Source organism: Rhinolophus ferrumequinum, chromosome 7 (assembly GCF_004115265.2).
Source record: "Rhinolophus ferrumequinum isolate MPI-CBG mRhiFer1 chromosome 7, mRhiFer1_v1.p, whole genome shotgun sequence".
Taxonomy (NCBI): Eukaryota; Metazoa; Chordata; class Mammalia; order Chiroptera; family Rhinolophidae; genus Rhinolophus; species Rhinolophus ferrumequinum.
The window spans coordinates 2,551,262-2,623,350 of record NC_046290.1 but is presented as its reverse complement, the minus strand read 5'-3'; positions in this window follow the sequence as shown (position 1 = coordinate 2,623,350).

The window sequence follows — 72,089 nt, the reverse complement described above, 5'->3', positions numbered from 1 at the left end:
CAATAATCTTATTTTTAGTGGTAATATTGGTATTTCTTGAAAATTTTGAAGCCATGTGATTATGTGTGTGTGTGTTGTGGCGCAAAGTACCTAAGCAATGCTATTAATGCCATAGAAATAATTTTTAGTAAAGAAAAAAGGAACACAATTATAAAATCAAGAACTGAGTGTAGTAATATAAATTTTGAATTGGAAATATTCCCATGAACTCATTATTTTTCACTTTAAGAAATACGTCTCTTTTGGCTCTGTTTACAGAGGAGACCTACAATTCACACTATCCTGGTAGCAACGAGAAGGCACAGCACACAGCTGTGATCTCGCAATGGTACTCCTGGTGCAATCAACAAGGATTCTTAGGAAAATGGCTGATTCCTGGTGTGGGAAAACTAATTTAAAAGATGAGGCTGGGCCATCTTTTGTAAAAAGCAAAAAGGCTTTCAAACACAATTGTGTTCTATCAGAACACAACAGGAGTAATAGGAAAAGTTTCCTTGTGATCAAATATGGGACAATTTAGCACCACAGGGTGAGAACATACTCATTTATTTTGTTTTCTTAAAAATCCTCAGAAAGGTCTAGGCCTCTGAAGATATAAATGGACCAAAAACCTAAAGTGAACCTGCACTGCATCTGATTTCACCACATGGGTGTATTCTTTGCCTGTTTGCTGAACCCAAAAGACCCTTGCTCTGGGCTCAGGTCTACAAGGACATAAAGGCCCAAGGGAATGGAAGGGGTATGTGTCTGTGGGTTCTGTTAGTCTTTTAGTTGAATGTCAAACTCCAACTCAGTCTGGCTGAAGAGGGAAAAGGGGTTAAGAACTTACTAGCTCCTGAAGTGCAGGCGAGGCCCTGCCTGGGTTTCACACAGCCTCCAGTCACCTCCTTTCCTGATTCACTGTTCTGCCTCTGTGACAGAGACCCCACGCCCAGCCCACAGGATGCCCGTCACAGCCCTGGCTCTTCTATTGGCCCCACAGTCTCTCAGAGTCCAAGCACAGGCGGGGTGTGTCTCATGGCATCTGACCTGGACACAGTGGTGAATGACTGGGAAGTACTGACAGGGTATGAGGTCTAGAGTCAATTGTGGGACCCCTACCTCTAGCCGCTCCTCTTCCACAATGCTCACAGTAGGAAGGGATGGTCCCCAGAGATATGGGGTTGGGCTATCAGAAGCGGGGGGACTAGCTGTGCATGCAAACCAGAGTCCACTCGAGTGGTCAGCACTGACCCTATGGGGCAAATCAAAAATTAGAGTCCCCTGAAGATTACTTCTGAGTTTCGTTTCTAGTCCTGTTTTCTCTGCTGGGGAAATCGAACATACATCCGTTTGACACTAAATTGAGGCCTTGTGAAATTGTATTCCTACAAAGTAAAAAACCTCACAATTCCTACAAATGAAAAACAAACTAACAAACAACAACACAAAAAACACCTGCCAAGATTCAGGGTCTTTTGAATAAGCTGTACTGTTGGTGACTCAAAATGACTTAGGGCCATAGGCAGGAAGATAGAATTTATGAAGAGCTTTTATTCAATGAATTATTTATACTCTGTTTGATTTGCTCCTAACAACTATAGTTCCTCATTTAATGACTTTGATAAATAATTGGGTTATTGTCTTTTTCTAAATTCAGTCAAAGTTAAAATGTTAAATTTTAAGTGAAACCCGAAGGAAAAATCTTGAATGGAGTGACAATGAAAATACTAGCTCATAAATCAGGATCGATCTATCTCTCTGGTCTGTCTCTGCCTCTCCTAGATAAAATGTGTCTACTTTCCATTCATCTCCATTAATAATAGTAGAAAAATGAGATAACTCATAACTCTACAGGTCAGTACCAGGGCTGAATTTAGGAAGCCAGTAGTGTGCCATTCCAATCCTTTTACTCTGGATTCAATACGAAGATGAAAGAATAATCTTAAGTGAGGGAAAATGTGTATGTATTCATGTATGTATGTGCATGTATATGTATTATGTATGTATGTATGTATGTATATATGCATGTGTGTATGTACCATGCTTCCCCTAAAATAAGACCTAGCCAGACAATCAGCTCTGATGTGTCTTTTGGAGCAAAAATTAATATAAGACTGGGTATTATATTATACTATACTACACTACATTATATAAGACTGGGTCTTATATTATGGTAAAATAAGACCAGGTTTTATATTAATTTTTGCTACAAAAGACACATTAGAGCTGATGGTCCAGTTAGGTCTTATTTTCAGGGAAGCAGTATATCCTGGAATCAGCTATTTTTCCTTTGAAATTAAAGTATTTACAGAAGTGGCAATATTCTTACATCTGGATCAGCACAGAAATAATTCTCTGATTATTCCAAAGGATTGTACATAACACTTTGAATACACAGAATAAAGTTTAATTCAGAAATAAACTATTCCTGAGGAATAATTAGACCTTACTTATATATCTCCTATGTGAAAGATAAGAATTTATTTAATTTAAACCACAACCCCCTCATCCCCCCACTCTATTTTCCTTCTAATATATACTTCCGATATCATCATACATCAAATTTTTATTAAAACAGCATTTGGTGCTTATCTTAGTATGCATTTTCTTCCCACCTGAGTTGCAGAATATACTATGATTATATTGACTTTCTTACCCAATTTTCCCACTTTTACTTGAATTATCAGATTTTTTTTATGTTTTATTTGTTATGTACCAGTTTGTCAAGATTTGTCAAAATTTTCTCAAAATAGATTTAAAAAAAAAATCATCCAATTTTTTCCACCTTTGTGACTTCCCTCTGGAACCCTCTATATCCTTGCTCTAATCTGGACTGTTTGCTTTCTAGACACACTCCATGCAATGTCCTGGAATCTCAACAGTTGTCTCTGCTTCCCTTTTAACATTGGGTCTGATTTCCTGAAACATATTTTCCACTTTCTTGATTTACATTCTTGTTTTATAGAGCATTACTCCTGTGCAACATTGGTCATGGTGCATATGAGTAAATTTTTGAGATCTCAAATGTCTGAAGTGCCTTTAATTTTTGTTCACATTTGATGCCTAGTAGAGCTGGGTATAAAATTCTAGAGAAGAAAGAATTTCATTCAGAGCCTTGTACCTGCTAATTTTTTATCCACCAGGATCATTCTGGATCACTTCTCCCACCGTGCACTATTTTAGAATATGCTCTTCATTCCAAGAGTTCTGAAATTTTATAAAACTGTGTGTGCCTAAAGGTGTTTGTTTGTCTGTTTGTTTGTTTGTTTGTTTTAAAATCACTCATTGTGCTGGGTGGTCAATGGAATCTTCCTGTGGAATCTGATATAATCCTATAGTTTCTTTAATTTTTAAAAATGTTTTATCCTCCATTTTTCTGTTTTGTCTTTTATTTGTCAGATAGTGAAATTCATGTATTGATCCCCTAATTTTAGCTTCCTTTTTTCTCCCATTTTCCATCTCTTTGTCTTTTGGTTTGCCATATGAAAGATTTCCTAAATATTTTTCCATTCGTTTTTTTAAAAATTTCCACATACATATGTAGAATTTATATATAATATATAAACATAAACATATTTGCAGATTATACATAATTCATATATAAACATATTTATACAGTATATATATATATTAATTTCACAGAACATTTTCTTGTTTCTTAAATGTTTATTTTTATAGCATCTGGCTATAAGTTTTTAGATGAAAAGTCTTTGAGTCATCTCCTCCCCACTGCTTTGTCACTGTTTACTCTGTTCCTTTTATCTTTGTTTACTCTGATCACTGGCTTTCTTTGAATGTCTGATGATTCTTGGCTCTCCATTCATTTTTAAGAGAGGAGACTGGAAAGTCCTTCTAGGCTCTGGATGAAGGATGGAGTCTGCTGACTGGTGGTTTTATTTTGAGGTGATAGAGGCTAAATGGGTCCGTTTCACTAGGAATATCCATCTGTCAGCATTGTGTGTCTTTTCTCCTATTTCGACTTGTTACCAGAGAGAGGAACCATCAGTATCTTCAGGGAAGGAAATCTGAACTCAGGGAGCTAAGGAGGAAGGGGGCATGGTTCACCATACTTTGGGATAGAAGCATCCACTTAATCACCAGGTTGGGTACAGTTAATACTGTTATTGACCTCTGGTTGCCTAGAGAACTATGGCCAGTGCCATTCCACTCAATGATCTCAGAGAGCCCTCTCCTCCACTCTGCCTAAATAGAGAAGTGTGGTCCCAGACTGTACATGAATGGGCAGGAATCTGGGGGTGCAGATGTTCCTTATAAAGACTGGTCCAGTTTTCAGGGCCTTCTGCACACTGGCCTGCAGCAGTATCTGCTACCTCCATCGTCTGCACCCATCAGGATTTTAGGCAAGAACCAGCCGTCATCTTTACAGTATTTCCTCCTCACTCCAAGCAGTTAGTTTCCAGCTCTCTCTGGTGAGCTCCATTAGTTACCATTTATGACAGATGGCATTTTCCAAAGATGACCACAACAATATATATCATTCCAAGTGCTCTTCCCTAACCTGGCAATCCCCCCATTACTAGGTGAACTCTAACTCTCTTCCCATTGAATCTGAACCTGTGCATTACTTCTAGCATGTGGGAAAATGTAGCTGTAGTGATTCTGCAAGAGTTCCAAGTCTATGTCTAAAAACGACAATGCAACTTTAACCTTGTTAGCAAAATAACTCACCTGTGGAGGCCTGAGTGGCCAGATAAGAAGTCTGATTATCCTGAGGCTACCACGCTGGGAGAAAGCTCAGACCACACAGAGAGGCCACATGTAGGAGGCCCAGCTGACAGCCCCAATTGAGGTCCCAGCTGATACCCAGCACCAACTATCACATATGTGATGAGTGAGTGGTCAGCGACCAGCCCCCAGCCTTCAAGTAACCCTGAGCTTTCAGTTCTTCCCAGCTCAGATCCCACGTGTCATGGACTGCACGCAATACATCCGCTTCCAAATGTCTGTCCAAGAGAACCTGTGAACATAATCAAATAGCTGTGGCTGCACACCACTGTTTGGGGAGGTCGTCACACATCCATCATGACTAGAACATCATGACTAGTACATCCATTCCCTTTCCCATTTCCAATTATGTTCACTTTGTCTTTGATTTTCTTGAGTTTATACCTTGTTCTATGAGGGAAAGGGGAGAAAGTAAAAGTAAAAACTGGTGCTAAAGCTGCCAAATTGTTCTATTCATTCAGTTCTACATCCTCAGAGTATATGTTGTATTAATTCAAGTTAGTATATATTGGATATATAAAAATTATTTGTTGAAGGAAGGAAGGAAATTGCCTGTGATGGTCATTAAATTAAGATCTTCAACCCATAGCCCATCCTATATGAAAAAATGAAAATTGCATTTTTTTAAATCAATGAGTAGTTTCTTGAGGTTGAATCTGCCCTGTCCCTTATTAGTAAGGCCTTTTGGAAATCTTGGCAAATTTTCCATGCCTCTGAGCTTTATTATCTGACCCAAATTGAGCAAAATCACGAAGCAACTGTTCCCTTTAGTCCCTCCCCCAAAGGCCCTCCTCACCAGCCAAAGGATACCGCCCAGACACCAGGCATTGACTCCACTGGGCTGCCTTGACCGATGAGGGCCAGTGACTGACTGCAGTGGCCGAGCCATCTGTACTAATTGGGAAGACTGACATCTGGTGCTGAAGGGACTGCATTTGCTGCTCCATGATCTGTTTTACAGAGTGTGCACAGACATGACCTTACACCCAGGTATTAACTTACATGCTCGGAGAACGTGGCCCAAGCTAAGTTATGTCAAGTGTTTGATTCCAGTAATACATTATGAGGGATTTACACCCTCCCCTAAAAGACATGCCAAAGCAGCATCTTGGCTCTATCTCATAAAATTTTATCCCAGTACTACATTTAATGAAATAGAAAGACACACACACACACACACACACACACACACACACACACACTATCCCACTGATACCACACATATATGATAATACTGAGTAGAGATAAATAGATAAGCATTTGAGCCAGAATAGGAACATTTAAAAAGAAATTCCACACTTCAGCGTTTTAATTAAATAGTGCTTGATCTACATGTATAAACTACATATGGAACCATTTTAATAAAGTTCAGAATGCTAGCTTTGTGGTATATTTTTCCTGATAACCTAGACTTTAAGTATAAAAACTTTATATTAAGGTTACTTTTACACCTCTAACTTGCAAAATAAATTTGAACTGGTGGGGAAAGAATGTTCCCATGGAATGTCTTCCCATGTACGATAATAGTGTTTTCCTTGCATCACCATAAATCAGATTAAGTGCCTTTTTTTCTTTTTTGTTTCCTTTTTTTTTGTTTGTTTGTTTGCTAGGAGAGTTCTGAGAATGCTAGTAAATGATCAATATATCTTCTAAAATAAACTCCTTCTCCATGTCCAAACCCCAAAAGCAAAGTCTTTAAAAATTGGAGCTCAAAGAAATCCTGTATCTAAATTAAAAAAGGAATGTAAATTTGGCTTTAAGAATTTGCCAGGAAAATGTTTTTCTCATGTACATTCATTTAACAATGTTTTACTTAATCCTTTGCTTCCCATTAGCCCTCGTATGTTAACCGACTTGAATACACCCTGAGACATAAAATATCGGGCCATTCATGAACTTATCTCTTTCCGGTCAGAGACACTGCTGGTGTGCTTTCATCAAAGAAGCAAGCAGGGCAATCCAAGCAAAGACCTTCTTCCATCCCCCCAGCGATCGGGACAACTTCCTGCCAGTGAAGAACTCTGTGTTCAGAAGTGGGCTCCTCGTCTCTCCCTTCTCTCCAAATCAAGGGAGCTCCAGTTATCCTTGAAGTCTCTTCACGACTGGAGGGCAAAGATGCAAACTTTTCCAGCATTAGGAAGAAAAGTGTCTGCTGACCTAAACGAGAGAACATAATACGACTTGAAATGAGGCTTTCAAGTCTGACAATTTATGTGCACTCCTAAATCTCCCTGACCACTTGTTTGACCCGTGATGCGGTATTTCATGTAAGTCTCTTCGCAGCTGAAAATACAACGAAAAAAAGAAAAAACCAGAACCACAGTCCAAGACTCTCCCATGTTCCTTGGCAGTTTCTTCAGCAGTCTGTGAAGCTGTGAGCTCTCTGTTCCCTGTGTATTCCACTGGAGAAGCCAAGACAGCGAGTGTGGGAAGAGAAGGAAAGGCTGAGGACAAAGTAACTGAATCTCTTCTCCCATGCAGGGACACGTCTGAGCCACACAAACAGTGTGGCATGTCCCCTGGGTCGTATTTGTGTGCACTTGGGAAATTTGGTAGTCCAAGAAATGTTTTAGTGTAATGAAAGAACCAAATGAATGAGCTCCTCTGTTTCTCTCTCTCCCTCTGCTGGAACGGGCCACTGGAGCCATCTGCCCTCCCCAGTGACAGCATGCTGCGTATTCAAACACGGCTGCTGCACACAAAGGTGGCCTCAGTGGGCCCTGCAGCTTGTCTCCCCAGCAGGGGCCCCCACTTTGTTTAAGCTTCTAAACTCTCTATCAGTGGCAGGAGAGGGTTGGTGTTGGGGCACAAAAGGGACAGTGTCGTGTAATGTATGCGCCCTTCCTGTGGAATCCTAATGCCGCTGCACTGAGGAGAACTTACACAAACCTTATAGGAATTAGAAAGAGACGTTTATTTCATTCAGAGAATGCAGTGACTTCCACTCCTTGTGCTGCTCGGAACCTCGGCTTTGAAAGGGCCTTTCACGGTGCAGGAAGAAAGCGCGGGTCTGGGCGAGGGGACACTTCAGGGCCGGCCTGGCATGCCTAGCAACTCCTGCGGGCAGGTTTTCCCAGCCCTCCTGAAGTGATGGGGTTAATATAAATCCCGCACGCTGGTGTTTGTGTGGCCCCCATAATGAGGCTGTTGTGGGCCTCTCTGGGCTCTTGTGTCCCCATTGGCGCTCCGTGCAGTTCAAAGTGTAAGCAAATGAAAGAAGCCACAGTCACTTCATTAATGATTTGTAAACAGAATCTCCAGGACCGCCACCACCTGCGCGGCCCGGCTGGAGGGGCTTTGCTGCCACTCTGCCCAGAATCCCCGTGCAATGGACACCCCCATAGTTGGGAAAGGCCCCTGAGCGCGTCACACTCTTCCCAGGGGTTCCGTAGAGAGGAAACCGTATCTTTTCACTTTTGAAAGCCATTTTAAAAATGAAAATAAAAGTCAACCCTATAACTATTCCATCCAGCAGACATTAAGATTTTCAAAGGCAGATGGCAAAACGCAGCTAAAGGGGTAAAGGGGTGTACACAGAAGTGCTGGATGTTTCCCAATCGTCGCAAACACGTTCTTAAGTTTGCTTGGCCGCCAAGGCCGTGGGCTCCTTCTGCTCTGAGGGAGAATTGTTTATTTGGAAGTACAGTAAAAATACTATGTGTACCAGTGGTTTATTACAGAAATCATCTTATAACGCAGACGACCCTTTCTCCACGCACAAGCTGCATCCATAGATCGGGGCCGACTCTTGTCCTCGTGCCAGGAAAAACGATGAAATGCATTTTCTGCTCAAATTTTACTAGAGTCTGGGTTCTTAACCCCATAATTTTAGAGGGAAAGTCCAGCTGCCACTTTGTCTCCCTCTGCTCGAGGTAAGAGATGGCAGGGATGTGAAGGGACAGATCAGAGTTGGAAGTTCTTGACACCAGGACTCAGAGGCAGGGGAGAGTCAGGTGTGGGGCCGAGACTAAAAGTTTAGCCATTGCTCAGTGGTCACAGGACCAAAGCTCATTTCATTAAGAATCTGACATCTGCTATGACAATATGGCATAGGATCCAAGAAACCGTCTAGTTCTATAGGCATGTTGATGATCTCAAGTTCTCTATTGCTCTAGAGTTCTGGTGCATTTTGGTTTTTCAGTCTCTTATGTTTGGGAGGTGAAGTGCTCTGGTAGAGTGAGCAATGGGTTCAGGCATAAGGAGCTGTCATCTCAGCCTGCCTTCTCCACTAAAGCGCCACGGAGAGTGGATATAGGATGTCTGGCTGACCCCACATGTCTTGCTTGGGGACGCTGCCCTTCCCTGCCTCTGTCAACATCAGGCTCTCCCCTCACCTCCTGTGGAAGGATGGGCGACATAGCCCAGCCTTGGACATAACAGGGCCCCATTACTCTGGCAATGACACTTGACCCAAGGATATTGCAGAGGAGGCAGGAGGGTCCATCTGAGGCCATTGCTAGGATTGACGGAGAGAGGCTCAGAGAAAGAGCTTTCCTCTCCAGGAGGGTGGGTTCCCTTCTGCCTCCACTGAACAAGGCAGTTTGTGCTGGGAAATGATGAGTTCAATGCCATAGGAGAGAAATGGAGAAATAAATGGAAAGAGAGAAGATGAGAGAGAAGAGGAGGGGAAGGACAGGAAGGTAGAGGAAGAGGGAGGGGGCGAGAAGGGGAGGGGAGGGAGAGGAGTTCAGATGGGTACCATTTCAGCTTCTGGGTCCAGTCCGGAGTCAGCTTCCATCCCTGGATATGAACCAATACTGTGTGTGTGTGTGTGTGTGTGTGTGTGTGTGTGTGTGTGTGTAAGGCTGAAAGACCCTGACAGCTTACTCAATGTATCTAAGCATGACGTGCCACTTCTGTCACCCTTTAAGAGAATGAACTAGAAGTATCTCAGTATTTTTTTCAAATTCTATAATTTCATAAAACAAAATTTTAGAGGGTAAAATGGTAAAAAAAAAAAGGAGATGAAAAAATAATCACCTATTTAAATGTAATAATTGACTGAGACCGTGTGAGGTTAAAGCATTATATACACTAGTAAGTACACTATTGTGTTTGTATTTATTAAATGGCTCTTCCCTAAGCAGGAAATTCATAACCACAATACTTTACGTACAAATTACTTTTGTCAATTACCATAGTCTACCTTGTGTTACAGCTATTTATGCATGTATCTAATTTTTCTTCTTGGCAATTTAGTGGAGGGCAGGAACCACATCTTAATCATTGTATCACCTGGCATTTGGCCTTCAACAATCCCAGGTCAGTTCAGCGAGCCTTCCTGAGTCACCCTGGCTCAGAGTGGGGACCTGGAGGTAATACAGGGTCCTACCCTTCCAGAGTCTGTGCTTTCCAATTGCACAATTGATCTTAGTTTGGGTCCTATTGGATGACAAGGCAACTGCTCATCCAGGACTCCAATAATCTAATCATTCTCCTGAATTATTCTCTCTCTCAAGGCACCTCATGAATTGTTTTAATTGAGTGTGCCATTTCCTTCGGGCTTCTATCTTTTGTTACCTTGGATATTACAGATTCATTTTAAAGAGTCAGTGATATTGAAGTCCTGACCATCTACACAAAGCATTTTGCAGCCTCAGACACGAGCCCTTGCATTCCAGTGAGTCCCCATTTAAACGGCATCCCAAGCATTAGCTCCTAAGTTGGCCTTTTCACAATTTGCAAATAGAAGTGGTGCCCTTAGTTTTAAGCCAGACCTTATGTTATACTCAATTATATCTCAACAAGGACTTGTTTGCCAAAGATATTTAGAGTCTCAGGGCTTTCTCTTCTTGAATATGAAGGACTTGAAGTCTATAGTTTCTATTAAGTGGGTAGCGATTATTAATATAGCAATACTTTATTAGTTTAACTGAAACCAGAGATGTAAACGTTTCAAGATTTAGACTTATGACATTACAGCCAAATGAAAATAAGTCCAAGAAAAAGTCTGTGAACTTAATTTGTTGAATTCTACATTTTTAAAAGAGAACTCGTGATCATCGTTACTCCTGGTGGTTAAAAATAAAAGAACAGTGCTTAAATTTGAATTTCTGGAATTATTAGTCTTTCATTAAATCAAAATACCAAAGCCAGCAGAAGTTGTTTTGAGTGCAAAATGGAGCTTTGTGCCAGTATTACATGCCACCACGAGGGCCGACCCCATGCCTGGAGCTCGCCAAGCCTGCAGCTCCCTAGTGGATGACGAGAAACCATAATTACGGGATTTCAAATTACAGTGAAAGGAAATTGCATGCTCACCCTTCCCTATGTGTAGGCAATTAGCAAACCGTATAAATTTTAGTTGGGAGTGAAGGGCTCCAAGTCTTTGAAAAACAAAACAGCTCTTGACCATGCAGTCAGTGGGCCCAGATAAAGTGTGAGCGTGCAAGCTACTTTATCACTTTGTTGACAATTGTTATGGGGAAAAATTCCTCTTTACATCCAATTTACCAGTTTCACATATGGATCCTACACCAAACTTGTTGTCTTAGAAAAGAGCAACAAGAATTCCTAAAAAATTTCTAAATAAGCCCAATACTCTCCATTTTTTAACATCCTTCCAAGAGGTGGATTAAAATTCTCTGTGGATGGATTAGCCCCTTATACGTTATTTAAGGTAAATGGAAAATTACAGATTTTTCCAGCTGAAATGGGCACTGCGGGATTGTTTTCGGTGGTTTTGCAAAATCTCCACCAAGTCCTCCACCCGGTCAGCACTGACTTAAGGGCCTTTTAAAGTCACAGACATGTGAAAGGGCATACCTGGCCAGGTGAGGAGGTCATAGCCTTGTCTTCCTGGTTGTTCCTTAACCTTTGGTGGGGTGTCTCTTTGGTGGGGTGTCTAGGTAGGTTTTATTCCGATAGTTTATACGACGACTTTTCTCATGTTTGTCGCATGTCTCCTCTCGATTTAAACAAAAGTTTTGCCTCCGTGGTGAGTCCAGCATTATCTCTCAGAATATCTTATAAAGTGAGCATTACAATGTGTTAAACATTAGAAGAGCAAAATAAAGCTTTGAGTACCCAGAATAAGCTTTTAATACATAAATATATTTTGATTGTGAAAGTATCTAACTTATAGTTTCGATTTGTCAAAATTGCTATAACTAGCATGACTTACTTTTTACATTGAGAAAAAAAGTAGTGTGTGTGTGTGTGTGTGTGTGTGTGTGTGCAGGAATTACAGTGCGTTGGTCGGGAGGTAGCCTAACTTTGCCTCCCTGCCTGCTCTGAAGAATGAAGGGGTGCTGTTGCTACTAGAATAAAAACCCTAGATCCGTTTAAGTGTCTTGGAAGTAGAGAGAGGGAAGCTATCTGGCCGGGTGGTGTAAGCCCCAGGCTCAGGCCCTGAGAGGAGCTTGTGCAGCCGAGGGGAGGATGAGCCCCCACATAGTTTGGGGATCTCATCAGAGAGGTGCTCACACCTGAACAGTGATGTGATGTATTTCAGGGAAACGGCTGTGGAGCGCCCCAGAAAGGCCCCAGGAGTCGCTGGGTTACAGCCGCTCTCCTAGACAATAGCTTCCAGGCCCCTACCCACAAATGTGAAGCCCACAGCCCTCCCGCTTTCTGACACTCCTCCCTCCTGGGGTATGGAGGACTGGGTGCCGCCTGGGACCGACCCTGTGGGGTTAATAGTGAAGATTTTTTCGCACTGGCCTTAAGTATTTGAGGTCTGCAGGAGTACAGGCTGCCTAGCCCTCCTGTAAAATGGGCTTCCTAGTCCCCACTCCACACAGTGTCTTCAGGCCCCCAGCCTGGACCTGGGACGGTGAGGGCTGGAGGTGGCTCCCTAGTGCCTGGTGGACCGGGCAGGGCCCTCCGACCCTGGGCCTTCCTGCTGGACCTCGTTTCTCATCTCTCTGTGCCTCGAGCTGGTCTCCTTGTTTCCCATAAACCCTTTCTCGCCATTTCTTCCCTGGCATCTCCTGTCAGGGAGATGGCTCCGCGCAGCGCGACTGGAAATCTGCTCCTATTTTGGAACTCAGCTCACTGCTAACAACAGGCTACTTCTGTTTTGAAACCGAAAGTTCCCTCTCATGAAAATTTATGGTAAATTTTCCAGCAGTGTAAACGAGCACCCTTAAAAACCCTTCCAGACAGACTAATAAAATGGAAGCTCATTCAAAAAAAGAGCTCTCTGCTTTCATGAAAATTGATCCACCATTAAAACTTCTGAGATTCTCTGAAAAACATGAAGCAAAGAGGCTAATAAATTCTGGGGGAAGACCTAGGTGTCAGGTCGGAGCTGAATAAAACGGGCAGCTAGAGCACACAGGGACAGAGGCACGTGCACCGGGACGCGCGCCCAGCACGCAGGGACCTGCGGTCACACGCAGCGTGGCACGCCGAGCACTCTCAGTGTAGGAGGAACAACAAGCTCCACTTAATCCATATTAATACAGCCTTAATGAGAACTGTCAGATGGTGTTTCCAGCTGAACAAAATCAACCTACACACTCCTGCCCTAGTCAATTACTAAAGAACGTGTCTTCTATCCGTCAACAGTGAAAAAGGCAGGAGGGATAGAGACTAGTGTTCAAGATCACTGTGGAAGAAATCACAAAGCTCATCGATGTGAAGACCGAATTAAGCATGCAAAATATGTGTAGACAAATCTGTGTAATACACAGTTGTATACACAGTCTTATGCCCAGGTAGTCACTGGACACACAGATCGCATTTTGTTAGATTCAAAACCTTTTATTTGATGTTGTGATAAGCAAATAACAGTGTGAAAAGTAGGAATGCAAAACAAAAGCAAATTGTAATCTTTCCCATTGGGGACGAGATGAAATCGTCACAACACCATAAAGGTCATTGTGCCCAACTTGCTATGTTTGATTTGTCTTCATTTAACCTTAAGGAAACAATTTCCCTTTGAAATCTTGCATAGTCGTGAAGAAATTATTTACAGATTAGAAGTGGACATGAAGGGGGCAATCCTGCAGTGTTGTAACTAATCCTCCAGACAAAGATGCTTCTGTATGTTTGCTTCCGGGGGTGGGGGCATGGTCATTGTAGGGGCTACGAGGAGGTGGCTGCCGGCTAATGGGGACCAGTCAGTAAGTATAGATATGCTTTTGTCTGTCCCATGTTTCTGTCATCTTTTGAATTGATACTAACTGACGTTCGTAACAGTCACTGGTATTCCAACGCGCTGCCTCCCTTTCCTGGGGCTGAAGGTATATCCCCCGTAGAGCATCACCTCGTGTGAACAAATCTCAGGTAAATACTGGAGTGCAGGAGCGTTCCGTGCAGCCAGGGACAAATGTGGTATTTTTACTTAACGCCCAAAACGCTTGATTTTGTCATACCGTGTTTCCCCGAAAATAAGATCTAACTGGAAAATTGGCCCTAGCATAATTTTTCAGGATGACATCCCCTGAACATAAGCCCTAATGCATCTTTTGGAGCAAAAATCAATATAAGACCCTGTCTTATTTTTGGGGAAACACGGTAGTTGTGTCCAACTTAACCTGCTTGGATTACCAAAGTGTTAGAAGATGCAATGCCCTTTCTCTCTAGATACCCCTCCCTGCTCCCTCTCCTGCACCCATACTCCCTGGGTCCCCAGAAAGCTTTCTCCCTGGTGTACAGGACCAGGTCCCTTTGAGTCTGCTCTCTGCCCTGTGCCCAGCTGCCCACAGCTCCGGAGAGATGAGTACAGCCCTGGGCCCCATGGCACGGTCCACAGCTGGCTGCTCACTCCAGCAAGGCTTACCAACATGACTTTTACTCACAACTGTAAAAGGTGAGGAAACGGACACCCGCTGTGGTTGCTGGGGATGGGCCCAGGTGGAGTGACCCAACCCATGTCATGGAGCTGAGACCAGGGACTGGCTTCCACTGACTCAACATAGGTTCCAAAGAGCCATTGGACAAAGGTCTTAGCACGAACATTAGGAAGATGTGGTTCCAACTCCAGGCTCTGCTTGCTTGCTGTGTGGCCTTAGGCAAGTCATCTAAACACACTGAGCTCATCCACAAACTAAAGAAAATGATACCTCCTAGATTAATTATGTATGTATGTGTAGTATCTAGCTGCTGGCTTGGTATTTAATATTTGTCATTTCCCATTTTGAGCTTTTTACAAACCCACTGGCTTGCAAAATGGCTGGACTTAAAGGATTGCCACTAGCAAATACAGATGATGTGGAGCTACCTGATCTCTCCTAGAGCTGGTGAAGGTGTGGGTGACACCAGCCACCTTGGGAAGTGACTGTATAGTCCCTGCCAAATAAAAATGAATCTATGAAAATGCTGGGAACCAATGATTTCACTCTAAGTGATGTATGTGTGGCGGTCTTAAAATATGTTCACAGATGCTCTGAAATGCATTTTTTCAAGACATGGACGTTCATTTCTACCCCCTTGAGGGTGGCTTGCACTCAGCAGCTCACTTCTACTAAGAGGGATGCACTGGAAGTGGTGAGGTGTCACTTCGGAGGGTGAGGACTGTAGCTTCCACCTTGACTGCTTTTGTCCCTCTGTGTCTGGTTCTCCCTCTCCCAGAACTCACTCTGGAGGATGTCCTAAGGGCACTCGGGCAGCCTAGAGAGAGGCCCATTTGGTCGGGAGCTCAAGTCTCTGACCAAGAGGCTGAGGTGACCTGAGGCCAGTGAACAGCCATGTGCCTGAGATTGAAAGGGCGGGGGCAGGGGAAGGGTCCTTCCACAATCGGACCTTCAGATGAGACAACAGCCAACCACTCAAATACTTTACAGCAACCTCCTGACAGACCTGGAGCCAGTCATCCAGCTAAGTCTGCCCCAGATTTCTGACCCATAAAAACTGTGAGAAACACAAGGTTTGTTGTTTTGAGTTGCAAAGTTTGGTGTTCCTCTGTTATGCAGTGATAGCTGACTAATCCAAATGTGTACAGAGATGTCTATGGCAGTGCCATTTGTAATGTCCCAAACTGTAAATGACCCCAAGTTTATAAACAGGAAAATGAACAAGTAGGCTGGTGTATCCATTATTGCAACTCCATACACCAATAAAGCTGAGTCAAGTGCAGCTACATGCGTCATCACAAACAGATCTCACAACATGAAATTAAGAGATGTCAGACACCAATGAATCCACTACCTATTTTATTCATATAAAGCTCCCCAGTGAGAAAAACTCACCTGTATTACCAGAAGGTGGGAAGGAAACTAGCTAACAACTCTGAACCTACATTGTGCAATTTGGGAAATAAGTAGCTTAGATTTGATTTAACTTAAAACCAGAGTCAGCAAGCTTTTCTGTGAAAGGCTAGGTAGATGTCCTCACTTTAAGTTTTGTCAGGCTTGTGGTCTCTGTCACAACTACTCAACTCTGCCATCAACGTAACACAAAAGCAGCCTCAGACAATACAGAGTAGATGGGCCTGATTGTGACCCAGCAAAGCTATTTACAAGGCAGGCTACAGACTGGACTTGGCCCAAGGGCCAGAGTTTGCTAGCACCTACTCGACCTATAACAATTCTGAGCAGTGTGACTGCTTAAAAGTGATAATATTATATGAGGAATTGTAGAGCTATGCCAAAATGAAAATAAAACAATATTTTATCTTTATTTTTCATATTTAATAAAATACAAAACAAATGAACCTATGAATATGAAAAAATAGAGAAAGAGAGAGAGAGAGAGATTAAACTTTGCAAACACTTGTGAAGGCCTTCCAACCCAGGTTCAGTTACAGTAAGTCAGTGTGGTTCCCTGGCTCCCAGGACCCCCTCCTGGTGACACTGACCAGCAATGTCAGCTCATCTGAAAGGCATGCTTAGGCTGCCAGTGACGTTTTCACTTCTGGATCCTAGACCACTTTCAACATTAGCTTCTCATTCCAGAGTCATCATATAATAGAGTCCAATGCAACTACAGATGTCTTCTTTTCATCTTGAAATAAAACTGGCATTTCCAAAATAGAGTTAATAATACCTTCAAACACACATATTGTGGAGCAATTATTATAGATGGTCTATCTATCTATGTATTATCTATCTGTCTATCTATCTATCTATCTATCTATCTATCTATCTATCTATGCTCCATCCATCTATATCTATCATCTACCGATCATCTATCTATCTACCTACCTATCATCTGTCTATCTATCCATCCATCCACCCATCCTTCTATCTATCATCTATCTATCATCTATCTATCTATCTATCTATCTATCTATCTATCTATCTATCTATCTATCTATGTATCTATCATGTTTCCCTGAAAATAAGACCTGACCAATCAGCTCTAATGTGTCTTTTGGAGCAAAAATTAATATAAGACCCAGTCTTATTTTATTATAAGACTGGGTATAATATTTTATAATATAATATAATACCAGGTCTTATATTAATTTTTGGTCCAAAAGACGCATTAGAGCTGATTGTTAGCCTAGGTCTTATTTTCAGGGAAACATGGTAGCTATCTATCTTTCTATCATCTATCTATCTACAATCTATCTGTCATCTATCTTTCCACCTATCATCTATCTACTCATATGTAATCTATCTATCATCTATCTATCTATAAATATATGTACCTCGGTACCTCGGTTTTCAAACATCTCCGTTGATGAACATTTCGGTTTACAAAAGCCATAAATTTTATGGATCTACGGTATCATTAGGTAGTAAAATTCATGCTAAATTTTCAGTTTTAGGGGTTGATTTTAAAGGTCTGGAACGGATTAATCCATTTTGCATTACTTTCTATGGGGAAACCGTGCCTCGTTTTTCGAATGTTTCAGAACTCGAACAGTCTTCCGGAATGGTTTATGTTCAATAACCGAGTTCCACCGTATATCCATATATATAATCTATCACGATTGCAAATACACATATGACTTTTAAATATCCAAGAGAAAATAAAACACACAAAATAAATTTAAAAACCAAGATGCCCTGTCTTTATTTCTTTGTGTTACCAAGTAGAACAAAACACCTGGACAATGTAGTGCCTCAGCACCTCTTCACACCACTGTTTGGGAAGGTGTAGATGTCTGTGCTCACCTGGGAAAGGCCATTTGGGCCTGCAGGGTCTCACCTGGTGGTGGAGGAGCTGATGGTCCTGGAATTTATTGTCCACCGATGGCGACAGCACACACGCACAAGCCTTCAATGTTTTCTGGACGTAAACTTCATTTGGTAAAAATATCCATGTGCTCGAAAGTCACAAAGCTCTCTCTGTGTCTACATGCCCAGAGTTTCTACCAGTACCGACTCCCAAATAATGTCTGCAAAAGGCAATATTGCATTGAAAACAAGATTGGCCTTCGAAAGTCCCCTGACTACAGATGAAAGGAAGAAGGCATTATTGTCACCAATACAGTCAAAGCTGGGTGTGGGGCTGTGAGGGGAGGGGTGTGTGTGTGTGGGGGTGTTACCTGAGGTCAAAAAGCAAGGCTGCAAATAGCTGTTTACACTTTTGGCAGAATGTGTGGAAAGCTGGCTGTCATCGTCACACACCCTGATGGTGGGGGAGGATATGCAGGACCCACTTTCCTCTAGGGGCTATGGGCTATGGATAGTTATCAAAAGAAACCAACAAAGTACAGTTTAACAGACCAGTGTTCACACTGAACAAACTTAACTTTGCAACTATTTCATGTCTGCCTCACAATATGACATTATAAAATGTAAGGTGTGTTTTAGAATCCAGGTCCAAAGAAAATGGCCACATTAAAAAAAAAAAATGAAATAAGGACTTTCCAGGCCTTGAGCTTTAGACAAAGAAATAGCAGTGGCTTTGGTCACTGGTCACTGGCTGGACAAGTGTGAACGTAACTATCCCTCACTGTTTCCTCCAGGGAAGTATTTGTATCAGGTAGGACACCAAGATAGAGGTTAACTTAATTTTGAATCCATTGTCATCAAGCGACCTCAAAAAAGTCACAGTATGATTAAGCATTCTACCAGGTACCTCCTATGTGCACAGAAACTGACAGTCTCACAGTAGGTCAAGGATGTGAAGGGAGAAGAAATTGTCAGTTTCTTTGGTGAAACCGTCGAATGTCCACAGCTATAAAGCCCTGCATCTCATTGCTGTGCTGTGGAAGCCTGCCAGTCAGAAACCAAACATTTCTCTGTCTAAGCTCTCAGCTGACTTTCAAGAGAGACTCCCTCCCTAGGTCAGTAATTCAATTAAGCGGGAACTAGGCAAGTGTAAACAACAGACCCAAATCTGGTATTTTTCAATATGTCTCCAGATCCTACAGTCGGGTGGTCAGGATGGCAAATGTAGTCAGGAAACACAGCTTGATTGTGACATGTGACAAACATGAGTGACTGGCCAAAAGTGAGCCTGAAGGATCATTAGGCTCTGACAGCAAATCACACTTGTATGTTAAGTGGGACTCTGATGTTGGACAATAATCTGTGTTAATATACAGATAGATGTGATGCTCCACTAGCGCCCTACTTCCTGACTAGATCACGTAGGTACTCTCAATGGAGACACCCACTGGCTCCCTGGACGTCAGGATCCTGCTGCCCATCTGTCCCGTGTTTTGCTGGGATGGCAGTCCTCTCACTGAGAGCATTAGGGAGAAAGGTCTGGAACATCACTGCTTCTCCAACAGGTTTATTTACACACAATGGCCTTATCAGGATGTATTTTACATACAATACTGGGTGCTTAAGATCAATCAATGGGTAATGCATTCAACATTTCTGTGATGTGTGTGTGAGAGTGATATACCTTTAGGGTATATTAAAATGTATGTTGGATCATACTAGGAAACTCTCAACTACAGGTGATTGAGACAAAAGTATATTTGAATGTCAAAGGCAACATAATGAATAAATTACTTTACATAGATTTCAATTTTGTGATCTGGAGAAAGGAAGAAATATAAGAGCTAGTTTACTTGTGGGCAATAGGGGGATTCATTCTTTTCTGGTTGAAAAGAAAAATAGTATAATGGCACTCCTTACCATTTAGTCTTTGTGTTGCTTTTTTTTCTTGTGGATTTAATATGAAAGTGGAAGGAACAGAAATGAATCTTGAAAGAATACCCTATTAAATCCTCTGGTGGGGAACACATATTAATATCATTCAGGGTACAGGTATCCAAAGGTACCCCTCGGTTTCTTTGAAAGTTGCTCTGCCCAATACTTCAAACGTGTAATATTATTTAAGTGATACTTGTCCTCCATTTACAAAGCTCATTTCTGAAGAGAGGGATGGTCAAGTGAAAGCTTATCATTTATCTTAAGTTTCTTGGTTTTCAATAACTATCATAGTAATCCCATAGTTGAAGTAATTTCAGCCTTCAAGCCAAACTTTACTAGCAATGATACATCTACTAAATTTTACAAACTAGACAGGTCGGCCCCATGCACACCCTTCCCACAAGGGGGTCCCTTACCTCCTACCTGGCCTGTGTTAGAGGGATCCCTGGATTAGCCTCCTCCTGCCCCCACCCCCCTCCAGTGGCTCCTTCCTGTGACCTTCACTAGACCTTGGGATCCTGGGGTAGAATTGGTGCTTTTGATCTCTAGCCCCTACTTCCTGACTAGATCGTGAGGTTCTCTAAAATGCTTGTTGGGGGAAATATCATGGGATTCCTTAATTATTAGAGGAAATTAAATACATCTAATCTTTAAAACCTCAGGCTACCAAATGACAGCAAGGACCACAGCCACCCTGATCCAGCAGAGATACAAGAGATGATGAAAGGGGATCCAAGTGGGAGGGAAAGAGAGAGAACATATAGAGACAGTACGAATGACTAGTGATGATGTCGCCATGGTGTGTGTGGCAGTGACCACCAGTCGTGTGAGTGCCCACACTTCAACCTGGCTGAGCTTTGACTCATCAAATAAAGTAAAATGAAGACAGTCTTGTATGGTTGAATGCGTGAAAGTCAAGTGGGGAAAATAATACATTTATAAAATAAAATTCATATAGAAAGGCAGGAAGAGAGGGAGGAACAGAGGGGGGAAAACAAACACAGGAAAATGTAAGAGAAGTGTGAGAAAGCAGCCAATGTCCATTCTGACCGCCCTTCTAACAAGGGTCCTGGACCATATTGGGGAATACCTCTGGGGGAGTGGTGGGTGGATGCGGACAGCGGAGCATCTCGTCAGAAGCGGGATCCATTCTCCTCTCTGGGGGAACTCTCTTCAGAGGCAGTGCAGCTTCTTTCCCTGAGTCACTTCCTTTTCTGTTGCATATGGAGATGATTTCTGCTGGGGTGAACTTCTCAGTGTTTCCTGTTCGAAAAGGCAGCATGATCCAGCAAATTAAATGGAGTAGCGATGGGGTGATGTTAGTTACTGCAGCCGCTCGGCAGCCTCTGGTAGTGTTGGTTCCTCAAGAAAGGTCAGCCTGGCCCATAGAAGCAGTCTAGGTGTTTGTGGGGTTCTGAGGTGGATGCTGTATGCGGGACACCTAACCTTGTGGGTCTGAAAAGACCACGTGCATCTGAACGCTTTGCCCAAGGAGTATGTACTTAGTACGCATGCGGGATAAAACACTGACGTAGGAAAACCATCCAGGGCCGATGTTTCACTCTAGCTTCACATTTCACTATTGAATGTGTGAACTGTGTGACGCCGCGCAGTCCAGGAGAGAGGCTGGTCGTGGTCTGTAAGTACGGGGAAAACGTTTAACTTACCAGTCGTGGACATAGACGCAACTTCTGAACATGAGACACAGCTTTGGTTTCTGAATTTGTCTGCAGGGCAGCTCTGGGCTGGCGCCCAGTGGACGGGCAGCCCCTGCTGCAGCCTCTGTTCCTGTCTGACGTTGGAGCAGCCTGTGACCCTTGGCCACCAGCAGTGGCAGGCATTGGGCAGACAGCATTGGATGGACAGCACGTCAGCCTGGATTGAGGTCAGACTGAAGAGAAGCCTCCACGCTGTCTCGTCACCGCACTTACTGACGTAGCAAACGCACCTTCATCCTGGGGGGGTTCGTTAAAGATGGGCGGGGGCGGGGGGATGCAGAAGGGCTGGAAGGTGGTACCAAGCCCTAAGGGTCGCTGCCTGAGCTGTGAGAGGCACCCTTTTAGCAATTGCTTGCATACTGTGTGACATGTCACCTCACTTTCAAGGATATCGGTGCATTCATAAATATTTAAATGCTAGTCATTGCCATCTTGTTAAGACCGATGACCTTTCAAACTCAGCCCGATTTATTGACACGTTCAGTGTTTTCATTCTCAGAATATAACGCACTTCTTAAAAAGCAAAACAAAACACAACACCATTTCTTTCCTTCTCTTCCTTCTTCCAACAGAGGCTCCCTTCCAAAGGTGAAGCCTCAGAAAATTGGATTTGCTGTGTCCTGGAGATAAAGCAGGGAAGTATCTCTTTGTGCACTGGCTTTGTGCTAAGTCTGTGGAACCCTCGGGAGTCACCTGGGAGAAAACGCAACACAAAAGGCCATCCCTTCATTTAGCAAAGACAAAAGGTGTGTGAAGAGGGTCCACATCAAAAGGCATTGGTTTACTAATCAGGCTAATGATCTGATAGGCTAATCCCTAAATGCCAGTCACCATTGTGTCCCAACCCTGGACCACTTACTGAAGTCCTTTTGGCCTTTGGCTATTGAAATCCTGTTCTTCACAAGGTACCCCCCAAAAAGAGGCATTTGTTATTGTACCTTGTTCAAAGGCTGCTCCTGAAAAGCCTTCTGGCTTTAGTTTCTCCTTTTCTACTAAAAAAAAATGGGGATGGATGGGTGTTGGCTGAGTTAAGTGGATTAATCACCTTTCAGTATAAAGGGAGACTGGTGAGAAGAAAGTTTGCACTGGGTCTTTATCGCTCCCAGAGTGGCCAGGCTGCAGCCTTTCAGATGTGCATATCCCTTTAATGACTTAATCGCCTAATTAGCTGCCTTGCAGAGGACATCCGTGAATGCTTGCTGGGCTGGTCTCTACTTCCACTTACCTTCAGGTGATTAAGTGAGGATTCTAGAGAGAAGAGTGCCCCTTGGACTGTAAGATTCCAGAGATAAAACACTGGGAAAGAAAAACCAAAACAAACTCATTCAGCAGGAAATGTGAAGTGACTTTTATTTTAAATCCTCTCTTTGAAACCTTAGGCAGACCCGGGGGCACATGTGTCCACAGACTATCTCCCTAGCCTGGGCTTTCCAGGTTTCCTTTCCGCTGCATTCATTTTTATGGCTTTGATGGTTCACTTTTATTCTAAATATTTTATAATTGCTTTCCTTACCCTCCCCACAAATACACCTCTCTCCACACGTGTTATTAAAAGGAGATCGTCTTGTTAAGGACTTCAAAGTGACAGACTGATCATTCATTTGCTGAGGACTTTTCAAGTTTCTAAATATAAAAACTGAGCAGGATGGAACTCTGGTTCCCCATTTCTCCCTCTTGAGCATCTGCAGAGGGGACATTCATATGAAATTGGGATGAAGGGAACCCAGGGGTGAAGTCTGCCATGCTGGCCTGTGCATCGCCTGTGAAGTTTGGGGGGCAAGGGGGAGGGGCAGGAACGGAGGAGCTCCTCTGTGAAAGGTGATCTCCAGAGAGTGATAGAAAATGAAGGTTTAAAAGCCATGAGTGGGTAGGAAAAAGAGGAATGATGCGAAGCCCTCCAAGAATGTCTGGGGGACAAAGATTTGCTGGGGGAACACACCCCTGGGAGTCCCTTGGTGCCAGCGCCCCCTGCTCCTCTCCAGCAAAGACCTGCACTCACTAGGTGCCTCCAAGCGAAGTGGCGGTTATTCCTAGTTCACTCCATCCTGATCACCATGGAGAGGTGGGGCTTGATCATGGTCCTGGGACACAGGAAGAGAGCCCAGCATTGATCTAAGCTCCTTTATCAGCCCCACTGAATGTTAATGGGGATTCGCTCCACCAAAGAGGAAGAGCCCTTCTCAGACACTTGAGATAATCAGAGCATCTCCCAGCGATGTAAGAATTGCACTGTGACCAGATCCTGCACTGCTGTTCCCACATCTTCAGATCATTCCTGAACAGGAGCATTCATTGCCTACAAGTCACAGCTATTCCAGGGGTCCCAGTGTGCAGTGCAGAGAGCCCCCCGAGGACCAGGCCAACCCCACCACTCGCCCCTCCAACTGTGATGAGAAGTGGATCCCTTGGAGTCCACACTCAGGAGAGTAGGGCCACCAGGACTCTGAGCTCCAAACACCCCAACAATGAATTTGACCGTGACCCTCAACCCTGGAGAGGCTGGTAGTTGTCTACATGGCAGAGAAAGATACTGACAGGAAGACTTGTTAACAGAAGACCTCTACACTTGACAAGGAGACCTAGCTTCCTGTCTGATGGCAGGGCCAGTTAGGCAGACATTTCAATGACTCAAGGAACAAACATGCATCCACTTATTGGTCAGGAGAGGCATTCCACCATGAACCCAGCCATTGCTCGTGTGACCCCACTGGGAAGGGCAAACTAAGAATATTCATGTGACTGCAGAAATGTCACTGATTCTTGTACTCAACTGAGCTTTGAAAAGACAGGCAAAATTATAAAGTCCCAAGCAAAAATTGTTAGATCAAAACAATCTTAAAAACGAAACAAAACAAAATGAAATGACCTTTCTGTTTTCCAAAAGACACATTATCACCAATAATACAAATAGAGCTTACATCAATTTAGAGCCCATATGGACATATTCTGGGTGTACACATAAATATATTATCTGTAAAACACAGGACCTGAGATATTAACTGTATTCTCTTTGATACTGCAAACACAGAGAACAACTCATATTTGTGACAAATGACCCTTTTCCCCCAATTTTATACTAGAACTACTCTAGCTTGTTAAAAAAAAGCTATGGAAGATGTGAAGTTGCTTATTTCATCTTCCAGGGAAAATAATGGGGAGTCATTTCTTTTGTTACAAACACATACAAATATCACAACTGGTTTTCTTATCTGAAATAATTTTGATTCCAGGGGACGTAAGTAAAACCACGATCTTACTTGGCAAAACTTAGAAAACTTAGCCCATCTCTGGTTGATCAAGTTTTGCTGGTTTCACATCCTCTCTAGCCTCCAAACGAGTCCCCATTTCCACAGTCTTCCTTGGTCCTGCTGAGGAGCTGGATTTAGCTAAAAGCAGGCTATGACATCTCTCAGATTTCTTTCTTTTTTTCTTAAATTTCCACCCAAGAAGAACAGAAAAACCTGTGTACACGAATTCCCAATATTCTGGGAAGTTGCTCTGCCCTCAAGACATTGGGACATACCTGCCCCCTTCTTAATTATGGACTCTGCTTAGTGACTTCCTTCCAAAAAGTGCCTTATAGAATAGCGGTGGGGAGAGGAGTGCTTTACAGGGGAGAAACTTGACAGACATGACCTCAGCCAGATGGTCAAGGTCAACACCAGCAGTGACAAGTCATGCTGGTAGGACATCCCCTTGATATGATGTGATGAAACTGGCACTTTACCTCCGTGGTCTCCCTCCCAAGAACCCATAACTACAGCCATGGATGATAATGAGCAAAATGACACAGATCCCAGTTGAGAGACACTTTACAAAATACTTGGCCAGAAGTCCTTAAAACTGCTATGGTCATTAAAACCAAGTCAAGTCTGAGAATCCATCACAGCCAAGAGATGCCTAAGGAGATATGACACCAGCGGTATGCTAGCTAGTATCCTAGGATAGAAATAGGAACAACAGGGAAAACTAAAGAAGTCCAAATAAAAGGTGGTCTTTGGAGAATAGTAATGTATCCACGCTGACTCATTCATGGGAACAAATGCACCACAGTAAGAATAGCGATAGGGAAAATGGCGTGGGACATACAGAAACTCTCTGTAGTATTCTTGCCCATGTTTCTATAAATCTAACACTATTCTAATATTAAATGTTTAAAAAAATCTTTACTAAGAATACAATGAGTCTCTCAGATCAAAGACTAAGCACTCCAGTTGCATTTGGATACCGTCCCTTCACCAGCACCATGAAACCTGCTCTTTTTACGGGACAATTCCAATTTGCCTGTACGCATGCTTCAGTATTGTCACTGAAGGATGCATGTGCATGTGTGTGTGTGTGTGTGTGTGTGTGTTGTCTTTGACCAGCCATTGCTAATTTCTCAGCATCCCTTCAAAACTATCTCATTCATAGTTGTTCCCCTCTCTAATTCTTCAACACACTCCAGTCAGGCTCCATGTGCAGCAACCCTGTCAAGGTCATGCTGTTAGGGCAATTGGAGAACACGGTTAAGTTGGTGTGATCTTAAGTGCGTTGTTTCCAAAATGGAGTCACTGTACGCTTCTGGGTCACACCATCTCCCCGCCAGGAGTCTGTATGGACTCTTGACTGGATCCCCAGCTTCCATGCTTGGTCTCTATCCCAACCACCATCAAAATGGATTCTTCCTTCAGCAGCTGACAATTGTCATATATAAGAGTTTATCTTGTTCCCAGCTGTATTCCCCATGATGGGCAGACTACTTGGAAGATATAAAACATTGTGTGGGTAATTGTTAAGTGACTAAATGAGTGAACAAATCCTTTTCTTCACTCTGATATTCCTGAAGGCGTTTAAATAAACTTTATCGTTTCTGTCACTGTCTAGCATCTTAGAAGAACTGTCAATCCATGTCACCTTCATTGACACCTCTTCCATTTGCTCTTTAGTTTTGAATAAAAGCAAGAGGAGTCCTAGAGTTTTCCTCACAAGGTCAGTGAGGATCTTTTAATTACAAAATCCCACAGCTTCTCTCGGTCCTCTGGCCACGGGATGCCAGGTTCTGCCCTGATTACAGCTTTTTCTTTTGCTCACGCTGATTTCCACTTCTTTGACCAGTTCCTTATGACTAAACAAAAATGATGCAAAGGTCTCTGTCCTTAGCTGTCCATACCTGTCCCTTCTATCTCAATGTGCTCTTCTTGTAAACTTATAAACCTCAAAACCTCTATAGTGTGACTCAAAGTCTCAAATCCCAATCTCAATATTTTAACCACATGCTTGGAAATCTATACCCAATAACAAATCTGTTCCTTCCATAGTCTCAAGATACCCAAAAACAACTTGATGGCTAACCTTCCCATACCAGCTCCTCCTGATTCCGTTCCTTGTGCTGCAAAGCTCAGGGGGCCCTGATCCACGTTAGGTCAAGGTCCAAGCCCTAGAGACACTCCCGCCCTTTGTGTCTGATCTGCACCTTTACCCACTGCCACATTCATTTCCTGGGTTGTCTTCTTTGGACTATTGCAAGGATCCTCTAATTCAACTCATTCCTGCCCATCTATTTAAAACACTACTTCCACATGACCTCCCTGACACTGAGCCATAGGAATAACTCTTTTCTGCTCCATAAACTTCTTGATTCCTTTACATCTTCTATGTTATTAAGTGCACACTTCTTGGCAACCAGAGGGCTAAGCAGCTGGCCCTTAACCATCATGCAGTAGCTCCCACACGCTGCCCACTCAGCTCTCCATCAGGACACACTAGACCACTCACCGTCTTCCACTCTTCCTCTAGAAGGGGGCCTTCCTGGCGGCTCACGGAGGAAGTCTTCGCTTCTTCAAGGCAGAAATGTGATTGGATGTCTTTCATGGAGCTTCTCCTGTCCCCAGGCCTGTGTGACCCCTCAGCCCTTAGGACCCCAATACGGCTCTGTGTGACCCTCTCGTGGCTCTTAGTCTACCTTCTGTAGAGCATTGCCTTGTTCCTATTGTATCTTTTCTACTAGCTTTCAATGATCTTGAAATCAGGAGATACAGCTCCACTATCTTCAGTGTCCCATGAAGGACTTTGGAAAGGAGTTCAACACATCTGTGCTCATATGGGTCAAATTCACTCAGGGCACTTCTCCCACTGCTACTCAATGCCTGGCAACAAAATAGACACACAAACCCTGATTTTTAGGGTGTATGTGTGTGTGTGGGGGGGTGTCTCAATCCATTGTAGTAATGATTGTTTCTGTGGAAAAAAAATATCATTTTAACAGATGAGTAAGTGATAGAAAATTTTATTGTCTTTTAAGGTGCTCATTTTTAGAAATTGAACACAATCTGCATCTTTAAAGCAAGAAGGATTTTAAAAGAGTCCTAATGGGTGATTATGGTTGCTGTTGAAATCGTCTTAACCAGCCAGGGCTATGAGGAGGACCCCTAGGGTTCGCCACATAATTGAAACTGAGAGGTGAGTCTCCATCTATCAACCCAACTATGTCATATGGCACCAGATGGAATTTATCTGCAGATGCGGTCATAGTGCGATCTCTTTTGTCTAAACATGGCGAAATTACTATGTCCTTTGGGTGCCATTAGCAATGAGAAGGACATTTTCCTCCTTGAGTTCTGTAAGATATCATGAATTGGCTTAAAAGCTAGTGTGCAGCTGAGTAAGGTTTAAGGTGAAAAGAGATTAAGGTAACATATGGTGGTTCTGGTGGGGGTGGGGGATCTCAGATTTAAACAAAATCTGTACTGGAGCTGAAAGGCAGGGCCTCTAAAAGCTCTTCCCATCCCCCAAGATCAGGAGATGGCTTAGCCAGACCAGGAAAGCTAAATGAAGTTTTCCCCTCTGTGAGGTGCTAGGGGTGACACCACTGAGACCTGCTCCCCTGTGTTGTCTGTTGAAGACCCTTGCGTGGGCAGGCCTGGGCTCATTTGGAAAGGCTAATATCTGATGTGAAACAAGGGGCACGCCTACTCTGCCTGTCACCAATGGCTCTGTTAGAAACCTTGCATGCTTTTCCAGAGCTATGGTGCGTGATGTAATTCCATTTTCTCCATGACCGCAGGAAAAGGGAATCAGGTAATTAAATGTGAGAAATCAGAGGCCAGACTGGGGAGCCCTTTCTTCTCAGTTGGCTTTGCTGATGCAGCTGCCGAGCTGTGGCCACCCCGGGCAGGCCTTGGGGGACAGTGGAGGTCACACAAAGGTTCCAGGCTGCCGGACGCACCACGGAGCGCTCACAGCTGGTTGTCAGGGTCCAGCAAGCCAGCCATGTCCTGCTCAAGTGTCACTACTTCCCATCAACTTGAAAAGCTCCAGTGGGTGGGGCCCTCTGTCACAGCTACACGCTTTATGCCCTGAGGCTTCATTGTCTGGGGGCAAATGTAGTGGCCCCGGGGGCGTGGTCAGGCCCAAAAATGGACAAGAAAAAGGACAGGGAGGGGGTGGGCAGAGGAACACCACTCCAACAAGTAAGTCCTTTCAAATAAGGAGCTGACATTCCGCTGTGGAGTCACATTTGTCATAGCATTTTGTATGATTGGTGTGGTCTTAGGTATTAGGTCTATATTTCAAGGTGAAATAGTCTGAATACTCTGCTGAAGGAGTCAAAAACACTGACCTGGGAATTAGACCTCCAAAATGTGCTATAGAAGAAATCACATAATCAGAATTATAAACCTGCCCACGAAGAACCCACAGTGAAGTTGACTAAAGGAGAGCAAAACAAGTCTTCTGGTTTCAGCAGATGGCTTATGAAGAGTCCGTCACCTGTTTTGTTTGGTTTTGTTGGGTTCTAATATAAATAACTATGTTTGACATTTCCATTTAGTTTTTACAGCTTTTAATACATTTTTATACTCTACTCTTCTGCAGGTAATTTACTTCCCAGGGTTTCCTTATAATAAGAACTCTGGTGGGAAAAAATGTTCTCATTTATGTGTAAATTTTGTTAACAGTATAATTTGCATAATCATATTTTTCAAATGTTGTTGTTTTTAAGTTGGCATTTTTAAATTTGTAAGTGATCAACTATATTTCTTTAAAAGAGACCATTCAACCAGAACGTGATGTGACTTAATTTTTTATTGTGGAATCAAATGCTTACAGGGATAGTTCAAAATGATGGGGGTGGGGGGTGGGGCGGGAATCCGGCTCTCGAGTAGCACGTAGTGAAGTTTGGACATATTTGCATTTAAAACACTACAGTACAATGTGACGTGGTTTAGTTTTACCAAAATAGAAGCACAGCCGACCCCACTCTCCCGAAGGAACACCCAAATAATGAAAGGCCTGTAAGTAGGTGCTGGGTAAGCTGGCAGGTTTCATGACAACAATGCCATTACCTAAGGAACGACGGTTTTAAAGAGGTGTCCTGGTCTGTTCTTTACCCAAATGTGTTCTCATACCTCTGCTTAACAGGCTCCCCTCAGGCTGGCCTGGCGGGTCGTCGCTGAGCAGCCCCTGCGCTGTCACACTGAGCCAAGGACCCGACTATGCTATTTCGCTTGTTTGGAAGTCCAGCATTCTAAAGGTTAGAGACAGACAGCTCCTGCCCTAGGGTCCAGCTCCCCTCTTCACCATGCTTGCGGACATGGTTCTGCCTTCCCGAGTTGGATGCCACTGTGAAGGGTAGCCTCGTGCCCAACCCTGAAAAGAGCAGGGAGGAATACAAACAGGAGAATTATTTGGGGGCCATCAGTTTCAGAGGTAGCATCTTGAACCTGGACTCTATAATCGTTATTGATTTTCCTTCACAGGTTAACTGGGAAATTATTTCAATAGAGAAATAAAAGATAATTCCTTTAACGCAATGTGCCTACAGCCCGCTGTGCTCTCCTTTGCACCGTTTTTCGGGGTGCAGGGTCCGAGTTGCGCCCCCTGGCAGTGGCGGTGGGGTCGGAGCGTCCAGGTGGGCCGCCGTCCTCACACCCGTACCCATGCACTACCTGAGAGGAGCGTGCCTCTGTGCGTGGCTGGAATTCACAGCTACCACAGAGCGACTATTTTTAAAAGACAAACAGACCTGCTTTCTGATACTGTTAATACAAAATGTCAGCTGGGAGCTTGATTTTAGGGTTGAATACAATTACTCGTTCCTGTCTGAATTGACACATCACAGCTGGGAGCCAAATTTGGTGGAGAAAACCAAATTTTGCGTGGTCCTGCCTGACATGAAGTCAGAACGGTTTGTTTATGAAATGTGCTGGAAATATGCAGTTCCTGTTTTCAGTTCTTGTATGTCGGGAGCTCAGGTTGACACAGCATGGCTCAGAAAACCAAATGACAGAGGGGGTGCAGCAAGGAGCAGGCCCTGTGGCCCCTCTGGAACAATTCTGAATATGTATAATCTCCCCAACTCGTTGGCAAAACTGCCAGAAAATGATGTGGTTCCATGCTCTCCTGTGAAAATGCAGCATGGTGGGCTGTGGATCCATCGGCTTCTATTAGGGCGGCAGACAGAAAATGGTACCGTCAGAGATCTGGCAGTTGTTTGTTCCCTTTTTGAAAAAGTGCTGTGTTTCCTATGTTTCCTAATGTAGGAACATGGGCTTGATGACGAATTTGAGAGAAATGCCCACCATGGGCTATTTCAGATGCTGCTTTTTTTTTTTTTTTTTGAGGTGGGAGTGACTGTAGTTGTCCTCGGTATAAAACAACAATATCATACTGTGCCTCTGGTGAGAAGGGATAGATGATGGACGAGGTTTTTATTCTACAGAGTCACAAGTGGACTATTTCCTTTAGACAGGTTTTCGGTCCAGCTAACTATTCGAAAGGAGATTGAAGCCGAAAACCTTATGAAACCCACTGTTTTCTTAGAGCAGTTGGACCAGCATTGGACAAATACCAGCCTGGGAAAGAGGCACTCACCTGCTGGGAACAGAATGTGACTTCCGGCCATGGCTGGGGACACTGTATGCTCACAGGCAATTGTCCTAAGCATCAGTGAGCACAGAAACGAAAGAACTACTGGTAATGGCTGAACAGTTAGGCCATCTGGGGACAGGAAGTCACAGTAGGAATTCAAACTAAGGAGAGTGTGTGGTGGGCCTTACAGTGAATTCTGTTTAGTGTCTATGCCAATCTGTCTGTATTCTCTTGCTCGGAACATTGCAAAACAAATGAGCAAGAGAACACGAGGCCAGATCTCCTTTTGTCTCCAGAAACACCAGGAGAAACATGGAAATCACCAGTGATGGCAGGTCTCCCTCCGTACGAAGAACACACACACACTTGTTCAGCATGTGGTGGGCGGAGACGCCCATGGCAAGTTCGCTAGCTGCCTGGCACCTGTGCAGCGTTTGTGGCGTGGTGGGCTGTGATGAGCTCAGCCAGACCAGCGCTCTGAAGGTGAGTGAAGAACGGGCGCACAGTAGGACACTCAGAGGCTGGCCCATCCGTGATCAGCAGCTGCAGTGACAGCAAAAGGCTTTGATTTATGACGTCTCAGGCAGTCACCTGTGGTTTTATAAGCTATTAAAGAAAGACAAACACAAGAAGCTTAAATGTTGACTCAACCTATCCATATTATTGAAAGACAGATGCAGACTAGAAATGGGATACCTTAAAAGTAGGAATAATTTGTGGTTTGAAACCCCAAATCAAATGCTTCTTAGGCACTCATCTGCATACTAACAGATATCTTTGTAGTTAATTACAATTTAGACATCCCATACATTCAATTTTTAATTCAAAACCTTTATTGTTTTCTAATGAGGTTAGCTATACTTTGATAAAGCAATGCCATTTGTGTGTATAATGAACGATGGAGGGAAAATAAATAAATGTGGCCTGGCAAGAATTTTTTTTATATTTCCTGAAAAGTCCTTTGAATGATTATCTCCACCCATCGCAAGGCAAAATTCAGGCTTGAAAAATCTATCTTTCAAGGCCCCACTTGACTGGGGAGAACTGGAAGTCCATTCACTAAACTCATTCACTGATGGAACATGGAAGTTATATTGACACCTCTACAGACAGCAAAGTGCTTAACACGCCCCCCACCCACCCCACTGCCAGTGTCCCTTCCCAACACAGCCCTCCCTGCCCATTGCCAGGGCCACACCAGACACCCGTTGAGTTACTGTCCTTTCACAGGTGGCCCGTGGAATCACTGTTGAGGAAGAAACGAAGAAAGCACAAGCTTGAATTGGTATTTCTTGTATGGCTATTTTATTGTGGAGCCAAAGAAAGCTGAGACACTCTAATATCTGTTCCTGATTCAGCCAGTACTGCCATACATTTAAACTTATTTACAGCATTGCTTGTATTTAATCTGCATCTTTATCTTCACGTTGTCTATCATACTACCTATCTATTATCCTTCTTTTCAAAGCCACTATTTTCCTCTTAGAATATATACTTGCCTCTTAAAATTTTCACTTACTGCCCATGCAGTTCAATGGTTAAACTGATTTTTTTTAGAGCACACACTTTCTATAATCGGGTTCAGAAACTATTGATAAGCTGGCGTCCTTTGAATTCTATATTAGTACTGACATAATTCTAATTTAAAATTGTACACAAATGGCATTAGAATTCTGAAAGAATGTGGGTCTATGTGGTGAGAATATTTAGGATGGTTACAACTGATAACCTGTAGTATATTTACTTTCATTTTCATTAGATTCTCTGATGCAAATTTAATTAAGAGGAGAAATGGGACCTGTCTTCTGGCTTGTTTGTATATTTGTTTTTATAAATGGATCATAACAGGAAGTCTAGAAATATTAATTCCAGCCAGACGCTTTCTTTTGGGACATGCATGCACTTGGTGCCTAACACATTAAACTAACTTTAATTGTGATTTTCCACTATCCATATGAATTTATATGTGTATCTATAGGAGAAAAGTTCCTTTTTCTTATCCCTTGCTTCTTATTGCCATGGTTCCTTTTTCATCTTCCACCCTTCTGAACTCATCACCAAAATCCCAGAAAATAAACACCTTAAAATAGTCATTAGAGATAGTTTTCACTGGCCAAGACATATTTGGAAAGGAATAAAAACGTATATAGAAATTCTCATCTGTGAGGTTGAGAACTTGTTTCCCGGAAGGAAAGTCATTCCTCAAAATGGGACCTATGTCACCATTCCTGATTAATCCCAGGGCCGCCTGTGTCTGACTGATGCCTCTGGAGAGACGTTCAGCATAGTAACAAGATGGCGGCATCTAGTCCCTGCGCTTGGGTCCTCTTCCGGAATTCATCGTCAGCAGTTGGCAGGCTACCTTGGAATCACAACTCTGACGTTTTGAGTTGGTTGGGAAGAATCCAATGGATATTCATCAAAGCAATGCCTGTGAGCATATTGTCTTCAGTACCAGGGTTGTCTGATGATGTAATGAACCACCAAAGAGACCTGGAGAGCCAGTGTCCAGAACGGCCAGCACTCAGTGAATCGTTCCATTTGTTTTCACGTCCTGCGTGTGAGCGCTGCCTCCATTGGTTTTCTTCTGGAAAAAGAGTGCAGTGATGTTTCCACAGTGATGTTTCCATTTTACTCTTTTTTTAAATTTCGAAATAAATTATTCTGACTAAATGTCTGTGTCTGGAAACCTAGAATATATCCACCTTGATTTCCACCTCCCTCTCCTTTTACAGCGCCCCCTGCATTTGAGAGTGCCATCAGCAGGGGGAAAGCATGTATGAGCCCGCCCTGTGGGGGCGGGGTGGGGACGAGCAAGTGTGAGTTCATGTGACCACTAGGGGGCAGAACCGCTGCCGACGAGGGCTCAGACCGTCCATTCGCAGAGGGTCATCTGGGGACAGAGAATGGCAAGGCAATTTGGGCGCGGTATTCTATTTTATTCAGAAACACATACTAATAGGAAAAACTCATTATCCATTGTTGGGAAACGTCTCTTTGTATAGTGACTTCTTAAGAAAAATGAGAAACACCATCTACATTCAGAAACACAAACTGTCAGTATAATGTAACATTTTCCCAAGGAACAAATAACCAGCATATGTTTGTAGCTACATTGAGTGTTATTGTTCAAGCCAGATTCATTTATAGATGTCACTAAACTCTGATTTTGATGTGGAGAAGCTGATCACGGGGCGTGCTCTCCTTGTCCTGTAAGCAGAGAATGCTGTCCTCAGCCACCCACTGCCAGAACACAACTGGCTTTATTCTCAGCCCCTAATGTGTCCAGGCAAACATCTGAGCTTTCTGAAGTGCGGGAGTTTGCACAGGGTGTTCTGGGGAAGGGCGCCCACTTAATTGTAGCCTCATTGTCTACACGTAGCATCTGTTGACATTAGTAATGTAATTGCAGTGATAATAAGCTCATTGACTTGGTGTGCAGGGAATAATCCATCAGGCCATCACATTTGTCTTGCCTTACTTGACGGCCCATCTTCCACACTGAATAGACGATGTCGGCACAGGCCATTGTCTCAGAGAAATGAAGCAGCACAAACCTTTGTGCCCTTTCCTTCCCTCCCCCACCCCATCACCCCTCTTCCTTCTGAAGTGCAGGGAGACGAAAGACTCGTTACATCTAACTGTTACTGGACAAGGGTCATTTTCAGCCGGAATGTAGACACTCCATCTCCAGGCCCAGTTTGTCCTGTCTTTGAGCATCTGTGTGTGCCCGCTGACAGGTTAACTCCCCCTTCGATTAAAGAAAGACCAGCAAGGAGTAAAGCTGGAGGAAGATTTCAGTTCTAAGAAGGACAGACTGAAACTGACAGTAGAGGAAGTTTGGTGAGCTGGGTCAGCCGCCAGATGCCCTGTATTTTCCCTCAAGAACTCGGCTGTGGAAAAAGATAATGAAAATTCACTTTACCAGGGTGAAAAATCACGCTTGATGACAGGCATCCTTACTTACAGTTGTGGATCTTCCCGATGGTAAACAAGAGTTGCGGATGAGAAGGTGAAGTTCAAATAATGTAGGAAATATGATGTGATGTCTCGTCTTTTCCTTTCCCTCTCTCCAGCTTCATCTGAGCTGATTTCTCATTCAGTGAGCTGGACTCTCAGCCTCCCAGCAGCTGGGACCTTGGGTCCCGTGGGGGCTGCCAGTCGGGGGCGGTAGGGGAAGGATGCAGGGGACTGCCCGATTCACCTGCCTGCAGGCTTCAGGGCCTGGGCTTCTCTGACGTGTGTTTTCACTTGGTGACTTCAAGAGCTATGAAACTAAATCTACTAAATCTACTTTCCTTAACACTAATCAGTTTGGACATCAAATGTATTTCATCTAAGTCTGATCCTCGCCACATTTATCACTGCTTTTGTTGTTGTTGTTGTTTTGTTTTTCATTCCTTCCTTCTCCCTGTCTCAGACACATACACACACACTGAGAGACAACAACGCAGTTGTGAAATAAGGCCCTTATCTTCGTGGTTATTAATGGTCCAAGCTGCCTGTGTCCTTATGACAGAAGAGACACTGGAAGACATGTTGCTATTTGTCTCCTTGTTTCCAACCAAGCTGCAGAGTGATGGAGGTGCCACCTCACAGCAGATCAGACTTCCACACCCTGCCAGCCCGACAGCTGGCCCGCTCTGCCAATTCAGAAACATGGGAGGTGTTTTTATCAGTCCTACCTTCTACTTGTTCCTATGACAGCAAACAAAGGTAAGTTAGCTTCAAATCCTACAAATAGCTATAGCTGTTGGTATAGATCTAGCTATATAGATGTGTGTGTGTGTGTGTGCATACACTTATGTTAATACATTATATATACGTATATATAAGCAAGGAGACACTGTTTCTAACGTCCACACAGTAGGCTTAAACTCCATATTCCTAACGTATCATGAAGAGTGCCAGATGCTGTTGTACTCTGAAATTTTACCCTGAGTTCCATGAAGTAAAACCCTGAAAGACCTTTTCAGAAGGAAGCCTGTGCCAGGTAGGCCACTTGGGGCCTTAGGGAGGTGATGGAAAAGACTAAAACGAGAGAGGTCCCAGCCCACACCAATCCCCTGCGGTAGAGACCAGGCTTGTGTGACCCTGGGAGACCTCTCCACAGACATTGTCACTGGCTTGGTCCCACCCCTCACAGTAGGAGGCATCCAGCTCCTGGAGTGGGGAAAGCATCTAAGCTACTTTAAGTGCTTTTAAGTACATACAATCGAAGACACGTGAAGCCTGCTTCTTCTATCAGTAGAAGTGATTCTGCACCATAAGGGAAAAAAACAGCAACAGCAGCAAAAGCATACTATATCCTAAACATGCCTCACTTTGCATATTATTACTACCACATAAATTTTTTTAAACATAAATTCAAGCTTGAATAATTTCCTGAAAATTTTGAGAGTCAGAATTGAGAGTCAACTTTGAAAGGCATGAACTTTAGACTGTGATGAGTGTGGGGAGGGATTGGAGAGCACGACTACTTTCAGTTCTTGCAATATCAGTCAACTTTTGGTAGATCAAGTGGCTGGTTCCCTATTCAGGTCATTTCCATCATGGTAAGGAAGAAGAGCTAAATATGGTATTTCATAGCTCTAAACAGGACATTAACCAGCCATACGTCATATCTTCTTCTAACACCTTAAACACAGAGTGATTTACACCAGGCTTTCAGTAAAGGACACGTGTCTTCCAAAATGCAACGACAAATACTGAACTAAAAAAAGGAAAGCACACGTGCTCCTTACTTGCTGATCAAACATTTGCACAGAGGAGAGTGGTACCCTAATGATTGAGACCATGAGAGAGGCTCCATGCAGCCAGTGAATGTCAGTGGTGGGGTGCTCAGAGGGACCTTGTAAGGGGCTTACCTTAAGACCCTGGACAAATCAGAAGTCCTTAAAGTGACAGAGTGTATACTAGACTTAACTAATCCAAACACAGGAGCATAGTAAAGCACACACTGAGAACAATGGCAAAGGGAGCTGTAATCCCCCACTTAAATGCTTGCTGTATGGAACATGTCCTCTAACTGAAGTGTCAAACGCACGTGAAGGCATTCCGAAAGCAGCACCATAGCTGGGATGTCCGCGACAGGTGTCTACTGTGAATGTTGTTTCTAGCTGACTTTTACACACATACAAATATGTTAAAGTTGAGTAGGTTAAATGTCGTTTAACTTAAAAAACTTAGCACACATGAAAAAGAATGGAGAGGCAGTCACAATTTAAATAGAACTATTAGCAGCGTTGGGTTACTACCATTATTATTATAGTAAAACGCATTTTCTGAAATCTTTAGGTCTTTAGAAAAAAATGCTATGGGCTGGCACTTCACCTGGGCACTTACCAGTTTTTTGTAGCTCATACCACTGTGGATTCTGGAAGAGTGAAGGCAGGGGGAGAACGTGCTCTTTGTTCCGTTTTGTCATTAGATGATATTTGTTTGATGGGATCAAGACCAGGGTAGGCTACAAAGAAGCTGCCCTTTCTGAATTTCAGAGCCCTGGAGTTGCGATTGAAACTGAACCTAAGCACAGGCCCTTCAGGGGCCTCTGGGGGGGCATGAGAATGCCCTCAGTGGGGGGGGCTGAATGGCCGGGACCCCAGGACACTGGCTCTGGACCCCATCCACAACTGTCGCGAAGGCAAAAAGGCCACTGCTTCCACCTCTCCCTCCTCCTTTGTTCTTCTATTATAATCTCCTCCCCTCTTTCTCCTCCCCCACCTTCTTGTATACTCTGTTTTGTTATTTGTCTTCTTTTTACTGTATCTCAACAAAGATTACAACAACTAAAACACACACACACACACACACACACACACACACACATCAAAAACCACTGTTCTGCATCAACTTTAGGAAAAGTGAGGACCACATCAGCGCGAAAGATCAATCCCATTTCCTTGTACAGAGGGAGCCAGTTGCAGCCCCAACGGGAAACATTTCAGCTATATGAGAACCTAAAGCTCACACTCTGAATTGCTGATTTCCTCGAGGCCCAAAATGTGGCTTAAAGGGGGCGCTCTGGAGTTCTAAGAGTCCTCCAGGTTCATTGCTGTTGGGAATTTAAATTTTGAGGAAGGAGAACCCTGAGATGGAGCAAAAATAGTCCTGGGATCCCAACATGTAGCCTTCCCTAACGTCTAGTCCCTGGGGACCCAGAGCCACCTGTAAAAGCTGGTTCTATACATGATGCATCAGAGACAACTCAGAATGCCCAAGGAAATGAGCACACTCAGCGTCTAACAAGGACTAAAGGAAAGAGGAACTCTGCTAGTAACTGGGCTGTTGTTATTGGAGATTATTGGACCTGTTGTTATTTGAGATTTTATTTCAACAGGTTTTGAAAACACTGATCGATGCCTGACATGACTGGGATTTAATATAATTGTTATTATCATTTAAAACTCTGCTAATATCAACACAGACATGGGTGTTGTCAATATGAAGGTTCTCCTTGAAGTTGGTAGAAAATTAAAATTAAAGTGGGACAATCTGGGCTGAAATCCCTGTTGGGACCCTGACTAGATACATGGCTTTAGGCAGTCTGCTCAGTTTTCTGTACGTCGCTCTCGTCTGTATAACAAGGAAGACGGAGGAATAACACCTACGCCCCAAGTTTTCCACCCGCGTGCCCATTCATTCAACAGCATTTATTAATTGCTTCTCACTGATTGCTTGCTGTGCTCCAGGCACTTTTCTTGGACTGAATGCTTTAATACTGTGCATAAAAGTACCTTGCAGAGAGCCAGGGCAGGTGGAAACCAGCAGTGGCCTGTTAATTTTGTTATTTTTAACTATTTAACTCTTCTCCAGCTTCATGTGTATCTGATATACTGAGAAACAACATAACTTTGATAAAGCATGGACATGATACAACCTTCTTTTAAGTAGAATTGCATCTTAAAAACCCAAATCAATGGCTGTCCATCTTCATTTTTAATATTCCCTGACCATCTTGGGTAGCTGGCGACATGGTGTATCAGCTTTTATTGGAAAGAAGTTTAGACCGGCATCTAACTTAAATGCAAACTATTTCCCATCTGCTGGGCTTTGCGTAGAACTAGTGAACATCTGGTCAACCACAGGAGGAAAGATGAAAGACTGTGAAGGCAAAGACCATATAAGAAGCAATTCCGTGATTCATGGGAAAGGACATCTTCAATGCCATTACACTGCGTCACGTTGGCCATCGAGCCAGGTTTTTATAAGTCCAAATTTAAAACAGTAACTGCACTCTTGTCGGACTAACTTTGAGACCACTTTTGTGTGGGACTGTGGGTTGCTCAGGCCCTAAGTAGTTAGATGCAGATGAAAATAAAGGACTCTGAAATCAACAAGGGTGTCATCCTTTCACCATCTTCATGAAGAACACCAACATGCAAAACGATTGAATTAATTACTTTTGACTCAGTCAGCAATTCCTGGTGTATTGTCATGGAGACAGGTTTCTTTGCAGGGTCTCCAGTTCAGAAGAATGGGAGAAGCCAGAGTCCATCCACTGCCAATGGATTTGGATAAGGGGAAGTTTGAGTTGAGGCACGCTCATAGCTTGCTGTACAGAATGGAGGTCTTTTCTACAGTTGATCTCAGGGCCATAAGCACGCTTGCCTCTCTGAGCTTGGCCCCAAGGAAAGGTGACTCAGGTGTTTTGTAGGAGGTGTTCAGGCGACGGTAAACAAAGTAGGACAAATGAGACTGGAACCCAGGTCCTCCTAAGTGCTGGCTCTAAGCCTCTGTGCAATTGCTTCAACTCCCATGAGCCTTAGTGTCTTCTCAAGCAAACTGGACTTGCCCACTGCCCTTCAGGTCGTGCTGAGCACCAGACGAAGGGGTGCCAACCCCACTGCAGTGTCCAGCCAGCCCTTTGCTTTCTGTCTTCTCTGGGACTCAGCCAGGCTGTTTTTCCACAGCTCTGCCTTGAACATTCTCTTCAAACAACTTAATGATATTTTCTATCCTTCAATGCCTGGAATTTTATTCCAGAGGAACCTTGAGGATTATTTGGGGTGGTTAGAGAGACTAATAAAATGCTTGGCAGGTGGTTGAATGTTGTGGTGAGCTAATGTCTCAAAAAGTCTTTCAAGGGGGTGAAATAATCCCCAGGAATATTCACAGTGTTTAAAACAGGCATCAGCAATAACGGGTTGGTAGAAGTTGTTTCTGGCCACCTGATTCTACAATCCGATTACAGATTCGGACATCTCAATTATAAAAAGGACTTGACAGTATTAAAAGTGGATTTTTTTCCTAAATATCTAAAATTTACTTTTTTTTTTTCATTTTTGGCAATAAAATTTAGGTAATGAGAATGTGCTTGTAAAAAAGAGCTGGCTGGAACTACTGGATAGTAAAACTTTATTCAGACTCATTACAAACTTTTAAAATAAAAGGCATTCTATTTCAACATTTATTGAGCAGACACTTTTTCTGGATGTACAATGGTCCCTTTAGGCAAACAATACAAACAAACAAACAAAAACAAATTTCTCCTTTATAAATTGTGTTTAAAACAATCAAGACAAAAAGATGTGGGGATCAGAAATCTACTGTGTTTAATACTTGTTGTTAAAGACAGAATCGTAAGGGTCTAGAGAAAGCCTGGGGGGTTGCCCAGTGCAGCCATTGCCCTTTCTCTGTGAAGAGGAGGGGCCCAGAGAGGGAGCAGCTGTCTGCCGTCTCTCAGCCCATTAGTACAGAGCAGAGAGGGTCACCCAGCACTGACTTTACTCTCAGTCCCCAGGTGTCCCTCTCATAGGCACACCCAGTGGAAAGGCCCCGGCTGTAGAGCATATATCACAGAGTCAGCTGTATGTAACCAACGTTCTCTGGAAGGAATGTTGTTCTGTTCAAAGTGCTGTGTGGTGGGTCACAGAAATGGAAGGAAACGCGTGCTGTCGCCTCTGCCAAATGGCTCTGTCCCAGGACCTGTTTGTCTTCGTTCCTGTGAGCCCACAGGGCCCATGGGGACAGTTCCCCAGAGAGGCCTTCTCACCACTGGGTCCCCTCGCCATCCTGTCACCATCAGGGCACACCCTGTACATGTCAGTGTCCCTGGCACATTGTCTTAGCTTCTCTGTGCTTTGCCCGTCTCCCCAACACTGACCCCACCTCAGCCCCAAGGAGAGCAGGGTCTCTCCTGCCTTCTTCTCTGCTCTCTCCTCAGCTCACATGGTGGCCAGTCAATAAACAGTGAATTTGTCAAGTATGTAAGGAAAGCTTGCTCCCTGGATTGTGCTACAATACAAGATTCTTTCACTGGAGAAAATAATGTCTCCAAAGTGTGACAATGGTTGCAATGTAAACTATAATTGGTTTTAGAGTTTTAAATAATGTGATTATTAATATATGTAGGAACACATTCAGAACTCTCTAGCATTAGACACTGGGCTGCCAAGGGAAGCTGGCTTTTGTTGGTTTGTTTTTTAAGCCGGGTATCTTATACTCTCACCAGACATTTTTATTCTCAGGCTCATCCAGTGATTTAAATGCCACCAAACCCAGTTTTTGTGGTTGTTGTTTATCTCAATGAAAAGCACACAATTGAGTCAATTTTATTGTGCAATCACTTTTTAAAATTATGAGGCAACATGATTGTTTTCCTTAGAATTCCACTTCTCAGAAAGTTGCAAGTATTTTGAGCTCAGCATTTAGAATGAGCTTAAAGAAGAGTAAAATCCAACAGCAGTGAGTCTGCGTTTGTTTGTGATTTGTTTTGATGCCACTCTATGGCCAGGGCTGCTTCAGTGAATCCACCCAGTGGGGCCGGTGGCACTGGGTTCCTGTGTCTGAGTGTCCCGGGTTCTCGCCAACTCAATGAAAAATCAGCAGTTTCTTCTACCACAGATACCAAGGGCTTTTTGGTATATGAAAAAATTTAGCATTATTTCTGAGTCATCAGCATTACATTCAATAGCCGTGAAACTCTCCCTAACTTAGGGGCTGGGATTTTCTTTTCTACTTTTGTTTTCTCAGAAAGACCTGCAGACTCTCCATGCCACAGCAGCTCATCCTGCTCCTGTCCTGAGTTTGAGCAATTGCAGTCACATGGTGGGGTGAGTCAGGGAAATGCCCCCACCTCCCCTACAAGGCCGTCGCTCTGCTGTTTTCTGAGCAGAGTCACCCAATAGCACGTTTGAGCTCTCTGCTGATGGGAACACACTTTACATAAATTTCACTCCCTTGCAAAGCTTATTCAATGCCAAAACATTTTCTTGGAAACAGAAGTAAATCAAAAGTTTGAGCTTGACTAGACAATCACAGTTAAAATCAGAAACTTTCTATGTCACTAAATATGTCAGGATAATGTCTTTGAGTTTTTTCTATTTTATTTTTCCCAGATTTCCAATCCCACCAATACATATACCACACACACACACACACACACACACACACACACACACACACACACACGGATACTGTCCTGACTCATGCTGAAGCAAGTAGGCAAATCACAGGGCTCAGAATTGACGGACCCCCTCCCCCCCCCCAAAAAAAAAGAAAGAAAATTTAAAAAGAAAGAATCTCCGGACAAAGGCCCAGGATCTGGGGAGCAGTGTGACAGCACATGAATCCTCGTCCTCCCGGCCCCTGCCTGATAGATGAGGTGTCCCAGGTTGGGTCCAGGAGAGAGCTGACAGTGCTGCCACATTGTCCCCGCACGGTCTGTGAACTGTGTCCTAGAGCTGCGTCTTCACTCACCCAACCCTGGCCTCTGCCACTGGCAACTAGCTCGGTGACCAGTGTCAGACGTCCCCCACTCAGGGCAGCAGGGAGGCTCCCAGGGGTACACTGATGAGCATTTGAGAAAATGGACTGGCCTTGCTAATCACACACCATTATCCTCCCAGCCCCTGTTTGGAAGCCTCCATTGGCTTCTTCTTGCCTGTAGGGTGAGATGGACGCTCACCTGCCAGGCCGCATGGGGAGAATCTTTCGCTTTTGCGCCCATCTGTCTCCTCTGTACCTACAAGCCCCACATCCATTCCCAGCCCCTGCCTTCACCTGTGACCTAGGACTTCTGGTCGCCTCACCCGGGCCTTCAGGAAGTGGCCTGAAACCTGTAGTTTCACTGGCTAGCTGGCACTCCCTCCAGCCTTCCAGCGGGGCTACAACCATCCGTCCTGAGATCACAGCCCTCGCCATCAGATCCTGTCTTTGCAGTTCAGTGAGGTGCGCTCAAACGTGCCTCTGTGGCTGGGGCTTGTTTTCCACATGTTCCTCTTATACTTGAATCCGATGCCCCGAAGATCTACCTGTGTTGATTGTTGGATATTATTATCCCATCCAGTTGCTTTTCTCACCCAACAGAATCGTATTTAGTGTCTTTTTATACCTAATCCCAAACCCTGTTTGTCTCCTAGGCCCAGACCTCTCTTCCCAAATGTCTGCTAGGGATTTCCATGGTGGATCCTTTCATAGCCTAACCGAACTCACAACCCTTTCTCCCTGATGTCATGTTTTTCCCTTGAGCCCCTATTTCTGGCGGAACACACCATCTCTGCAGACATAAATGCTCAAACCTCCTTGAGTACCCTCGACTCCCCTCCTCCCTTCCCCCCAAAACCCTGCCCATCGATCTGGCCCCTGCCCTATCTCAGTGCATCCCTGCGCCCTCGCTCCTGGACCAATGGAATTGCCTCCTGCCAATCTTCCTGACTCAGGTCTCTCCCTGTCATACTCCATCCTGCACACATCCGGGCAATTGATTTTCTTAAATTACTTAAAATGCACATATGTCATATCCAGCTCAGAACCAATGTCGGCCACCTTTTGTTTCCTAATAAATTGAGGTCCTATTGCTCCAGCTGGCATCTACCACCCAGGGACCGTCCTTGCCACCACACCCACCTGTCCTGCGCCAGCTCCTTTCCCTTGGTCCTGAGCAGGATGGAGCTGCTCCCACCTGTCTGCCCAAACCTGCTGCTTCCCGAGTTCTGATTTCTGCTGGTGTGGGTGGGGGTGAGCACCCATGACTCCCAGACGATTGCAAGAGATAGGAGGCTGCACTCTAGGATTCAGTCGGCACCTTCATTTACAAATTGACTACCTGTCGTCCACATACTAAGTGCTACCTCTACGATCGCATGTAATACTTACAACAACCTTACAAAGCAGGTGTTGTTATCTCCAACTTACAGATGAGGAAACCGAAGGCAGATGGAGTGAATACGAAAGACAAGATCACAGGGCCTGTAAAAGTCCCTAGAGGATGTCGAGGGAATTACTTAATAGGAATCAGTTTGCATCACATCTTCACAGAACGGGACCAGTGCAATTTGGAATTCATACTGAGGTGATAATTGTTCTGGAAACAGGAACTTCAAACTGACCGGAGAGCACGCACAAGCTCCCCACTTCCGCGTCCACTGGCATCCCCACCACCGGGGACCTCCTCAGCGTTCCCTTCTCTGGTGCTGCACTCCAAAGGCCCACAGTTGTGTCGTAAATGCCAGAGAGCAAGCAACAGCTCATGTGTAGTCCCCATCATCCTGACTTCTCCTAAAACGCTGGCACTTAGCCTGTAGTAAACCCCTTTCCTTCCTTATCTCTGATCTCCACATGCCACACTTACGCACCTACAGTGCTGATGACTCTTCCTAGAGATGGTCCCCTCTAATGTCCCCTACATTCTCCTCATGTCTCGTCTTTCTTGTCACCCAGGAGACCTGCCCCTGCCCCAAGCCCTCAGCCAGCACTTCTCTACAGGTCAGCGACACAAATCAGCAGACTGCTCATATTGTTCATCGAATGTCCAGACACACAGATCCAAATTCCTACTGGGCATTTCCAAGTGGTGACCCTGAGAATGCCACGCAAGCCACCTCACCCTGGAGCCTGGTCTGCACCCCATATTCAGGATTTGAGTGAAAAACCCTCCTCCCCTTTGTCTTCCAAAAGATACATTTTGGATCCAAAATGCTAGCTGGAGTGTGTTTCTTACAATTGCATAAGTAGCCTGTATTTCTCAAGACGCTGTGCTGAGAGCATACTTGGCACCTTCTGGCACCCCTTCCTCTAGTTCCCACTCAGCCTGGAAGACCACACAGGCCCTCAGCAAACCTCTCTGTTTGCCTGGCTCTCGTTTCCCTCCTGAGAACCACTGCCGTTCATCTGAACTGAGTTTGCATGTTTATCTCTGACACTAGACCGTGACTGTCTTGAAAGCAGGAGCTTTGTTTTATGTATTTGTGTATTCTGATTTCCTCCATCTGTCAGTGTCTGGAATCAAAAAGATGCTCAATAAATGCTGGCAATAAATGCAGTGGCCAATCAAGACAATGTGAATGCAAGTTTAAAAGGAGGATTTTCCTCGAGTCTTCTGATTAATAAAAATTAACAGAAAAATCACATGAGTGATATGATGATTAGAATGACATAAATATATGAAAGAGAAAGAATGAAGGAACTTAGCAGAAAGATACTTTAAAAAATTAGCAAGAGTTTCCCAGATTGATGACAATAAAATACACTTGGAAAATAAAAATATCCTTAACTTCAAATTATTGGAAAACGATTATAGTTTTTCTGTCCTTCAAACAAACCTATTGAAGATTAAACATTTGCAATATCTATGTTCTTAAAATTATAATTGAGAAAAAGTAAAAACAAGTGTTTATGTGTGAAGCCCATTTGCAGGACAGATAGTTTCAACATTTCATATTGTAGATAAGGCACTTGACATCTGTCTATAACTCAAGCTAATTGCATTAAAAACCAGGATGATTTTCAAATTTCAAAAGGGTTTGTACAGTGAAATAAAATAGTTCTTCATTTTATTTCAAAATGAAGAAATTGGCTTGTGACATTACTATTTATGATTGTCAAAACGGAAACAGAATTAAACCTGAAATAGAGTTCATAAGTGCAAAAGGGTTGAATTGGGCCAGACTTTCCCAACCTTACAATTAAGTCTTCCTCAGAGCTTGACCATACGGGTGGCATTAGGCCACTGGGGTTTGCAGAAGGTACACAGTGAATCTTTTGGTACAGCAAAACGTGCACACTTCAGAAGATCCAACTATGATAGAACGGGCCACTTCCAAGTAGATGCAGTTTTATATAAATATTTATTATCACTGATAATATGAGTGTTAAATTTAAAAAGAAATTTGGCATAAAGAGGGAGGAAGCTATCTTTGTAAACAAAGGACAAAAGTGAACGTGGAAGTTATACAGGGTGAGAACGCATTCTTTCCTTCGGGTTACGAGGGGTTTCTGAGAGGCTACCAGAGGGTCATCAGAGACTTACCTGCCAGACGTTCACAGGCCCAACACCTCAGCAGGAGCCGGGTCCAGTCCATGGGAAACTCCCAGGCGTGCCTTCGGAGTCTCTTCTGGAGACAGCTCATTGACTAAATATTAGGTGCCCAACACTAAATTAGGAACTGTGGATGGAAAGATAATAAAAAGCATTTCTGCTCTTAAAGCTCTTGGTGAAAATGAATGAATGAATCATAAATAAATGGTAACACCTTCGGAATTATCACGTGCAAGGCTCAAAGTTAGGAGCGGATTTGAAACGTCATCCAACTGACATTCAAGAGAGTTCCCTCCCACTTACCCAGCGTCTGCGACCTGCCAGGCACTAAGCTCCATCCACTCATTTATTCCACTCCCTTGTCCACAATGACTCTGTACTATAATGGAGGGACTGCGACATCCAGGTCAGATGCAAAGTGACTAGCTCAAGGTCACAGGAACAGAAGTGGTGGGTCACAGGCACATTCGGGCCGTGTGAGTGCGGCAATCACAGAGCACTTGACCAATATCCATGGCCTTGGGGAAGAGATTTTCCATGTCTAAACCTCGGTTCTCAGATCTGTGTAATGGGGAGAGCACCTGACAAGTGGAAACTAGAAGTGAAGCAGAGGTGAAGGCCCCAGCCAGCACATTTGGCTGAACGCACAATCATTAGTTCCTTCCTGTTTCCCAGAACCCTGAGCAGATTTTACAATGTGATGAAGTCAAACAAATCCGAGAGGACCAGTAGAATGCATTAATAGAAGGCAGACTAAATCTCAGCAGCAGCAGCAGCATTGTACATGACAGCAAAACGTCACTGACCATTTCCATTTAATTTATGTGCATTTGTCTTTATAATTATAACGGCCATGTCAGGAGGTGGATACTACAGTCCCCTCAGAAAAAGAAAATGACTAATTTGACAGAATATAACGGGAGCTCCTTCCCTGTCACAGTAACTATGGGACACGTGACATGAGGCGCCCCGTCAGCAGGTTTATTAAACATCTTAGCAACTAGCTCCATGGGCTACAGTCTATAATGCTCTATATTTGAACACATTTTCCTTTAGAGAAAATCATGAAAGGATTTCTTACCTGCAGATACTTTGAATAGCAAAAGCATTCTGACGGATCGCTGGATGTTATGGGAGCCGAACAGGACAGGGACGAACGGCCTGGGGGTCAGCAGGACTGATCCCCATGCCCACCTATGATTGATATCTCCCGCTGATTTATCCACAGCCTGTGATTAACTAACCACTTTCCTCTGTTGGTGAATTCACACTGAAAGGCCCTTCTGTCATTAAAATGGCATAGGCCACTCCGGTTTACATATTCACCAATATTCAGTGTTTACCTTTCAGAGTCACTCAAATACATGCAGTTGGGAAGAGAGGAGAAGCCAAGTGACCGACTGCCATAATCCCTCGCAGGCTATCGGTTAATCATCCTGAAAATGAAAAATGTACCACAGAACACACAGAAACAATATAAGTCAAAACCAGTAAAGCTCAATTTCCAAAGTCACTTGGCTGTTGCCTATGGTTGGTGGTCATTTATGCCACATTTCCTGCATGCTCAGGACGCAGAGCACAGCCCTCTTGCTGCAGCCACTTTCTTCCTCAGCTCAGGTGCTCCCGTTCCCAGCCTGGACGCCAGCAGTATTCCTCTAAGTTAGTGACGTCCAGGGGAACTTCCAGTGATCATGGAAATGGTCTAGCTCTGTGCCGTCCAGTACAGTAGCCACCAGCCACATGTGGCAGTTGGGCAAATGAGGAACTATTTTTTTTATTGCGGTAAAATATGTAAAATCTAAAATGTACCATTTTAACTATTTTTAAGTATCAATTCAGTGGCATTAAGTACATTTGTCTTTCCTGTGCAATCATCACCTCTATCCATCTTCAGAAATGTTTTCATCTTGCTAAACTGAAACTCTGTACCCACTAAACAATGAATCTAGGTATCCCATGTAAGTGGAATTGTACACGTCCTTTAGTCACTGTTTGTTTCAGTCAGCATAGCGTCCTCAAGCTTCATCCATGTTGTAGCGTGTGTCAGAATGTCCTTTCTTTTTAAGGCTGAATAATATTTAATTGTATGTACACATCACATCTTGTACATACACATCCATTCATCCATGGATATTCGAGTTGTTTCCACGTTTTGACTGCTGTGAATAATTCTGCTAAGGACATGAATGCACAGATATCTTTTTAAGTCCTAGGGACATAAAAAATTAGTTGTATTCATTTTAATTAATTTATATGGAAATAGCCACACATGGCTAGTGACGATCATAAAAGGTGGCAACCTCCAAGGTTCAGCTGGACCACCAACCTCCTCTCAGTTTGTCAACTGCCACTTCAAGTGTTACGGAGAGAAATAGAAAGGCAGGGACAGTCTAACCTTTTACTCCAGATCTGGCCTCTAGTTAGTTGGGTAAATGGCCCTGGAATGCTGAAAAAGGATGGGACTTCTGAGGATTGTGATGTGCACAGTGTCACCACTCGCAGGGGAAACACGCGTTCCTTTTCCACGTGAATCCTCCAAACCGCAGCTCGGGGCCTGTCCTCTTTTTATTGAATGAAGTGCCTGCAACCGTTCCACCATTAGGATCGATACCCCACCATTACGCTGGCAAAGAGGCAGCAAATCACATTTACGTGGATTGTCAGGCTCATTATTATAAGCAGATGGCAGCTCCTGCACAGCCATGCAGGCCCGAAAAGACTGACATTGCTTCAAATTAAAATCTATAATGCTAATACACCTCTCCACGTCTGTACGGGCATGAGAGCTTTAATCGCAAGAATGATTTGCTGCTGTGCATGCTGTTTTCACGTGAGTGGACCTAAAAGGAGTTCTTTCAACTGAAAACGGTTAACATTTATTCATGCACTTGGATAAAAGCTAACATGCAATTTTCTTTACTAGTAGCCTCCTATTAGGAATTAATGCATATTTTAAAGAGAAATTGCAAGTTCAAGAGACCCAGAAAGAAACACTCTAAGGTGGGGAAAGCCATGCCTTCTGCCTCACACAACTTCATTGGGTCTTCATCGCCACTTCAGGCCCCAGCAAGCCTCCTTCAGCCACAGGTGGGATGGAAGCGCACAAAGTGCAAGTATGAGCAGCAGAGCCATGACTTCAAAGAGGGTTTTCATAAAGGATTCTGGAACTCGGGCTTTCTAATTGAAAAAAGAAGAAGAAAGGTATTTATGAAAAGCTTGCTTGCTCCCTGGTAACTCCGCTATGAAAAGCAACATTTTATGCCTCCAAAGGCTGTGTTATTTTAAACCATACAGCCATACATGTTATCTTTGTCTTAGAAAGTGACACATGGATTCTACTCACAAGGCATTTGAGCAAATGAAGGCTAACGATTGACTTTTTTGTTGTTTTTCCTGATTTGGATTTTGCAGTTGTTTTCCCAGTGTGTTCTAAGATTTATAATAGAACTCAAGTTTGTATAGAAACACAGTACATAGAATATTCACGTAGGAAAACTGCTTTTATTGTGTTCTTTTTTAATAGCTAAGGAGGTGACTTAATGGTTATAAAACACACCTATTTGAATTCATTTATAACCAAAAACCGGAATATATTCCCAATAGACTGAAAACTGTAGCTTAGACACAATAAGAACTTTTTTTTCCCTACAGAAAAGAGTTGTTACAAGTGAAAATAAGAAAATGTGTAAGACACACTTGGTAACTGGGATAATAATTATTTATGGTCTTGAAGTGACATTTGCACTGGAAAGATTCAATTCTTAGTTTTTTACTTATTTATTTTTCTCTACCAAGACAGGTCAGAACCAGTGATTCAATCCACTGGGAGAGTTTGTTCAGCGATGCTCATAAGATAAGCTTACTTCTCTACGTTCCCATTAAAAGGGTTAATTATACACCCCATCTAATAAAACCAAATGAGGTCATGTCTTGTTTATCCCGTAATTCAGATGTTGGCAGGCCGGTTACCCAGAGCACAGCACACACTTCCTCAGAATTGCAAGGAGACCAAGACTCACCACGTCCCTGCACGTAACTGCAGAAAGAATCAGTGGAATTTCAGAAACTAGAGAACTGTAGGGATCCTTTCCCTCCCGCCTCTAATTTTGCAGAAGAGAAAAAGGGCCCAGGAATGTTACCCATATCACAGGACAGCATGCATTGTCGTGGTCTGGGTCACATGGGACGGTCAGGGCGAGTGTGAGGATGGACGAGTGTTTGCAGACGCAGGAAAGGGCCCTGAGTGAACCTGGCGAGCCCTCAGCTAGCAGGACCCCAGCAGCGGCACGATACCCGATATTTCTCTCATCCCGAAAACTGCCAGGACCTCTTCCACCCCTCCAGCTACGATTTTTCCAGCTCAGAGCTCAACAGGAGAGTCTCTTCTCCCAGGCTCTGAGTTTTTCCTTTGAGTCGATCTTGAACCCCCTACTGTGACGCCTTTGTCCCCACTCAACCCCTGAAGGCTGTTACTGGAGTCGGTGATGACCTTCATATTGTGGAATCCACGGTAAGCTTGCAGTCCTCATCTCTTTGACCCAGGAGCAGCATTTACTCTGGTTGGTCAGCCCCATCCCCTTAGAAGCTGTGAATTCACACAGTCCCAGGGCACCATGCTCTCCCAAGTCCCTCTTACTGAACAGGCTGCCCCTTCTCAGGGAAGAAATAACTTCCTTGATCCTTCCTTCCAATTTGCCCAGCCTCTTAAAGCCGGTGTACCTTTGGACGCAGTCCTTGGATCCCTTCTTTATTCAGATTTTCCCCAGCAATACTGTCAAGCTCCATGCCTTCCAATACCATCTATACACCAATAATTCCAGCTTCCCATTCCCAGCCCCATCTGTCCTCTGAGCTTTTCTCTTTATGGAACATTGATGTGAACCAAGTCCTTTAATCCTGATGGCCACTCTTGAGCTAAGCAATGTTATGACCACCTTACTTTGCAGATGAAGAAGCTGAGGCACAGGGAATAAGCAAGCTGAATTTGGAATCAAATCCAGGGGCCAGGGTCAGTGTACTTAACTGCTATGTAGACAACTCTGAGTGGCTAGTCAACCGCTTGGGGCGGGGGGCAGGTTTTCCAATTGTTGGTTAATTTTATTCCTCTTTCCTACACTACTACCCACATATTGCCTTTGTTTATTCAACAAATATTCATAATCATCACTCCCTTCATGTATGTTAGATACGGCGTCGTATTTGTACTATGCTTTTTGGTCTACGAAATGGTGTTAATACACTTCCGTCTGTGATTTTCCCAACAAGTCTGAAAGGTAGGCAGGACCAGCATTTTAGTTATGACCTCCACTTCCTGGAGTGTGACTGAATCAGCTTAATACTCTTGTGGATTTCCTCCCTCCTACTAGAAGTGTCCAAGGAGCCCTGTACAGGGCAGCCTCTGTTTCCCCACGGATGCCTCAATGTTCTCTCCATTCCTCATCCCAGACCACCCTCTGTTTTGTTCACATCTTGTTTGGCATTCTTCCCCCAACCCCCTTAGCAGTCTCTTTGGACAGTGGCATTCCAGGCTCCTGATCATATTTTCACCTGAGAAACTGGCTTCACCAACTCCTCACACGGCTGGGGGTGGCTCTGTCCCAGGAGGCTGTGCAGAAACAAAGCAGGAGTTCTGGGTAGGGATCCGGGCGGGTGGTTTTTCCTGGAGCTGCGTGCCATAGTCCCTGAGCCCTGCTGATGGCAGATGCACTCTGCATGCAAGTCACAACTGTAAGCCTTTTCACTGAGGAAGCTGAATCATTATTCAATTTTTATTTTTAGAGCCAGAGCAGACACAATCAATTTAATTCCAATGCTCTGATCATAAACCTGCATGTTAATATTGCCCCTTTAAATCGAGTGTTTATGGGTCCTATAAGCACCACCTGGAAATTTTACCTTAAGGTCCTAAAGTCATTTGGCTACAAATTACTTAATATTCTCTTGCACCTATTTCCGTGGTCTGGATTTGATTATTGCTAATTATCATAAATGCCCCTCTGTGTTCCAGACGTGCACTGTTACAGCCACTCCATCAGCTGAATAGTTCATGTTCACGTTCAGATTCAAAAAGAGCAAAGTTCTAAGTCACAGCCGTTTGCCCAGCCCCAGGTGAGACGTTTCACAACCTGCAAACTCCTTCCTGTGCAGCAGAGAAGGAACACGGGCATTTCATCCTTTCCCAAGTCGTGGGCCGTCAGTTCCACCTGGGCTGTTGTCTTTTCCTGCAGGACAAGGTGCTGACTTCCCACAATATGACAGCACACGGGACATGAGAGGTGTCTTCACAATTTCTGAGTGTGGCTCCTTGTAAACATCATGGTTCCAACCACAATGTGCCTTGTCCTGCCTTTACGAGAGTCACGGGAGATGATGCTTGCTGGAATCTCACGATTCCAAGAGGCCCTCACTGCCCGGTCCAGTTCTTGGCAGCACGCCTGCAGGTAAGGCACTCAGAGTTGTGTGTCCATTCTGACCCCACTCCTAACACCTCCCTGTTCTCTGAGTCCTGCTCCTCACCCCAGCTCATCTGAGCAGTTGGATCTGGTGCTACTCAGGCTGTCAAAAGGTGCAGGATAAGGCAGTGAGTTATGGCAGGAGGTGGCAGGAGGCCAGACGCAGGTCGCCCCCTCTGACTGGTCCCTGACCTTGTCTGCTCTCAAGGCCTCTGTTTTCTTCAAGAGTGAGGGGACCTGACAGAGGAAAGGCCCAGACCGCAAGTTTTCATGCATTCTTTCCACTCTCTATTTTCACAGACTTGAGACACTTCCCCTCTGCTGCCAATTCCCTTAAAAAATACTGACGTGTTTCCCAGTGTAGTTTGACAATCACTTCCGCCAGCTTTCTGGCTTTAGGCTCAGGAATCCAGGACACTAGGAGAGGCTGGCTTTGTGGACCCTTCTCAGTCCTGGCACCTAGTGACGCCTGCTGTCCAGCCAGGCTGAAACACTAGGGACAGTGAGGACGAGCACAGCCAGCCTCAATTTCCACCAGGTCCTTTTCCCTTTCACCTTAAAAAATCCAAATCAATCATTATCTGACTATGATTCAGTGAAAATGGTCCATAACAAGAAATCAAAGGAGCATGAACTAAAGGCTTTCACATACTCTGTGCTTCTAGAAAAAGAGGTGGCCTGGTGATTTAAGCTTGTGCTGTAGATTTAGGTGTTTTTACGTTTTAATTTCTTTCAAGATAAAAAGTGACAAACTACAAAAAAAAACATAGTATAGAAATAATTGGGGATGGCTTTCAATAACTGAGTCGTGAATTAATGAAATATAGAATTTTTACTTGTTCATTAATCATTAATATGATTATTTAAATTAACTTGACCATTAATAACCTTTAAATGGTTTGGTATGGCCCCATGGACCTAGAAAAATCAATGTTACTTGCTAATCATTTTAACTGTAATTTAATGGGTGAGCAACTTTAATTTACAATAAAATAAAAAACAAGCAAACAAAGCAATGGGGAAGACGTTGTTTGTGATACTACACTAAACATTGGATACTGGAAAGCAAGGGAGGGGCCCAACCAGCTGCAAAGAAGGGAGCTGGGAGAGGAGGTGGCTGGGTCCCAGCCAAGCAGCCCGGAGCCCCGCTGCCTGGAGGAACACCACAGCAGCACACATGGTCCAGGGGACACAGAATAAGAAGCAGAAGGCCCTGAACAGCACGTGCAAGCCTTTCAGGAAATGGTACTGCCACCATCGCTTTTTCCTGCCTCATCTCCCTAGAACCCGGGCTCCAGCCTCTCCAGTGACTCACAGAACATTTTCTGCAGCCAACATGATTCTTCTTCAAACAATTCTCAGGCCCTGCAAAGGGGACATATCAAAAGGCCAAGAATTCCTCCGCAACCATCCCCAGCCAAATTACCTCATCACCAAAGGAGAATTCTGACTCCTCCAGACACACGTGGAAACCGGCAAACCTCTCTCTGTCGCAGCCTCCGCACTCATAGGCTGCAAAACAGTCCCATGGCTCCAGGTGCGTCCACTCGCCTCCATGCGCGCTGAGAAGCACCACGTCTGACCTCCCTCTTGAGCTCCGAACTCTACTCCTAACCATCCATCCTGTACTGTGTGTCCGGGACACTCTTTTCTTTCAAAGCAAATCTTGTTCAAGCCCCCAATCTACTCAAAACTGACTTTAAGCAATGGCCCGAACACCTTCAAAATAAAACGTGGCCTCTCTCCTTGTGGCTGTCAGCCTCAGCCATGCTATAGAACCATGTGGGCGCTTTAAAAATATTTTCACTCTAGGTTACACCCCCCCGAGCCCAGTTAGACTAGACTATGTGGGTGGGAGGATCAGAAGTTTGCACCTCCCGGGCGATTCTGCTGAGCAGCCAAGGTTTGGGAAGGAGGTCCCACTTCAATCCACCTGACCTGCGAGCCAGAGAAAGGAGCTGTACGGCTGATAGGTGCTTTTGTGAGCACGCGCACCCTTCACCTTTCCTCTCCCTCGTTCCATTCGTTGGCACCCGAGCTCTGTTGCTTTTATTGATTTGTTGACTTATTTGACTATTTATTTATATTTTAACGGATTTCAGATGCAGAAGATTGAATTGTACATAACTTGCCCTTATGGCATGCTCTCATTGGTCCATGTTGGCTTGTTTTTATTCGGGTATTTAGTTATTTATTTTTTAATAAGATAACTAGCTGTCATGAACCCATCCTCAGAAAGCAGGTTGGACCCTGGTAATAACTTACATGTAACCATAAACTTCACTCCATCTTTTTTTCTGCCTTCCTCTGCCCCTAACAACGATCTTATGTTCATTACTTTCTGGCTTTCCTTTACTTAAAGTTTTATTACAGTCACATGTATTCCTAAAGTGGTTATGTGTTTATCCTTTTTAGTTTTTAAAAATTCTTTAAAAACTTTTAACTTATGAAAAATCTTTTAACTTATGAAAAATGTTTTATTGAATGAATCTGTATTACTGTGTTGTATTAGTCAGGCACCAGAAAGACAAAGGGAGACAGGAGAGAATCAGAGAGAGAGAGAGAGAGAGAGAGAGAGAGAGAGAGAGAGAGAGAGAGAGAGAGAGAGAGAGAGAGAAAAGAAAGAAAAACTTATTTTATTGAATTCCCATGGGATTGTGGAGGCTGGCAAGTCTGAAATCTTCCTCCCCTTTCTCTTCCACTTGCTTCTCCACTTTTTTCTCCTCCATTTTCTTCTTTTGATATATCCCATCCTTAGGGAAAAGCACACCATGAGCTCAACATACAAATAAATACTTATGATCATATGAAAGTTATCAAGGACGTAAATTTTGGCCTCTCTGCTCCCTTGTCTATTTCACAACGCACAACCCAGGGAATATTTGTTGATATCTGTGTCAAATAGAATCTCTAACTTTAAATATGTGTAACTGCTCCCCCTCCCAGCCACACTGAGGGGTCACACATTTTCTTACTTGCATTGTTAAATTATGGTGTGTTATTCTAAGGTAAGTTCCAACTTACACACCTTGTGATGGACAAGTTCAATGTAACACTATTGCATATTTTTGTTTGTGTGTGGGTGTGGTTTCTAATGATTGGTTTTCCTCCTTTACTTTTTTTATTTTTCAATTACAGTTGATGTTTCATATTATTTTATATTAGTTTCAGCTCTGCAGCATAGTGGTTAGACATTCATATAATTTACCAAGTGATCCACACCCCTGTAAGTCTAGTACCCACCTGGCACCATACATACTTATTACAAAATTATTGAATATATTCCCTATGCTTCCTTTGCATCCCCATGACTATTTTGTAACTACTAATCTGTACTTCTTAATCCCTTCAAGTTTTCTACCCACCCCCCGCAACCCCCTGCCCATCTGGCATCCATCAGTTTGTCCTCTGTATCTAGTAGTCTGTTTCTGTTTTGATTATTTTGTTCCTTAGATTCCACATATAAGTCAGATCATATGGTATTTCTCTTCCTCTATCTGACTTATTTCACTTAGCACAATACCCTCTAGTTCCATCGATGTTGTAGCAAATGGTAAGATTTTGTTCTTTCTTATGGCTGAGTAATATTCCATTGTATATACGTACCAATTCTTTATCTAGTCATCTGCTGATAGGCACTAAGGTTGCTTCCATATTTCGGCTATTGTAAACAGTGTACATCCCATATACATCCCCCATGTTCACTATTTGTACATCCCCAAATAGTGAACATGGGGGTGCATATATCTTATCAAATTAGTGTTTTGAATTTCTTTGAATAAATACGTAGAAGTGAAAATGCTGGGTCATATGGAAGTTCTATTTTCGGTTTTTTGAGGAACCTCCATACTGTTTTGCATAGTGGCTGCACCACTTTGCAATCCCGCCAACAGTGTATCGGAGTTCCATTTTTTCCACATCCTCAGCAGCACTTATTGTTCATTGATTTACTGATGATGGCCATTCTGACAGGGGTGAGGTGGTGTCTCATTGTGGATTAATTTGTGTTTCTCTGATGATTAGCAACATAGAAAAACTTTTCATATATATATATATATATATATATATATATATATATATATATATATATATATATATATATGCGTTTGCCTTCTGAATGTCCTCTTTGGAGAAATGTCTGTTTAGGTACTCTGCCCAATTTTTAATTGGATTGGTTTTGTTTGTTTGTTTTTGTTTTCTTTTTTCTTTCTTTTTTTTTTTTTGGTGTTGAGTAGTATGAGTTCTTTGTAAATTTTGGATATTAACCTCTTATTGGATGTATGATTGGCAAATACCTTCTACCATTCAGTAGGTTGTCTTTTCATTTTATTGATTTCCTTTGCTGAGCAAAACTATTTTAGTTTGATATAGTCCATTTGTTTATTTTTTCCTTTGTTTCCTTTGCCTGCGGATATACATCAGATTAAAAATATTACTAAGAACAGTGTCAGAGAGTTTACTGATTATGTTTTCTTCTAGGAGTTTTATGGTTTCAGTGCTTACATTTAATCCTTTAATCCAATTTTACTCTTGTATACGGGGTAAGAAGGTGGTCCACTTTCTTTTTTTTTCTTTTTTGCTTGTATCTGTCCAGTTTTCCAAATACCATTTATTGAAGAGGCTGTCTTTACCCCATTGTATGTTCTTGCCTCCTTTGTCATAGATTAATTGACCGTATACTCATGGGTTTATTTCTGGGCTCTCTATTCTGTTCCATTGATTAATGTGTCTGTTTTTATACCAATACCATGTTGTTTTGATTACTATAGACTTGTTGTATAGTTTGATATCAAGTAACATGGTACTTCCAATTTTGTTCTTCTTTCTCAAGATTGCTGTAGCTGTTCTGGGTTTTTTGTGGTTCCATATCAATTTTAAGATTATTTTCATTCTAATTTTGTGAAAAATGTCATTACCCATAGTTTGGCTTACAGACTGATTGCTACAGAGCTTGTGGGTCAGAGTTCTATTTTTATACGTGCTTGGGTCATTGTCTATTTGTATGTTTTCTGTTTGTAGCAGAAGTCTTCCAAATAATGTGATTTTCTTCTTTAATTAACCAATTTCTGCTCTTCAAAACTAAGAACTTTGTATGGGCCTGCACACGTAGGGATGAATAACCATGCGCTAAACACTCATTATTCAATATTCCTGTAAGCAGAAATATCTTGAGATCTTGCACACTGGGCAGAAGATAATATTCAGGGCCAGTTGTACCCTTGTGGGGCTGCTGTGAGTTGGGAGCGAAACTCCGAAGTCTAGGTTGTTGGGGCAGAACAACCTATGGAGACCCAGTGTGCCTGTAGAAGCTGTATAAAATGACAACACAGAGAAGAAAGATGAACAGATGTAATATGAACAGAAAACTACGTAATCTAGTTGGCTTTGATTTGAATGGTGAAAATTGGCTTTGAGTTTGTGGACAAGTTTTTATGGAATGTATAATAAGTAAACCTTGGTATGGTATGAAGAAGGAGAATCGGTGATCTAAGGATGGAGAAAGATGAAAACTTGTTTTGTCAGAGAGTTGATGCCCAGAAATAAAAAAACAGGGTTGGCATAGGAGGGTGCAGAAGAGGAGATATGGTCATCCAGGGAGATGGAATATATGTTAGAGGAAGGAAATAGAGAAAAAGCACCATGACTAAGAATGAGGTAAGTGTCAGGTTGCCCCTCTTAGATCGGAAATTCTGCAAGGCCCACATCTGGGGGGTGTGGGTGGACAGGATGGCAGTAGATAGAGTAGAAACGACTGGCTGGGTAAGTGTTTTCAGCTGGAGACAGACCAACCACACCCATCACAAGATGAACAAGATCAAAGACAATATGGATGTGGGGGTCACAGGTTAGAGCTAAGGGTGGACTGGAAAAATCAGAAGCAAACAATTGTTTCTTATAAATAAAGAAATTAAGAAAAGTTATGATATGCATCACTGGATGCATAAATCAGCAAAACGTTCAGACACTGACGCCCTCCATGTCTTGTTACAAGGGGAATGGTCACCAATTTTCATCTTTTCTCTCCCAACCGGTGCTGAAGCAAGCTGGAAACTTCTACTGCAATGAGCTTGAGTTCAAACACAAAGGTTAGGTAAGGAAAGAGATTATTTTGTAACGGCCACTTTATAAAGGGCTCTTCAAAAAGAAGCACTCATTTCACACCATGTACTATTGGATACTGGAATACAGCTTGCCCAAAGTTGCATAACAATGCACACAGGGTGCTCACTGTGGTGTGTCTCCTAACTGCCATAGCCTCGCTACAGAGTGGAGGATGGAGGAGGTGACTGCGGGGAGCATGTGAAGTTATTCCGCAGCAAGGAAGGGACAGCATTCACGTTTGCCTGGAAGTGCTTTTTCTAGGCCCAGTGCTTCTGTGACTGAGACTTCACAGTCTCATGTCATGGAGTGCTCACAGAAGAAGAAAACACAGCAGCTCTCTGTTCCATGTCAAATGTATACTTTTGCCCAGGTGCACCTCACTTCTGATAGAAAACATGGGTTGTGAATACTTTCCAAGTGATAAAGATACCTAAGGTGGAAAAGTTCTTTATCCATGCAAACAGCAGATCCTCTGAGATCAATGGCAAAGTGTTACCTAAGAAATAAAGTTTTGTTTGTTTGTTTGTTTGTTTGTCTGTAGGATCACTTGTCAATAAATACTCTTGTATTTATTCTTGTCTCTTTAATGCTTATATTTTAATACAACTGAAAGTGTTTAATTATGCCCATTGTATGTTAAAATTTTTCAACAATTGAAATATTTCAGAGCTCCCTTTTTAAATTAAATATATTATTTCCAGGAGTTGGTGTGTGGGAGGAAATACAGGAGAAAGGAGAGAAAGGTGAACACCAGGAGAGAAGAATATAATTAAGACTAAAACATAGAAAATTTCTCAGAGAAAAGCCTATATCACACATAACGTCTCCATTAATACCAAATAAATACCATGTTGATTCATGTTGTTACAATATGTACAAAACACATTAACAAAGCTTGGGATATTATTTTAAGTGTGAACAGAACAATGGGTTTCAGTGAGTGCCAATTTTGTGGTACTGACAGATGAATGTCCTCATCTGCTTATGAAAAGTTAGAGAATTTCATCCAGCTGGCAAGGAATTTTTCTTCATTTCCCATGTAACTGGCTTGCTCCTGTTACTCTGTCCTCAGAGCCCATTCTCTGGGAGCCATTGGCTAGAATGTCTAGACATGTCTGAACCTTGTAGACTTTCTTGATTGGAAAGAATCACAAAAGTCATTGCATACACACCTTCATGTGGTAATAAGGATGCTTCATAAGACCTCCTGTGCAATATTTTCAATTCAGTAAGATTTTCCCATTTTATTTTGTATCTTCTTTTGTATAGAACTAAGGTTAAGAATGGATTCCTTTGTTAAATACCACATAAAAGTTCTAATGTGTATATCATACCGACATTTACTCTTACAAATTAAATTTCTAAATAATCAAATGGAAGAGCTAAGTGACAATGTTTTACATGGTATGTTCTTTTTTCCTTGCTTCATTTATCAGTAAACAACTACCCACTGACTGCTGCGTGTTACGCACTGCTCTAATTGCTGGGGACATAGCAGTCAATTAAAATCAGTGCTAGACTTCAGCTTCCACGTAGGGTGCAGACAGGAGTACAGAGGGTCGTTTCCACCTTACGAAGGAGAAGACAGCAGTTCATTTACAAAGTCATGAATTTAATTTAGGCCACAACACAGCTGATGTCGCAAGGCAATCAAGGAACCAGAATCCCAAAGAAAAACAAACCCTTCAAAGGGAGGCAAGACAGATGAGCTGCCCGCCTTTGCTGGACCACAGGAGAAATACGTGGCCCCATTTTAAGTGGATACCAAAAAATAGATACAATTGTTAAAAAAAAAAACAAAAAACAAACAAAAATAACATTCCTTGAGATCCAGTGCCAGCTGCTCTGTTAGTTTGGAATAGCTGGGGGCCTCCAGAAACAAGCAGTGTCCCCATTCACCTACAAGCATTTTTCCATAGGTCTTCATTGTGGGCTCAAAAGAAATCCGGGGCAGGCAGGAGAGCTGGGAGAACGGCACAGACAGGAAGGTGGCTGGACAGAGCCACAAAGTCCGATTCAAGGTGCAGAGTTTAACTCCACACCGCTACGAACGGTTTCGGTGGACTCATGATCTGGAAATTATTTTCCCACAAAGCTATGAGCTGAGTAGATTTCACATCCAGTCACTTAAGTCACATCCTTCACAAAAAACTGTCCAAGATTCCAGAGGATTCGCAGTCTAGAAGGGGTCCTTTTCATATCTACATTCAAGGAAGGGTAACACTAGACTCTGATTTGTGCCTGTCATCTTTGCTTCAAGTGACCAGGCTGTACTGCAAGGATTAGACTTGTGCCATCTCGTTGGCAGTTAGGTCCACTCTCAAGGATGTGTTGCTGATCCAAGTAGCTGTTCAAGCCATCCATTTACTTGGAGGTGAAAACTATCTTTGTATCAGTCCTCAGCTGGGGCGCTGTTCTCATCATCTCTCCTTGGCCCCATCAATGAGGAAAGGATTCCCGCCCTTGGGTAATGGGAACAGATGGACACAAAACACTCAACATTGGGCAGATGAGACTGAAAACTGTTTATTAGTTACATAGCGGTGTACTCACAACCAGGAGAAGGATACTGCACCCATGCAGGTGACGTCACACACTGAGGTTATACTTGAGAACAGAGCAAAGCAGTGGGAGCTGTGGGAGGCAGGCCTTATAGTCACAAGGTGGTGAGGTGCCACCGGGTTCCCACGATTGGCTTGTTTGAAATATTTCTTATGCTAACAGAGAACTGAAACCCTCTATTCTAAGATTAACAAGTTCTCCTGGTCCTCTCAACAAGTGTGGTTTTTCAGTTGGGAGCCTTATCCATTGGAGCAAGCGAAGAAGGAATATGTGGATAGGAACTATGCTATCAGTTTTACCAGATATCAAGGCAGCCCCCAATATTGGCCTTTAATTTTAGAGCTCTCATCACAAGTTCCCAATATTCCAGCAGTAACGAACCACCCCAGGATGTTGAGTCCGGAGTAATTCTCACATTTGCCATCGTGCTGACCCAGAACCAGTGTTGCCTTTCAGTCAGTCCCTCTAGCAGTTACAATTTATGCTTTGGGAAGTGTTGCTTCTAAAATCTGAAATCCCCCAAATTCTGATGATATCCTTTTCCTCAAGTCATGGGACCCTGACTACTATCCTCAGTAATTTTAGGGGGCCCTCACTCATCCTTTTAGAGGAGGCCACCACCATCATCACCTCAGGTGATGTGAGAAGTCCTGAGATAAATTCAAGGGGTGGTGTGGCCAAATTAAAAGATTGAATAAGGATAATCTGGCATCACTCTCATTAGGGAAGGAACATAAAAAAATGTAACCACAGGAGCTCATTCCATTCCATATGATTCCCACTTCCTAATGAAAAAACAGACATAAATGTAGGGAGGATTTACAAAATCATCCTCCTATTAAGAGTTAGTCACTCCAAGTTTTGATATTTTTCTACTGTTACACATGTCAGTCAGTAATCATAACTTACAAGTATATAACATATAATACAGTATCACAGTTACTTGATGAGTCATCTATTCATCTCTGTGTAACACACCATAAAAAAATCCCTAACTGAAAACAACCATTTTATTTGCTTAGGAGTTTCTGGGTTAGCAGTTTTGAATGGGATTTGTTGGAGAGTTGTCTGCTGGTATCATCTGGGGTCACATCTGGTGGCTCACCTGAGACTAGATGGCCCACGAGTGTTGGTGCTAGATGTTGATGGGTCATGTGTCTCCAGAATGTGTCATGTGTCTTATTCCCGTGGTGGCTTGGTTTCAGAGTCAGAAGCTTCAAGGACTTTGCTAGCTATACTTGGCGGTTATGTCACATGGTTTTCAAGTCAGAAGTCCAGACTGGATCGAAGAAGTGAGATGATGGACTCTATTTCTTAGTGGGAGAAGCTGGAAAGGTGATACTTGGGTTATTACACTTAATATCTATGAAACAAAGTTTTACAACAAGTTGGTAAAGAGCTCTTCTATCCAAAAGGTATTGTAGATGTTCTGATGTTATTTCATTGGATATCCATAATCCATGAGTTCATTTCAAACTCAACAGATTTTTAAAAATTAAATGCCAATCTCTTCAAATATTTAACCTAACATCTTAGTAAATAAAAGATTACAGTCATTATTCCACAAAGGGACCTATCAGTTTTCTAGCTAGTTTGCTGTTATTTCTATATTGCCCATCTGGCAAGTGTCAGCCTAAGTGCTTTAGAAACCAGAACAAAGGCAAATATAAATTACAGAAGCCCAATATTACACCTAAATCTCAGAGCGAGGCATCCATTTTCAGCAAGAAGGGGCAGGGCAGTGTAATTTTAACACTGTGGGTTTTATATACATATAGTGGAAGAAGGAGGCAAAGAAGAAAATAAAGGATGCACTTGGAAAAGAAAAATTCCCTGGGACTTCTAAATGATGGGTTATTGAATTAAAAGGGGCTGAAAATTGAAGACAACAGATTTCTTGGAATTAATTTAGTTGCGTAAATTTGAATTTGAAATATAAAAAAATAGTAACTTTTCCCCCCAAATTATTGGAGACTTGTTTGTGACACAATGGAAATATGTTAACCTAAAAAGATAAATTAAAGGTTGTAAAGACTCAAAATAATAAAAAATAAAAACACGTAACACTGTGGAGTTTGAGCCTGACAAATCCAAGCTTCCATGCCAACCTGAAATGCATTAATTGTATGACCTTGAAACCATTTTATGATGCCCTCTCCCTCCTCCTTGGAATGGGCATCATGACGATAATATGACTAGTTGTTCAGAGGTTTAAATAAGTCATTTATGAATTATCTGAAAGTTTCAGAATTTGGTGTTTCAGGTGTGAGAAGAGATCTCATGAACCCGAAGAGCCCTTGTCTCCAGGATTTGTCCTTACAGCTGAGCATCGAACCCCTTGAAGTTCTCCTAGATTTTGCTTTAGTTCCAGGAACTCACTTTGCCCTGGAAAAAAGAGTTTGCTCCAAAATACAGGAAGGGTGACTGAGTTAGAAATAGCAGCTGCTCCCCCTGGAGATTGCAAGGATGGTCAGATGGTGGCCCCAGGAACCCAGGCCCAAGGCCATGGGACGCTCCCCTCAGCGCAGGTGGGGCCTCTTGTTCCAGAAGCAGGTCCAGGTTCTGCTGTACTTCCATCAAGGCTGTACTTCCAGAATCCTGAACTATTTCTCCACAGTTTCCTTTCTGAGGACAGATCACATATGCTTTTTACATCACTTCCCATTGATTTAAAAAGTAAAACATGTGAAACACTTTTCCATAATCATATAATAAGGTAAAAATTTTAACTATGTCTGAAAAAGCAAAAAACAAAAACAAAAACAAAAACAAAGACAAAAAGAACAAACAAACAAACAAAACTAGAATTTAACATGTATTCAATTCACTGTGGTTTGTTTTTGTTTATGTTTTTTGGCCCCTGTTGTTGAGTGTATGACAACACAGGAAAATATGAAATATTAGGGGCCATCTTCTGCCTCCATTCTTCTTAGATATTTTGGGGGAAGAAGGTTATTTTTCCTTTTTATCCCAGATTTGAAATATAATTGACATCCATTACTGTATAAGTTTAAGACGTACAGTACAATGACTTGACTTACATATATTGTGAAATAATTACCATTAGAAGTTTAGTTAACATCCATCATCTCACAAAAATACCAAAAAAAAGGAAAGAAAAAATTCCTTTTGTCCTTGTGATGAGAATTTTAGAATTTACTCTTTACTCTCGTAGCAACTTTCAAATCTACCACACAACAGTGTTAACTATAGTCATCATGATGTACTTATCTATCTACTTATCATATCATCTTATCTTATCTATCATCTGTCTACCTATCTATCATCTGTGGATCTATCTATTTATCTTTTAACTGGAAGTTTGTACCTTCTGAACACAGAAGATCACTTTCAATGTCTTTCCATCCCCTGAAAACGTCTGCTTTCTCCCGTACGAACTTGCATGTGATAATGATTTGAACCGCACAATTTAACTCTGTGGGAAAAGAAAATGTCATGATGCTTACTGAACAGACAACGAAGCTGAAACAATACAAATAGAATACTGCGTCCCAAACCACAGAATGCCGGGAAAAGTTTCAGTTTCTCACATAGAACAAGGACAAAGGAGTCCCTTGCTCACCCTCCTGAGAGTCTCTCTGAATGGAGCAGCCACACCGTCCGCCCTTCCAATCTACCTCAGCACTGCTGCCGTGGGGCCCTTCCCTGCACCCACCTTTCAGATGACCTCACTCTAGCCTCATCCAGCTCTGTCCTTCCCCGGAAGTTTAGGATGCACCCCTCCTCACCCCGTCAGGATGCTACTTTCATGGCTAAGCGCCCAGAGTGTCTTCCCAAACGACCGAGATCTATGTGTGAAACCTGCATGAGCTTCTGTCTTGTGTCCATTCCTGGGTGGCCCCTGCACCCAACGTGTGTGTTCCCCTAGACAGGGAAGCTAGCCAAGGGGTGTGCCCTTGTGATGGGGCGGTGTCAGCACTGGGACATGTGGTTGGGGTGACCACACTTGTGTGCGTGAGGTCCTCCCTGTTCCAGCTGCCACCCATGGCAGGAAGAGAAGTGAATGGAGCCAGACCAGGGACCGCCCCCCGAATCTGAGAATTCTGCGTTGAAACCTGGCTTTGCTGGTCCTTATGGAGATATGTCAGGCAAGTTGAAAAATGTAACGTATATTTTTAAATATTCCACTAACTATAATTACTAACTAAGTATTTATAGAGATGGCACAGGGGCTTTCTTTTCAATTCTTCCCCTAGGTCCTGCAAATACAAGGGTGTGGCAAAAGAGGCGTGGTCCTTATACCCTTCATCCAAGCTGTAAAGACCTGTGGAGGTCCTCTGCCTCCAAAACACATCACAAATGTGTTTTCTTTTTGACATCTACTGGGCCCAAGCCCCACATTTTCTTACTTGTAAAGTTTCCTAAATGCTCTTAGCTTCTACTCTTTCCCTCACATGACAGCAAGGGCAGACCACGGCTTTCCCATCCCTTAAATTCCCCATTGGTCTCCCATCATTTTTTTAAACCAAATTTCTATTTTATAATAGTTCTAGATTTACCGAAAAGTTGCAAAGATAGTAGAGTTTCCATATTTCCTGTATCCAGTTGCCCGTCATTAACGTCTTATATTACTATGATGCATTTGTCACAACTAAAAAACAATATTAATTCATTATTATTAAATAAACTCTATAGTTTATTCCGATTTCCTCAGTTTTTTTCAAATGTTCTTGTTCGGCCCCAGGACCCCACGCAGGGCACTGCATTACATTTAGGCATCATGTCTTCTTAGTCTCTTGGCTGTGACAGGTTCACAGACTTTCCATGTTTTTGACGACCTTGACAGTTTGGACAAGTCCTGGTCAGGTGTTTTATAGAATGCATCTCAACGGGGATTTGTCTGAGGTTTTGCTCCTAATTAGGCTGGGGTTATTGCCTTTGGACCACAGGTAAAGTGCCCTTCTCATCACAGCATATCGGAGGGCAATGCTCTCAACGTGACTTATCACTGCTGGGGTTGATCTTGATTGCCTGTCTGAGGTCATCTGTGTCGTATTTCTGTAAAGTCCACCTTTCTTTCCATGTTTCCACGCTGTACTCTTTAGAAATGGGTCAGTAAGTTTGTCCGACACTTGGGGAGTGGGAATTCTCCTGTGGTAGGCGAATAGGTCTCTTCGCCCTCCCATCTCTTTAAGACAAAATGAAAACTATTGTGAAACAAAGTCACAGATGATGTGGTCCGGCTCTCCGCCCAACTCATTTCCTTCCACCATCTCCGCACCCTCCCTACCCTGGGCTACATGGGCTTTCATGCCTCATTCATGCCGAGCTCACCCCCATGTCAGGACTCCGTGCAGGCGGCTCTCTCTCTGTGTGCTCAGCTCCTACTCTTCCAAGGCCTGGGACAGGCTGTCACCTACGCCGGTGCACTCCAGCAAATCGCCCTCACGGGTAACCAAGCTACTGATGGCTTGACAGTCAGAGAAGGTCATATCCTCCGAACTTTCTCTAATGCATTATACTTGATTTTCTTTGGTTTGTCTTTTCTGTTATCTCTAGATTCTGTATGAAAATCTGTTCCTTGCTTCTTTCTTAGTGCCTAAAACTAGGATGAGCCAATTGAAAATCATGAGCCAATTGAAAATCACTCATCCAAAGATGTTTTGTGTCGTCATACAGTACTGAACTTCGGGGGATAAAACTAAATCTAATCCCCCCACAAAAAAAATGGCACTAAAATTGGTTAATTAACATATATGAGTAATGTAAGTATTATATCAACTATATCTGCAATTTTTATCTGTTACATGTCATTCTATTTACATATAAAAACATTTAACAAAAAATAAAAACTATACATCATTTCACCACCGTTTGATAGCCATCTTTACGAATATGGTATACATCCCTTCAGGCATATTTTCTATCCACATTTTTGACATGTAGTTAATTGAAGAATAAGAAATGCAGCCCAGAGAAATTTTATTCCACTTATAAAGTGCAACCACCAAGATGGACTTGGCAACCGAATGCCACTTTCCCTTCTGGGACACCCAACCCTAATGCCAAGATTTGGGCTGAGTATTTGTAAGCCTGTCATTTAAAGTAAGATCTTTCAGAAAACTGCATTTCCAAACCAGCAATTCATTTTTTTCTTTTTTTTTTTTTTTGGAATGAGTGATTGGAAAATTCATTGTAATCTGGTATTTGGTAAAGACTCTTGTTTGTTTACTTATTTATTTGTAACTAGATGGCTTTTAAATTTTTGCTCCTAGAAGAGACAATGAAGCTGTGAGAATTGACTCAAATATTCCAGCAGCAAAATCCTGGAGAATTGTCTTCTCTGCTTAGAAATTTAGAAGATCCAGTGACCAATATTTACAAACCATGCCTTACATAATATCAAATAGAATTTTCAGGTCAAACTTTACTCTACTCTACTAATGTAGAAAAGCCTAAAAATCTCTACAAAGCTAAGGACATTTTTCAGAAACTCACTATTACAAATATAGCGATTGGTTTATATTAAAAACACAATAAAAACAGATAATTTCCATCACCCAGTAAGATGATGGAAAATGATAGATGAATTTTCTAGATGACCATCTGCACTTGATTTTGGAGATGCCGAACTGCCATACCTGGGCATCACCTGAGGTACAGAGGTACACAGATAGAGACTCCCTCATGAGTCATAAACAAGGCTTTGGACAAAGGTTTCTTTGCAAAGATGAAATGCTCATGAAACAGTGAAAAGTTCAAAGCATTATGGATGGGCTAGCCCCACTGAAGGTTACAGTCACCAGCAAACCTAGAAGGACCACGGAAAATCAGCCACTTAAAATGTATTAGCCAAAGTCAGGACAAATAACCATGCTTTCTCTTTTTGAGTCCTATTCTCAAGCTTTGGTGGAGGCTGTATGTGTCTAATGAGTTGAGGTGACTCTAAGTCGTTATCACTGGGGGTGGTGACGATGCCTGTCCACTGAGAGCAATGTGAGCTTCAGGTGGTAGGCTGAGGACTCCTGACTCCCCACTCTGTGCTGTTGTGATCACTGTTGTTGGTGCAGGGTTTGCCCCATCCTGAAGGAACTACATCAGTAAACACAGGCAGACCCCAAGGCCACTGAGCTAAAATGGTAACAATAAAGTGGCCTGCTCAGTGCTGGTGGTTTGGAGCTCAAACAGTTTGGTTTCGAATGTACTTCTTGTTTCTGACATACAAAACTGCTCAGGTTCTGTAGGAATTATCCATTACTCCATGTTCTTGGAATATAGGTCAATGAAGAATTAAGACTGAAGAAAGTAGGGATCTCCTAGACGAATGTTCCACCTTGGCACCTCAAACCATGATTGACAGGGAGTCAGGGTCTCCAGCTACAGAGTGGAAAAGTGAGAAATGTTGGAGATTGAGATCTCACAGCCAGAGTTTCAATGGTGTTTGGAGAACAGAGATTAAAAGAAAAAATAAAACAAACCCAAAAAGTGTTTGTTTTATGAAAAGATGCTATTATTTACTAACTAGTGATTGTGATCATGTCTAGCTAATTGCAACGAAACATTGAAATAACACCATCCTAATGAAATAGTGTCTCAACTGTTCCAAAATGGCCGCAGCAACTGCCCCCAAACACACACCCAAGTGAAAGATTTTATCTATAAGAAAGCCACACTAAGGAAACCTAAGAAGGCATGGTTTCAACTCCATTATAAGCTAGTTTCAATCATGAATGCAATGGTTTCTACTTTTGCCATCTTTGTCCTGTGCAGACTCTGGTCTATGTAATGCTTTTCAATGTGAACAATCCCAAGGAAGCTAAGAGAGGCCCATCATGTCCTGGGAAAATTAGATGTGAGGAACAAAAAGCCGGCAGAAATAGATGAAATGGATTGAAATGGAGAGATGGGAAAGAGGAGAAAACACACCAAAAAACATGCCCAAGAGAAGGAACCATGTCTCCGGTCTTTGAGTCTTTGGTCTGGTGCTTCATTTGTACCTGAGAGTGGGTAGGAATTCCATACATGCTTACGCAACTTTTGCATTTAAAATTCTCATCACTAACAGGAATAATGTTTTACATGACAATCTGATTAAAGAATGAGCACTGTATTTATTTATGGAATAAGCTACACTGATTAGAATAATATAAATAACACCACCAAAGTTCCTTGAAAATAACAGGTAAGGGATTTTTAATCATGGTTATTAAAATCTATAAAAATATTTGCCTATCCTAAGATTTAAATTATAAATAATCCTAATTTACATATTTTACATATACTATAACTTTCTGAAATATTTTGAAGATAGGAAATTTATTATGAAAATTGTCAAACGTATTAGACATGTGAACTCGTAACACATCAACAACCGTATTAAAATTTAGAATCAAATTGAAAAGGTAAAGAAAGGTAGACAATGAAGGCGATGAATGAAAGAAAAGACACACTCTCAGTGAAACTGGAGAAGACTCACCTCATAGTCAGTCTCGTAACCATCATGGAAAATTGTGGACATAAACACCAACCCTCAAATGTGGCTAATCTGGGTGGGTTGGGGTTGGACAAATTTGCTCTTAAAACAATAAAGGTGTTTATGCCTGTAATACTTAAGTAATCTCTCCATCTATTTCCATCTATATATTGATGCTTCAAGAATTGAGAAAAACACCTACCAATTTCACTTTTATTTCATTATATAGAGTAGGATGGAGTCTTACTGGGAAGGAACTTGCTAAGTTGCTGGAGTGTTTCATTGGCCCCAGCGTAAAGCAGAGGGAAAACATGCCTGTGTGTATCTTGGGCATATGGTCACAACATGGGGACTCGGGAGGCCAAGAAGGAGAGGATGAAAGACTGAGAACAATTTCAAATACCGAGAGAACTCCTTTTGGCTGAGAATAATGTACCTTCTGTGTCTTTCAAAAATTTCCACACCAGATGGGCTGCTGGGCCTTGCTCTTCACGGAAAGTTAAAAACAGTAGGGCCGATTTCAATTACGTACTTGGATTTTAAGGAAATGGAGAAAAACGTTGGCCCTAATATTTTCAGTGTTTAGATGAACCACAAAAGTCAGTAATCAGCTGAAATAAAAAGTCAGCCTACCGCATGCAAATAAGACTGTGGTAAACAGAACACGGTCAGAAGCCTTGCTTCTCCTTCGAATACTGTCCTCACACATTCCCATAGCTTTGTGAGGAGTTTGACATGGAATTTTTCTCTCTGCACGCACCATTTTTGTTTTTTGTTTTTTTTATTTCACTGGGTATAGGTGTGGGTCCTCTAAGAAGTGGGAGATGGGTGCTTACAGTTCAGTCGTGGTGAGGGGAGGCTAAGCAGTTGTGCCTGCTAGTTAGAGCTCAGCTTGGAAGGTTCGAGACACCCATGATTTCCTTCCTTCTCTTTCTTGGGGCCACCATGGCCTCAGCAATGAGGCTGACCACAAGGCAGTCCATTGAGGTGACAAGAGGGTGTTAACTTGGGCTTAAATTCACAAATCATTCACCTTGTCCTGCCATCCAAAATAGCCTGCCGTGCAGTGAAGTGAACCCCTGAATGAGCGTGTCTGCAACACATTTTCAGCAGGAGGAGCTGTCTGTCCAGTGGGTGATGCACGTTTCTCTTCTTTCCTTTTCTTTTTCAAGCTCAATTGGGAAAATGAGCATCACGCTGTGGAGAACAGCAAATCACAGCTCTTGGTCCGGGCTGCTTCTCCACCTGACACCCACTTATGTTCCTAAGTGTTTCCACCACCTTCCAGATTTGGGGGCATAATTCTCATCATGTACTCAACTCTCCTTTTCCAGATGCTCGTCCGGACACACCCCGAGGAACAAGGCCCACCTGATCTCTGTGGCACATTTATGTTTTAGGATATCACTACAGAGACTGCTGAAGAGTAAAGAGAAGGCAAGGGGAATAAACGGAGTTTAGAGTTTTGGCTAATTCTATTCAGAATTACTTAACTTTGACATCAGGGCGACCAGGAGCAGAAGGCTGACTCCTGCCCAAAGCCACCAGCACAGCTCATGACTCTTGGTGGCCCTAAGGGCTAGATGCCTGGTTTAAACCCCAAAGAAAAATGGCAATGCCCACAATAGGATGGAAGGAAACAAAGGAATGTAGAAATGCATCCTGGTCTATGAATAGGTCTATTTTCCTCCTTGCTTATTTGGTTCTCCCACATCTCCTCTCATTTCTTTTTGTGAAAAGTCAGTAATTACTGCTTCTTGGTTTCTATCTTTTAACGCATCTTTTTTTCTTACAAGACTTCAAAAAGTATGTGATACATTGTGATTAATTCCGACTAGGGGAAACATGGTGTTTGTTATATCCTTCTTTGAACTTTTTTTCTGTATGAAATTATTCTCTGAATAAGAAAAAAAAATAATGCATATGAAGAAGATTTGAAAACTAAAAGCAACCTACAAAGGGAGAAGCATTTGGCAGAAGAAGAGGTAGAAAAAGGAGAGTCTGTCTGAATCTGAGTCTGTTTAAAAACATCTAAGT